A 71,403-nucleotide genomic window follows, 5' to 3' on the forward strand; every position below is an offset into this window, starting at 1 on the left:
GGCCACATCTTATCAGACTACTGACTAATAAATAGAATGGAATGGAATGGAATGGAATGGAATGGAATGGAATGGAATGGAATGGAATGGAATAGAATAGAATAGAATAGAATAGAATAGAATAGAATAGAATAGAATAGAATAGAATAGATTAGAATAGAATAGACTTAACCAGGTTGGAAGAGACCTCCAAGACCATCGAGTCCAACCTATCATCCAACACTATCCAATCAGCTAAACCATGGCATTAAGCACCCCATCCAGTCTCTTCCTAAACACCTCCAGTGATGGTGACTCCACCACCTCCCTGGGCAACCCATTCCAATGGCCAATATTTCTATGAAGAACTTCTTCCTAACATCCAGCCTACACCTCCCCAGGCACAGCCTGAGACTGTGTCCTCTTGTTCTGGTGCTGGTTGCCTGGGAGAAGTGACCAACCCCCACCTGGCTACAACCTCCCTTCAGGTAGTTGTAGAGAGCAATAAGGTCTCCCCTGAGCCTTCTCCTTTCCAGGCTAAGCAACCCCAGCTCCCTCAGCCTCTCCTCAGAGGGCTTGTGCTCCAAACCCCTCACCAGCTTTGTTGCCCTTCTTTAGACACGTTCCAGCAAGTCAACATCTTTCCTAAATTGAGGGGCACAGAACTGGACACAGCACTCATATCATGGGAACTCTCTAAGATGTCATAAAATCCTTTGACTTACAGAAAAATAGAAGAGACAAACAAAATTCTCAAGTAAAGATTGATATGAAAAACTGGATTTAATAACCTGACTTCCTTAAATGGCAACAAGCAAGTAGATAAGGTCTTGTTTCAACACCCATTTCTATCCACAGATGCTACCCTGAGTAGCTGGACCACAAAGATCTGAGTTTCTCCTCTTACTGCTAATAAAATGATGGCTGAAGCAGATTGTAGGTGTCTCACTGGCCGTGATACCCTGGAAGGTGCTAAGGGAGTGCTACCAATTCACACAAACCAGAAATCTGCCTGAGAGAAGCCATAAACAGAATCTGTGGTGTAGGAGACTCGTGATATGAAATAGGGATGACTGGTAGGGTGGAATTACAACTTCCAACAGCACCTTGAGTTTGGAACACATAGCCTGATTTTTCTAATGATATGCTGGCATGTTTTAAAACATACTCCAGCATTTAAACCAGGAAAAGAAGCAGCCATGCTAGTGAGAAAGGGTGTGTGTGTGTGTGTGTAAATCAAAGGAACTTTTCAAAATTCCTCTCCCTCCATTGCTTGCACAGCAGAAAATTACAAATCATAAAGTGTTGGTCTGAGCCATTGTATTTCCTGGTCATTCAGATCACTACAACATAGAGGAATCTCTTCACTTACCCCCTGTATACCTCCAATCCTTCTAGGTATCACAGAAATCTTCTCTGTTCTGCACAGTTCCTCTGCTGTAACTCCATATGGGTTACAGCCAAGAGCACAACTACAGAATCCTAACTTTAGATTGTATGCTTCTGAAGCTGATCTGCTGTCTGCAGAGCCCCGCTGAAAGAGCTGCTTATAAGGACACAGTTCTCCTTATACTGTGTATTTTTATCATTTCATAGCTCATCCCCAAATGCAAGAGTTCAAGCTATTGTAGCTCTCACAAGCTGATGGAGATGAGCCAGTCCTGGCTTTATTTCCACATTCCTGTCCACCCACTTGTTCTGCATTGTTCCACAAAAACACCTTATGCCTGGGCTATTTATTTTCAAACGTGTTACATTTCTCTCTAATTAAAGTGGGAGAGTAGATGGACTTGCTACTTCTATGTGAAAAATGCTAATTGTAGCATCATCTAAATAACTCCAGAAAAAAAAAGTATGAGCTCTGCACAGAGAACACAGTGAATGAAGGAGTAAAACACAACTATGTAGCAGCCCTGGTAACTCGGGAGTATGAGTCAAGCATTTCAGAAAGTTTGAAGTCTTGGGAAAAGTGATTTCTGGCACTGTACAGGGAAAAAACCCCAAGCACCAAGCAAAAAAAAAAACCCCTCCAGGCTGCTTACTTATGCAGTTAAATGCAATTTGTTTCTTTATATAGCTTGCAGCATACAAAACTTTGCAAAGAGAGTCAAGAGTTGATGAAAGGGATGAGTCAGTGACTTAGAAAAGGAAAGAGGATTGGGCAAACATTGGGTAGCAGGCCTGACATGGCAATCCTTTGCTGTGGGACACTGCAAAAGTGCACAACAAAGGAGGCTTAGGGTTTGTATGCAAGGGGACACTCGGTAAATTAAGCCAATTCATCTGGCCATGGGACAACAACATGCATTAAAGCCTCAAATGGGTGTCCTCATTTAGGATTAAAGTGGTCCTAATGTGACTAAAGTGATCCTTAATCCTTGGGGATTTAGTCCTAGGTGAAAGAGTGCTCTGAATTGATTCAAAGGCATTTTGTAGGATGAAATATTCAGTATGCATGTTTCTTCCTTTTTAAGTTATGCCAACTGACCTCATACTTCTTCCTGATTCACCATAACTGCCGATTTCCCCCATGAAACACAGCTTTGAGATTGCATTCAGAATGTCAGGACAGGAGTTGGGAAAATGGCAACCAAGCACTGTATTGGGAGCACTGTAGACTGCATGGTATCATTGAGAGAACAGGTAAAAGCAGAGCAAAAGCACTAACCAGACTTGCTGTTAGATAAAAAATTGCCACCAAAAGCCCAAAGGTAGCCACCCTGGACCAACAGCACACAAGCCACTGCTGCCAGGGTGACCCACCTTTGCTAGCACAGCAATCACCTTGTGTTTCAGCTGGGGTAAAAATTTCCACCCAGGGTAGATTTGCCTTAGTTCAAGAAACTGTGTCATGCTCTTTAGCATGGAGAGTGGGAAGCAGGAGGTAGTTAAGACTTTTCCAAATACATCTCATCTATGTGTCCATAGTTCAGGGTTAGTTCCAAAGCAGTCCCAATGTGCTTTGGGGGAGAAGGTGGTGTCTGCCACAGTCACTTCCCCATCTCATGATACAAAATAATGCCATGGTACTTACAGATGAGGAGACTTACACTCCTGATTTCCCCCCACAAATCCATCTCTGTGAGGCCTAAGAAGATAAACCCAGAGGAAGTCAGGGCATAGTGATCTCCAGGGCAACATCCAGCTTTCAGCCTCCTTCACTCGGCTTCAAGATGGGATATCAGCACCAAATGCGTCAGCTAGAGCAGAGCAGCACCCGTCTGCCTGAGCCTGGACACAGCTTAGGTTAATTTTACACAGGTCCAGCAGCTGTTCCAGGCTGGTGCTTCCTTATGAACAGCCAGCAAATTAAAACTGACATAATTAAAGGAGGAAAAAATGTCAATCCCATCTCAGCTTCCCAGGACAGTGGCAGCAGGGAGGGTATGGGGATTAGTCCTGACACTTGCACTCCTGCTTCACTCTTGTTTTAAAATCTTCCATCAGGGAAGTGTTGTTCTTCCTCCTGATTCAGGGGCTATTGGACGATGAATGAAGGCAGGAACCCCATTGCCATGTAGTAACAGGATTCCAGAAATGCAGAGAATCTCAGAAGTCATCCCAGAAGTCCTTTATTGCTGCATTGTAGAATCCCCAGCGTTACAGAATTTGAGAGTCCCACTTACAGAAGTAGTCATGGGAGCCTTCAACAGATGAAGCAGCTAACAGAAGTCCCAAGCATATCCCTTGCAGCATCCCTACACCAAAGCCCTTGCCAGAAGAAGTAGCTAACTAACAGAAGCAGAAGTCCCTATCAGCCCTAACCCCCCCAATCTACCTTATAGCTTGGAGTGGCTGTTTTTATACTCTTTGTTGTCAGTCCCTTAACCAGTAAAACACAACCACATGTATAAGATAAAATCTTTCCCCAATAAGAGGTGCCAGTATGTCAAGGAGGCGGCTTCTGCAGCATGTTTCAGTGCAAGGCTGCCAACGTGAGGATGTTGTTCTTGGCACACATGGAATGTTATTGCTTTGCTCTATGCAGCGTGCTAAGGAATTGGCCAGCTAAGGAATCATGCACTCTGCATGCATCCAGCAGCTGCCCTCAGAACAGTGGCTGCAACGGGGAAGATACAAAAACATTTACTTTCTAAAGAGGAAAGCCAAAACTGACACTGACAGAAACAATACAGATCTGATCAATCCCTGAATCCTTGACATGCTTACCTAGCCTAATCTTGCAACATGCACTTATCTGCGCTTTGGGATTGTCCATAGTCTACTTCTACTATCAGCTGCAGCAAGTCTCTTCTGACTTCTGCATGAGCAGAAGTGTAGGCAGACATTCCCTTCTCAGCTTTCCTCATGTTGAAGAATTAGGCCCCAGGTCCTGCAGATCAGCTGTGCTGGCCTCCTCTAACAGGAAGGTGCAGGAGAATTCTGACAGTGCTCTTATATTCCTATACAGTACCCTCTTAAGTGAAAGATAATTGTGTGGCAAATGCTGGGCTGACTCTGGTGGTGAAAAAAACAAACAGATGAACAAGCAGGGCAAGGACAATCATCTCTGAATGAGAGTAAATAGTTAAATGTGGTTTGCAGTGATGAGTTCACCACTGCCTGCTCAGTCCTAGGACAGATAGTGAGACAATTGAGGCCAAATGCTGGAGAACAGGTTTATTGCTGGTAGGGGGATACAACATCTGCTGATACTCCAAATGAACAGTGTGGCTTATCAATCACAAATGCCAAACTGAGGAGGATGCTTTGGATCTTGCCTCTGTTTCATGATGTGGGATGTCACTGGACAACTCTAATCATACATGAATGGAAAATTCCTTCCATCAATCTCTAGCCTGCTAGTGTGAAAACCAGGCCCAGGGGGCTGAGAAACAACAGGTAGGAAGCTGTGTATTTGTAATTTACACAGAGGTAAAGCAAACTTGATTTTATTTTTGGTATCAAGATGAATTTGTCTGGTCTGGCAGCAGCAAGACAGGAATCCTTATTGATTCACTTATCTGATCATCCCAGAGGCTGAAACACATCTGAACAAAAGTCTCTAGAAAAGAATAAAAGAGAGCATGGGGAACTGTTGAGAAATCAGCTGTGTTTCTGCAAAGACAAAGCATGTTGGACACAGCAGACTGAAAATGAGGCAGATAAAGTTGAGGTTTCTGCTGCTGCAGCACTCCTTACACCCTTGCAGCTAGGTTAAATCCACAGCCTGTGAAATCTGGTGAGCTGGCATTAGCATTCAGCCTCTTTAAGGCACAGCTTTCTAATCCAGGTGCCACGGAGGTGTGCAGCCTTACCTGCTCAAGGAGAGGCAGAAGGGTGAACACAAATGAAAATGTGATGCAATGAAGGAGAATGCAGAAAGTATATGCTGCAGGAAGAACACTGAGTTTCAGCTGTTAGCTAGTGGGGAAGATGATGTTTTCTGGGATTCTTTCTTTTCCTTAGGAGAATTAAGATGACAGAAGCCCACCTCTCAGGAAAAAGGAAATGAGAGCCCTGCTCTGTTACAGAGCACTTCAACAATAGGTAAAAGCAGGGTCATGTCTGTACAGCTGCACTCTGAGTGCCAACTTGGCACTTTCAGTGTCAATATCAAAGTGCAAACCCAAAGGGTGCCAGCTAGAATGGCTAGTCTCCTCTTTCCATGTTTTGAACAATAAGGTCTGATTGCAGGTTCAAGGAAACGTTTTGATTTCTTGTTAACGCGCTGTTTACCACATGATCTCAACATATAGCTTAGACAACATATTCTTTACAGACTCAATACTTTTGTTTGTTTTTTCTTTTGCCTTAATCTTTTTCTGACTTTAAAAGAACAACCAACCAAACCCCAAAACAAACAACCAAACAAAACCCACCAAAAAGCAAACATACACAAAGCGAGCAGAGTTTGACTTCTGCTGCTTAGGACACCTCCCAGCATAGTCCACAAACATAACACCGGTTCTGTCCTTTTCAAGGGCATTCTGCCCAGAGTGCTCTAAGGAGGGCTGAATCTGTGTCAGAATCTTGCAACAAACAGCTTGTAGAATAAATCACAATGATTTTCACCTCATTATATTTGGTATTGTCCTTTAAGAAGCAACCGTCTGGAACACTCGCAGTAAGTTCTGCAGGGGACATTGGTGAAGGCTAAGCAGAGCTATGTGTGTCCTGGATAATGAGTTTATGAGATACAAGGATGAAGACTTTCTCTTTTTGAACTGCCCATTTATACCTCTGTGTCTAAACATTAATTGCTGCTGCCTGGAGGAAAGTGATTTACCTTATGATAAATGTTATGGTCTTTGATCAGTAAGCTATTGCTCAGTGCTAAATTAGATGATCGTGTTTACGCCTGCGCTGCAAAACTTGCAGCACTACAGTCACACAATGGTACAAAACGATGTCTTGTCATTTGGGTGAAAGAAAAGTGAGTGTTCCTCAGTAAACAGCTTTGTTACTGAGCCCACTGTCGGTACATCCAACCCACAAGCCTCGTGCTGCTTGAATTGTACCTCATACATAGTTAAACACACAGTACTGTTCATTTAGCCTTCTCTTTCTTCCTTGTAGTTCTAATAAACTGAGCATTAATGCCGATTCATACAGCTGCACTCAGTATGAAATTTGGCTCTGTCTGCTCTCTCAGGACAGTCAGAATTTGGCACAACAACAGATTTCCAGCAATTGAAGATGAAGACTGTGCACTGCCCTGCTGCATTCGGCCCAGCTAATCCCACAAGCTTTCTGCACAATATGTAGAGGTGCAGCAGATCTTCTGCTGACATATTTCTAGTGCAGCTTTTAGCAGGGCTGGATCTTGACTCAGCTTGGTGACAAGAGAAAGGAGCAAAATTGATCGTGCTGCTCCTGGTGCTGGGCAAAGTGTTGGCTGTAATGATTGCAGAGCCTCCCCAGGAATTTCCACTGGTGCTTGATGCACACTTTGGGCCCCCACACACTCCGTTCCCTTTGAAATGAGGGGTAAGAGTCCACTCTGCTCCACTGGAGAAAGAACTATATCAATACACAAATTGATGTTCCCAGTCAGCCACTGCCACCCACCTGCCTCTCCTCTCATGACAGAGTTTGGTGAGGAGCCAAAGATGCAAAGGTCTCTTGGCCTCACTGTGTCACTCATGAGCAACCATGTCCTTTGGAAAGGCTACAAGGCTACCTACCACAAGTGTATTGCTAATGGGCAGGCTCACTCAGTGAATCGCCTAGGGAAGCGGTTGGTACTTTCACCCCCAGAAACACTGCCCACATCTCCACACCAAAATGTGGTACTCGGCTATGGTGCCTGACCTAGCAGTAGGACTTGGCTTCCATGCAGTATTCTGCTAATGCAGCTCTTATCTCTTTGATAGCAATGCTAACTCAGTTAGAATTGATCTGGAAAGCTTTACATCATGCCGCATTGTGCAGCACAAGCATACCTAACCCTTCAAGTGAAAAGCAAGAGCAAGCCTAGAGCAGAAGAAAACAGTAGAAGCTGCCATTTCTGCTACCACCTCTGAGTATGGAAACATTACTCCCTAAAGGAGTTTTCATTTTGTTACTGAAGCATCCTTTTAAGTAGCCCTTCTCCTAAGAAATTCAAGAAACTGAGGAAGCTGACCAGAAATTAAAATACTGTTATGAAAAACACAGCAATGTCCTTGCCCTGTGAGGCACTAGATTGTCTTGAAAGCTTCATTTCCAGTTGAAATTGAACCTGTGCTTCAGATGTTCCTAGGCATTTACTTATTATCAAAGGACATTTGATAATCAAAGGATATTATTTACATATAAACAACATTTTGGTTATTACTGAACTGTGGGTCAGTATTATTCAAAGGAACACACAAAGGGCTTGAGCAGCAATATTCCCCACTCCACATTTTCAAAGCAGCTTTAATCAGAGGCTGACACTATATGACCAGCAATTTCAGCAATGAAAGGTGCTTGCAGGAATGGCTGTCATTTTATGAGTTTGTAAATGAGGCTGAGTTTGATGAGTTACTCAATGCTACCAGAGATACTCTGCTCTCAAATTCCTCCAAAGAAAGCAGGATGATGGGTGTTCAGCAAATTAAAAAGAATCCACACTATTATGGACAAATAAGACACAAGCTCAAAACCATACAAAAGAGGGAATAATTTGCTTGGGCATTTTGGTGAGTGTGGTTGCAACTGAATAATTTATAATATTCTCAGTGTGTGTTTATGTCCTCTTGTCATATATGTGTTCTAAACACTAATGAAGCAACTACATAATTAAAGTAAAGCTTCTCCACAGCTTGGAGTTGTTACCTCTTGGTAATTGCACAGAATGAGACCAAAAGCATGTGAAAATGCTCAGCTGAAGAGCTGATCAGAGTGAAAATTAGATCCCATTCCTGTCGCTGCCACCTATGGAGACAGAGCGTTGCACTATTGCAATATTGCTTTTTTTGCTGTAAGATTACTTTTGCAGGTTTTTTGGTGGACTTTCAGCTGTCCACAGAAGTCAGCTTTTCAAAATGAATTTAAAAAGGGACTGGTATGGACTGTATTCAAAAGAGCAGAATCTAGGGAAGGAAACAAGACAATAGTCACTCACAGGGCAGAATGCTGGATGGGTCAAACACTCAATTAAACAGCCAATAACATCCTAGTCCTGCTCTGAATCTTACTTTTTGTTTCTACAGTATCAATTTTTCTATGTCTAGGTGATATTTTTGTTTTTAAGTTTCTCACATTTTTCATGGGAATTCTTCAGTCCTTTTACATTACATTTGCTTTGCTTCTTCCTAAAGCCTTATGCTTCCCTTATGACTTTGCCTTCGTCAGGTCTGCCTCCCTAATTTCCATCTGATTACTTCTCCAGCTTTCCTTCCCCTTGACTCTCTCCAGTCCTTTTGTTCTCTCCTTCCTAAGGAAGGAGTCTTGAGGACCTTCTTTCCACCCTTCACCCCAGCTGCCCCCCCCCCAAATTTGTGCTTTCTTTCCTCCCCACAGCTTTGCCAAATATGAATTATGTAGCTGATTTTTTTCAGTGACCTGAGGAAACTTTTCATTTTTGGTGACATTGCAGCTCAGACAGGGGTACCAGAGCCCACTTTCAGTAGCTGGCAACAAAGATAGATCTGTGCATCCAGTGCCAGTAGGCAGCGAGGGAGGACAGCTCTTTGCCTTGCCTAGGCAGTTCTTTAATGCTATAGGGTGGTGTGTAGTGACTGAGAAAGAGAGTACCCTTTCCAGAATGCACAATTTTGTGCATCTATGTGATGTGGTTTGATGGCCCTCATTATTGCAAACATTAGCATGAAGTTGATATGAGCAACAAGGTGAATTTTGAGGCACAAACATGGTGCATTTTCAGTGTCTACTGTTAACTGGTGCAGCCTCTCCTCCTTCCCTCAGGGGCTTACTGATTTCTTATCCCCACTCTTTTCACTGTAATGAGCTGAAGAGCAGGCTTGCTCCTAGCTTGTCTTTATTTACTGTTTTCTTCTCACCTGTCTTTAAACTTAGTCATTCATCTTTTTTTTAGCATGACAACAGTGCCCAGTTTCATTACAGAAGAGGCTATTGGCTCTGTTAGGATATGGTGACAGCAAATGAGGTTTGCATAGCTTCTCTAACTGCCTGGGATAGAAGCCTGCTTTTTGCCAGCTGCTCCCAGGCCTGGGCACAACAAAGGCAGGTCCAAGTGGATCTGCAGCACCTCAGGCACATCAGCTGCTAAGAGGCTCTCCTGATTTCCAGGAGTTTCCCCTTGGGTGCTCGTAGATATATTGAGGTCTGCTTGGACTCTGCAGCCACCCAGAACCAGTGAGAACTTGGGAACAGCCTGTTTGCCTTTTGTTTTCTTTTCCAGTCCCTAGAGGTGAAGGGAAGACTTGTATTAAATGGTTATGCATCCTTTCTGTCTGTCAGCTGGCTTACTTGTAAGTCTTCCTGCCTGGAGAGCCATATCTGAAAACATATAATTGTAGCAAGACTGGGCAGGGACATCAAACTTGCTGCCTCTTATGCTTTTCTTATGCAGGATTTGAGTTCAGGTTCCTGGTCCACTTTAGATTCACAGAGTTTCTGTCTTTGACCCCTGTGCTATGAAGATCATGCACTCTTTCTGTTCCATTTTGACCATTTTAGGTCCATATTGCTTCCTCTTTCCCCTTTGCTGTTACAACAGTCCACATTTACATTGTGCCTTTACATTTGTTCCCCATTTTCATCACTGCAAGCCAGGAGAGAATCAAGCCTTACAACTGTAAACAAGAAACCCCCAGGGACACAACAGCATTCCTACACACTTTTGCTTTTTTTTTCCCCCTGTAAGTAAAATGTAACTGGAAAAGCCCAACTCAAATTGATCCTGATTCCCAGAAACATTGAATGATTGTATCTTAAATCAAAATTATAGCAGCTATTCGTGGAACAACGATGAGACTGAGCAGAAAGAAAAATAACATTGTCAAAATAGCTAAGAAATATTATCAAGATTCTTTTGCTGGCCCAGGAAACAATTGCAGCCTTTGAGCTGCAGAGTGCTATATTCTTATTCAGATAGGTGGCTTGCAGAAACCCAAGAAATCTGTCCTGCTGCTCCTGGAATTGATAATGTCACACAAGCTAAATCTTAGTGTGACAATAGCAGTGACAGCAGCCTAGGAGAGTAGTTACTGCTGGCTAGATAGAAATAAGAGATCATCAACAAGCCCAGGCAGGACTGCAGAAAGAACAGATGAGAACCATGCAGGTTTCACGTATAGAGGTGAGCATGGAGGAGAAACAGCAGGAGGAAACACCCCAGTCTCAAAAGTGAGGCAGGCCTAAGCAAAACTATAAAAGCCACAAAGGAACAAAATTTAGAATGTTTCTTTTTTTTTCTACTATTAAAAAAGTAAAAAGAAGTATAAAAGACAACCTTTTGAGAAACATAGCGGCCAACATCATTAGCTGGGAGACATGCCTGCGGTTTTAATTATAGATGAACATCAGTAACCACTAAATGCTCCACAAAATCTCTTTTGGAGATGGAAAAAAAATAAATAAAATGGCAAGAACACATTTTCACATTATTCTAAAGAACACTGAGGCATTCCTAAATGCTTTTTAGACCTCCTGCTCTAAACTAGCTGTCAATGTGTGTTGGTTGAAATGTTCAGAGAGTTGCTGTCGCTCACCGATGCGTGCGCCAAAGCAGAGCTTCGCCTTCCCGTAAATGCTAACTCTTAGTGCTGTTAATGAAGTCATGCTCTGCTAATGCAATCAATACTCTTTTGGTTTTTTTCTTGGAGGAAGAACCACAGCTTTCTGGATTTCGGACCACAGTTGTTGTGCCATCCTGTCTGATTTTCGTAGCTGCTTCTAAGTTGTAGAGCAGCCATTAAACTTAAGAGCAATGACAGCTTTGGAAAGAGTAATACTGCATGCTGGAGATGATTACTAAGGCCTTTATTTCTTGAGTGCTTAGAAATAGAGAAGCACTGTAATATCTAAATCCCACAAAAGCTGATTATTTCCCCACTGAGCTTCAGACACAGGTCAGGAAAATGAATAGTAGGAAAGAAGCGGCAAAAAAACAGGACGGCTGAAAACATCGCTCTGGGCTAGATATTTTTATCCAGCACCTAGTTCTGAACTGCCAGAGACTTGTACTTAAAATAAAATCACTCAGTGCACTAGGTCTGTAATTATTATTGCAGAAACTCACATGGTGTAGACTTTTAATCCCTAGTACTTACACTGTAAGTGTAGTGAGGGAACACAGAGCATATATATGTATGTATTTGAGATAGCAATCAATGAGCAAACTGTAGATCAATGCCAAGACAAGACTTTGTTCAGAGAAAACTAGGGAAAACACCACATTTTTCAGACCTTTCGGGGGGAGGGACCTTTTAGGGTGTCAGGTAATGATAGGACTAGGGGGAATGGAAAAAAAAATAGAAATGGGTAGATTCAGATTGGATGTTAGGAAGAAGTTCTTCACCATGAGGGTGGGGAGACACTGGAACAGGTTGCCCAGGGAGGTGGTAGAAGCCTCATCCCTGGAGGTTTTTAAAGCCAGGCTGGATGTGGCTCTGAGCAACCTGATGTAGTGTGAAGTGTACCTGCCCATGGCAGGGAGGTTGGAACTAGATGATCCTTGAGGTCCCTTCCAACCCTAACAATTCTATGATTCATCATCCATTCACTGCATTCAAGGTCTTTCTGAATAGACTGTTTAATGCTGGATAAAAGAAGGATGAAGAGTTTTGATCATTTTAGGACATAAATCTGGGATTCCAGGTATAGGATGTCCTTTTAAGCAAAGTTGTCGCTTCAGTCATTAAATTAGCTGTTCTTGCTGTAAGAGATTCAAGGCACCAGCAGAAAATCATTCACTTCTTATAAGTATTGGTCTGCCTCTCCTATTTCTCTATAAAATGGAATTCAAACAACGTATACAAATATTGGCCTCTGAGTTTCTCTGAGGCAAACTTTGAAGGAAAGGGTGTATCAACAAGAAATAGTAATAATAATAACAATACACCACCAACAAAACCAACCAACCAAAACTCAAACCAGCCACAACAACAAAAACACCTCAAACCTGTAGGCCTGATATATATTTACATACAGGAGCCTATTGAGATGCTTTAATAGAGTGGTCTGCACCAAACTTTCCCAGCCAATACAGTGTCAGGAGAGGTTTCTCCTTTTGGTCATTGTGACAAGGAACTCAGTCCAAGGCCAATAGGGAGCATAAACCCTCTCCAATGAAGTTTGGGTGTAGGAGCAAAACTTTAGGCAGACAAGTGTGAGATGCAAGGCCATATTAATTTCTAGTTGATACCTGTCACTATTTAAGGCTTCAAATTTCTTCAGACTTAAAAGAAATAAAGAGTTAAGTTCACTTCTGGCACTCATTGTCTGGACTCACTGGTGCTTGCATTTTCTGTGTTCAAGCACATGTTGGCAGCTTCACAGTCTCGTATTCATTAAGGCATAAGAGAAAACCCCTAGCATTCTTGAACTAATCAATCTATTCAACACTTGCAACTTGCTTGTAGCACTATGCATTGCTACAAAGCTTGGCAAGACAGAAAGAAATTCACCTCTTTGCAACTTTTCAACAGATGCATATTTGCCCATAGTTAGAAAGTTGAAAGCATTTAATTTTTCCCAACTGTAGGTGGATACCACTCCTGACAGCAGTAAAAACACTGCTCCTGTTCATCAAACAAACCCTCTGCACCACTTAAAACTTGCAAAGAAACAGTTTCAGAGACAGGCACAAGAATGTACAAACCCAGACTGGTTCCACCAAGTGAAACACACATTTAGTGGAAAAAGGGGGCTTAAGCAACAGAGCACCAGGCCTTCCATCAACAGGTGGCTTTACAAAAGGGAGAAAGTGTCCTTGTTTGTGGCTGGAAAAAAATGATACCCATAGAGCACTCCAGGAAATGAGTAAATCCCATCTATATGAGGTACACCTACAGCTATGGAAAAGAGCTCTATACAGCGTCCACAACTCACTAGCCCCTGTTTTTCCTCTTCCACCCTCCAGGTCTGTAACAGAGACAAGGACCTCAGTTAAACAATAAGAAAAAAATGAAGAAGCTATTGCATTCATTCAGAATTTCCCTTAAAAGTAGCTTAAACCAAGCATCTGCTAGCTAAATGTTTTAGCAATCACTACAGCCACGTGTACCGTTCTCTGGAGACACAGCTGTAATAGCTGCAGACAGCAAAGGAAGCAGGACAGGTCACCAGAGGGTCGAGCATTTCAGAATTCCATTAATATTTTCTTGTTCTAATATGAAACTAGCAACTTACAGATTCTCATTGTGCTAGTGTGAAGCTTTTGCATAGACTTAAGTGTCTGTGCTACTGAGAGTTAAGAAAGCTGCCTTTTCAACAGCCACTTGGTGCTGAGTGCTGATATTTACTGCTAACATACCTGATATTTACTACCATTTTCAGTGAAGTTAAAAGCTCTCCCATTAGGTCCATAAATAAAGAGAAACTGAGTATATGATGTGCACCAACAAAGCGAACATCTGCAGATAAAGGACTAAGAAATTCTTATCCAATAATTACCCAATATTTGAAGTCCCTCAGAGTCATCTTCAGACAGTCATAAAAATGGGGGGCAGGGGGGAAACCCCAAAGCCCTTGTGATTATGTTACTATATATTCTTTTCTCATGAGGAAGAGACTGGCTGGGCCATTCAGGCACACTCTAAATTGAAACCTATTAGTTCTTACAAAATAAATAAATCACAGTATCACAGTGTCACAGTATCACTAAGGTTGGAAGAGACCTCAAAAATCATTGAGTCCAACCTGTCATCACACACCTCATGACTAGACCATGGCACCAAGTGCCACGTCCAATCCCCTCTTGAACACCTCCAGGGGTGGTGGCCCAACCACCTCCCTGGGCAGCTAACCAAGCAACTAACAAACAACAAACCTTGTTGGGTTTGCACATGGTGGGATTTTGGTAGCAGAGAAGAGGTTTTTCTGGCATGGCTCCTGTAAGAAGTTTTGAGAGGCTCTCACAGCTTCAAGCTGGACCCACATCTGGCTGAGGCTGAGCCAATCAGTGGCAGTGGAAAGCAGCTCTGCAATGAGGTAAGAGGGGTAAAAGCTGTTTGGTTAGTTCTTTTGTGGAGCCAGGCACAAACTGGTAGCAATTTGTCTCTTCCTCCACTCCCCTTTTTTAATCCCAGTAGGAGTGGGTATAGACTTGATGAGATTAGATCACAAAACAGGGGACTGGGAAGGGTTTCCCAGAGCCCTGGGCTGGCAGTAGCCTTTCACCGTTGTTACAGAAACACCCCAGCTGTCAGGCACCAAACTGTGGACCCATGACTCTTTACAGTGTTATCTTCAGGCCATGGTGTCAAACCCTTGGAGTGGACTACTCCAGCTCCCTCCAGGCAATGGGAGAAGCCTTCATCATGACCTTCCCCTTGTCTGCTTTTCTAGGGATAGTATCAGTGCTATACAAAGTGCTGATGTGACTGATATGAGAAAAATAATACTAACTACCTTAGCAAAGGAAAAGTCTTCTCCAAATCTTGAAACAATGAAAAATAGTTATTGGAAACTATTTTGTGGGAGAAGAACATAAATCTGGCTAACCTGATCATCAGCCAGAGCAGCAGGCTGCATTGCCTAGAAGCTGAAAATGGATGTTAAAGAGCTGGGCAGATGACACCATGGTAGATGTGGATACATTGTGCTTTGGGTCTTCTTATTTTCAGTTGGTGACTTGACTTTCAACTGAGTTCTGGATTGGCACAGAGAAGCTTGGAGGACTAGCACCCTTAAATTAAAAAACAAAACAGAACAACACAATTAATCTGTAATTTAGGCCAGGAGGAAACAAAGTGGAAATGAAACAAGCTTACTACAGGGTGAAATGTTACACCTTGTTATTACATGTTCAGCAGTTACAAAGTCTGTGTCTGTGCTTAAACCTATTAAGCCAGGTATGAAAGGAAAAGCAGTGAAAACCCAGAAACAATGAAAACCAAATCAATGCTTCTTATATATTCTGTCTAGCTGCATTTCATGCTGACTGTACTGTATGACTACTCTCCCCTGTTCTGGAGCCCTTCTTTGTTGCCCATATTATGTTCACTGTAAGTACTGAAGTTTACTGACCTGTAGTTTTCAGGTAAGAGCTGAAGCAGAATTTAAAGCTATGCCATCAACTGCAGTGTAACTCAAGCATGTTGCTTAAGTGGGGACATTAGGCTCTAGTGTTACCAAAGGATTAGAGCTTCCAGCCTTGCAAAACATCACTGGATAGATGCACTGAGTAAACATCACACCATTTCTCAGCTGGCTGATCTGCTAATGTGGAACAGATCTCACTAAAAGCAGTGGAATCAAAGTACAGACTGCTGGAGCCAGGTAGCCTCAACCGTACCAATTGACAGAGCCAAAGCGAAATGAAAGGCATCCAACCAGAGGGATATTCACTGAGCACACACACAGGGTTGCCAAACCTTCAGCTGAAGGCAGGCAGATTTGGCTTTCATTGTTTCTGAGTTTTCACTGCTTTTCCTTTCATACCTGGCTTAATAGTTTAAGCACAGGCACAGACTTTGTAACTGCTGAACGTGTAATAACAAGGTGTAACATTTCACCCTGTAGCAAGCTTGTTTCATTCCCACTTTGTTTCCTCTTTCTTTGCTTTGTGTCGTCTTGGTTTCTATACCGTGGCTCTATTCATTTGTAGAAGATTTCTCTACCTTCCTGATATTTTTTTCTGAAGTGGAAGTATCTTTCAACTGCAAAGCTCTCCCTTTGGCTTGCTTCTTTCTGTGGGGAGTTGTTCCTGATGTGTCATTGCATGGTGCTGCAGAGACAGATGCCATCTTTCTGAGAATTCAGAGTGACAGCACACAAACATAGGAGCTAAATTTTTAATGTCTGATTGCACTGCTCCTGGTAAGAGTTAGACACTGAAAACAAGTTGAATTGCCAGCATACATAGAGACTATGAATTGATTTGAAGAAGAGCAACACAGCCTTGGGAAGAGGTGCAAAGGCTTCATGTTTGGGCATGTGCCAGGAAATCTATACCGATAGCTAACATTGATACCCCCAGGAATGACATTCCAGCTAAGAAAGAATTCTGACTCAATGCTACAAATGTTAATTTTCCTAGGATCTTAAATAGTAACAATGTCAGCATTTAGTTATATTATAAACCTATGGGGGTTTGGAGTAGCTCAAGTCTATCATTAAACAGCCATAAAACAGTTTTACAAACAGAATTAAGAGTGTTATTTTACTGACTAAAGTCATCATGCCCCTAACAGCTAGCAGAGAATCTATATTCAAGCATAACTTCAACTGATTACATCAATGTGAGCTCCACAATAGGACCTAAGCCAGAATATGCATTACAGATTGCCACTTTTGATTACAGTTCTTTGACTACTCAGGAAGAAGCATTTTGCTTTCTTACTGAATTGTTTACTGCATGATTAGCTTTAAATTTAACACAATTTCAAACCCGAGCTTGCCTGGTGAATTCTGAACCATGAATCAGTCTAAGAATTCAGAAGAACCTAAAATTACTGCAGTCACATTAGTTCATTCAGATGCACTAATCACCTCCAGCGCTTTTTGTTGAAGACTTGCAGTAAAACTGCTTCTCCTACGTCAGGAGGAAGTTCTTCACCATGAGGGTGGTGAGACACTGGAACAGGCTGGTGGGAGGTGGTAGAAGCCTCATCCCTGCAGGTTTTTAAGGCCAAGCTGGATGTGGCTCTGGACAAACTGATCTAGTGGAGGGTGTCCCTGCCCATGGCAGCGGGGGTTGGAATTAGATGATCCTTCCAAGCCTAACAATTCTGTGAAATGAACTTTTGTCTTTCAAGCCGTCCGAGGTTTGTCCAAAATCACCTTCCGGATAGGATTGCTTCAGCCGCTTTTTGGAGCATTGGCTCCCCCTCCTGTTCATTTGCTGTAAGCACAAACCGGATGAAACGGTGTCAGGTAGAGGCGTTTTTAGCACTTGACTGCTTTTTGGAGGCATGTGTCTGAATGACACCATCTTTCTTTAATACATAAGAATATCTGGGTCCAGAGTGGTGTATACAAAATAACACACCGCCATTGACTGAGGGATAGTTAAAAAAACCCCACAGACACAAACAAAACCTTCCAGTGAACTGGAACAATGAAAAGGGCAATATAAAAAGAGCTTTCAAGTCAAGTCATTACCTGGAAGCTTTAAAAAACAGTCCACGAAAGAGTTGAGCCGTGTTAAGTTAGAGGACATGTGAATAATGAAGAAGCTGCCTGCAGTTCAATCAATACAAACAAAGTATAAATTGCAACAGTGACACAGAATTGATGGGGTTGGAGGGGACCTCAAGGATCATCTAGTTCAAACTCCCCTGCCATGGGCAGGGACACTTTTCACTAGATCAGGTTGCTCAGAGCACCATCCAGCCTGGCCTTAAAAAATTCCATGGATGGGGCTTCTACCACCTCTTTGGGCAACCTGTTCCAGCGTCTCACCAGCCTCATGGTGAAGAACTTCTTCCTGACATCTAATTTAAACATCCCATCCTCTAGCTTGGATCCATTCCCCCTAGTCCTATCACTACCCAATATCCTCAAACTCCCTCACCAGCTTTCTTGTAGGCCCCCTTAAGATACTGGAAGACCACAATAAGGTCTTCTTGGAGCCTTTTCTTCTCCAGACTGAATAGCCCCAACTCTCTGTTTGTCTCCATACGAGAGGTGCTCCAGCCCTCTGATTATACTTGTGGCCCTTCTCTGGGCATGTTCCAGCATGTCCATGTATTTCTCATAATAGGGGCTCCAGAACAGGACACAGGACTCCAGGTGGTGTAGAGGGGCAGAATCACCTCCCTCCACCTGCTGGCCACATTTCTCTTGACGCAGCCAAGGCTATGGTTGGCTTTCTGGGCTGCAAGTAACAGGTCACACGAAGATGAGAAAGATCATATGAGTAAACAATGACAATTTATACATGAGAATCAGAACTAAAATCCATCAGCTCAGCAAAGACCCATGCAGCTGAAAATGTGGTACTTTTCATTTAAAAATAGCACTGGGAAGAACTCCAGATCTAAAATGAATAGCAGGTAAACTGACAGAGTAATTGGAAATAAAATTACAAGGTCCCATAAGAGACATGGTAAGATATGCAGAAACCTGATTTCCATTCCTTTCCATTCTCTGAACAAAATGACTCAGCAGCAGGAGAAATGCTACAAATGCCTTCAGGGAAGGCTAGTTACCTCCAGGGCAAACATGATCCTGCAATGAAACCTGGGTGAGAGCAGAGGGTTCTTGAGGCTACATGTAGGTGACACCAACAATATAATGTTTGTGGAGCCCTTTTCCTGCTTGTCTGGAAGAGCTACACATCAGGGAACATCCACATCATCATGCTGCAGCTTACAGTATAAAAACCCCAACAAAACAACCTGAGCTATGTTGCAGGGGAAAGCCACACAGAAATCTCAGTTGCTTTCATCAGTCTTGCTGGGATTTAAAAAGATCAATAAAAGGCAATGGCACATAGATTAAGAACCATCAGATATCTTAAAAAGAGATTGTCACCAGCCGTGACTGAATGGGGACATCATCTTTTCAACAGATGACTGGAAGGGTGAGAACTCTACTTGATGTTTCTTTCAACAGGTTTTCAGTGCTTATGACCAAAAGATGGGCAGTGTGGTAAGACAGGGACAGCTCAGCATTACTTACAAAAATGGAATTTAACACATGGAGAGTGAGGAAGGGGAAGATGCATCTGGAGAGTGGGTGATTCTGAAAGGAACAAGGCAGGAGCTCACACAGCCTGAGCAAGCTACAGTGAACAGCATTAATGAGATGCAAAACCAGTAAATGACTTCTGTTCTCCCCTGCCAGGTTTATTTTTACCCAAGACTGTTTAAAATCAAATGCATAAACATCCTGGAAAGAACACACCTTCTCCCCTGCTCCAAGGTATGTTTTCAGCACTGCTACAGCAGTCAGCTCCTCGTTTTCTCCCTGGCTCTCCTGCATAATGACAGCTCCAACAGAGGCAGAGAGCATCTTTTTCCCAGCACACGCATTAGCTTTGGTGCTTAACACAGCCTTCTGTGAAGCTGTATCCCATCACAGAAGCAAATAGGTCACCCACATCTCTTACCTCCTCCTGTGAGATCTCTAAATACAAACTACTTATTCAAAAGGTGACTATCATATTTTCTGTATTTCAGATGAAAAGTACAATCCTGGAAAAAATATATGAATATTCACATGCAAGCTCTGAAACATGGGCATGTGGTGGTAACTGGTTAGGCCACACCTTGAGTACTGTGTCCAGTTCTGGGCCCCTCAGTTTAGGAAAGATGTTGACTTGCTGGAACATGACCAGAGGAGGGCAACAAAGCTTGTGAGGGGTTTGGAACACAAGCCCTGTGAGGAGAGGCTGAGGGAGCTGGGGTTGCTTAGCCTGGAGGAGACTCAGGGGTGACCTTATTGCTCTCTACAACTACCTGAAGGGTGATTGTAGCCAGGTGGGGGCTGGTCTCTTCTCCCAGGCAGCCAGGACCAGAACAAGAGGACACAATCTCAAGCTGTGCCAGAGGAGGTTTAGGCTGGCTGTAAGGAAGAAGTTCTTCATAGGAAGAGTGATTGGCCATTGGAATGGGCTGCCCAGGGAGGTGGTGCAGTCACCATCACTGGAGGTGTTTAGGAAGAGACTGGATGGGGCACTTGGTGCCATGGTTTAGTTGATTAGATAGAGTTGGGTGACAGGTTGGACTCAATGATCTCAAAGGTCTTTTCCAACCTGCTTAATTCTATTCTAACTACCTGGAGTCTTGACTCTGCCATTACAGCACTGGAAAGGGACAGGATTTCACACTCTTCCTCAGATAATGTTTCCTGCTACTAGCTCTGGGATGTTCACCTCCCAGAATAACTTGGTTTTCAGGACATCGATTTGAAACATGTTTAACTCATCCTAAATGCAGTAACACAGATACTTCTGCTAGCCTTGAAAGCATTTTTAGGCTGTTTCAGATAAAGGCAAATGTCAAGGCTTCCTACAGAGATGAATGTTAATGCGACTGATCTGATAGTTCAGAACTATTAGCTGTTTAATTTCTGTTCTGCTCTGCAAAAGAGGTACAATATATAACACTTGGTTTGGATCACCGACATGGTGTTTCATAGCAAAAAAAGGGAGAGTATTATATAATCTGCCCCCCCCCCCCCAACTAGATCTATTAAAATGAACAGAACTTTATCTAAAATGGAAACTTTCCCAAATTTAGCTGTTTGTAGAGTGATTACACTTGAATGGTTAAGACTAAAAAAAGTTTCTGCAATGCTAGGTCTCACTGAGATGCACAAAGACTAAATTCTGCAAGCTGAACAGTATCCTTCCTAGTCTAGTTTTGAACAGGGGAAAAGCACACATCTGAATTTCATCTTTTTTTCCAGTCATAGAATCATAGAATCACCAAGGCTGGAAAAGACCTTTGTGATCATGGAGTCCAACTGTAAGTCAATTACCATGACCACTAAACACATCTTGAAGCTCGACATCTACAGCTTCTCAAGTACCTCCAGGGCCAACGACTCCACCACCTCCCCGGGCAGCCTGTCCAACACCTCGCTGCTCTCAGTAAAGTTTTTCCTAATATCTAATCTAAACCTTCCCTGGCACAACTTCACCCCATTTCCCCTCATCTTATTGCTTGGGAGACCAACATCACCCTCGCTACAACCTCCTTTCAGGCAGTTGTGGAGAGCATTAAGATCTCCCCTTAGCCTTCTCTTCTCCCGACTGAACAACCACAGCTCCCTCAGCCCTCCTATGCCATACCCTTCAAACGCTTTGTCAGCCTCATTGCTCTTCTCTGGACGTGCTTCAGGACCTTAATGCCTTTCCTATACTGTGGAGCCCAGAACTGAACACAGTACTCAAAGCTGTGCCCTTACCAGAGCTGAGTACAGGGCACAATCACTTCCCTACTCCTGCTGGATACACCGTTTTTGATGTTCGTGAAAATATCACAAGATCAGTTTTAAAGGCACATCCCTCCAAATCTGTAAACTGGTAGCCAAAACACACCTCTTTTTGGATGGTGCTTTGAATCCCTTGATTTGGAACTGTAGAGGAAGTACTGAAAACACCAAACATCTAGACTGATACTGCTACCATAAAAAAAACCCACACTACTAAACTTGCCCCTTCACAAAATGAACTCCACTTCTCCTACCCTATGAAACTAAAAATCAAAGAACCAAAGGTTGACTTCACAACCAATCTGGACACCTCCCTCCACCCTCCAAAAAAACTTACCAGGAACCTGCCTTCATACTTACCCCAACAAGCAATCATCTAACCCTCTTCCACTTTGGTGTTCTTACTTCACTGACCCACTAGTAGAAGCATTACTGCATTGTGCCCATCCAGTGGTATATGGCTGATTGTTACCTAATACAACAAATCTTTTAAGCTATTGCTACCTTTGACTCTATACACAGATGAAATTTTGAAGGTCAGAAGGATTTTTTCATTAACATGTAAACAGGGATGCATTTCCAGTCTAGAACTGAAAAGTTGTTTCCAGTGGTAGCTGCCCTTAACCTTTGTACCACAGTCTCTGAGGCACAGAGAACACGCCAAGCCAAATTGTGTCCCCCACTTACTTTGGGTAAGGGATCACTGCTTTCTCCTGAAGGATTTTTTTCTGGTGATGGGTAACTTACTCCTTGTAAGTTGTTGCCTATGCAGAATTAAATACCACCTTACTGCAAAACCCTCTTCTCCAGAGTTTCTCCTCCAGTTCAGTTAGGTACGAAGAGAAGCTCGGAGATCACAAAGTCCTCTCTCATTTCATGGAAGTGCTTGTGGAATGGTGACACAACTCTTTCCATGCAATCCACAGTAATCATTACAGAACATTACAGAGCTGGGTAAGGTCACATTCTGTATCTGACTACCTTCACCATGATCTTGGCACAGTGCAAACTAAGCTCTGCATAGCTGTAGAGGTGTTAAGATTAGCATAACTTCTGAAAATGCAAACGGTACTAAACTACTGCAATCTGAAAGCAGCTCTTAACAAGCTTTTAGTAAAGAAGCTGTTGTTAGTAATAAGACTGCTTTCTTACATGCAAGAAGTCCTGCTAGCACATTGTTTGAAAAAAAAACATCTGCAAACCACAAGACATATGGTATCAACAGCTAAACAACCTGTTAGTAGCCTTAATGCCTTTCACTCATTAATTCTGAGTAAAAGCCCTTTGGAACCCAACTCATTAAGCACACGGTTCCACTTGGCATGACTCAACCTCAGCCAATCCTACAGCACAGCTCCAGGTTTCAGCCTACTTTGAATTTTGCTGATAAAAATCTGCTTTGTCTGCTGATAAAGAGAACCCTGGTGAAAGAACTTAGCTTTGCTACTTCTAGCCCAAAGTATTTTCTGACTTTGCCACGCTTGTGAGTGCTCAGATCAACTCCGTTGTCATTCACTCTTTTTCAGGTGAATGCTTTTGCTTGTTTCCTAACAACATAAAGCTGAAGTCTCAACTTTTCTCTGCATGCCCACTATTTTTCCACTCATTTCAGACACATAGAAGCAAACAAGACTTTTAATTTTATTTAATTTACAGTACTGATTGCTCCAAGTTATGCCTTACTGTTGGTACACAGTAAATACAATCATCTGAACAAGTCACTTAGTATGGAAAAAAAACCCACCAAAATAATGCAAGTTAAAACATTAAAAATACTGCTTTACATTGTGCAGAACAGAACTTTCAGAAGTTAGGACACTGGCTACAGCCAGGCACACATGAAGACCATTTCCTTTTAGCTTACCAGCACATTCATTCCTGCACCCCCTTCATCTGAAACTGCCTGTAACAGTAGATTTTAGGTGAACGCTTCTGCTGAATTGAGAAGATTCAGTACCTCACAGCTTGGTCTTTAGCACATGTATGTCCAGAACAAGATGTTTTTCTGTTCTAGTCATTACACCAAGAATGGCTGAGTTCAGATTTACTAAACAAAGGGTTTCAGTGACACTGAAATGAAGATGTTTCCAGAGGGGTGCTGTGCTCTACTGGTGCATGCAGCTGTCAAAGACTGGATAAATTAGGTAACATGCTTTCCCTAGACAAAAGAAAAGTGGTTGGGCATAACTGCCACTTCACAAACAGTACATAAGTCAGATGAAATGCATCCTTACTGCAATCTTTAGTCAAATTAGTATATACCACAGCATCTAGCACTGATTAAATTTAGAAAAATATTATATAGGGGATTTTTAAAGCCTCTGAAGCAATGTAATAGAACACGGTGGAAGAGGACAAAAACCACCTTGCTTTTTCAGTCTGGAAGAGCTGGGCTGCCAAAGCTATTTATGACGCTGACAATAATTCACTTGATTGTTTACAGTTCTTTTTTAACCAATGAAGAGGCAGGAAATGTTTCTTTTATCTGGTTTTAATTTTATGATCAAGAATGACTGAACAACACAGTTATTTAAGTCAACCGGATTACATAGTTTCAGTTAATGGCTGCCAAACAAGTGTGTACTCCAGCGACCCACCGGAAGCAGTGTAACCTGATGGGTGAGACAGATCTTAAGGTTAGATGCAATACATGTAAAAATAGAAAGTTTAAAAACCAATCTCATCACAGGACATTTCCATAGCCATCTCCTTTGTGAAATAAATAAGGCAGCAGATAACTTTTACTTCGCAGTGGCAGATTTGAGGTATGCTATTAAGTCTTGTCTCTCAGACTTCTTCTTAATACCCGCAAAAATCATCTTTGTTCCTGGGATATACTTCTTTGGATTTTCCAAATACTCCATCAGAGTATCCTCACCCCAGGTGATGCCTACAGAGAAGAAAAACAAGTTAATTTACAATATCAAACATTTATATTCCTGTGCTCCATATTATTCCACTTTTTGGTAGATTTTTACTTCTAGAACACTGTGAGCTGAGTATTTTTGTCCCTAGTAACTGAGAAAAGCAGCTTCAAGTTTACCTTTGTTCTTATTAGCATCCGTGTAAGAGAAGCCCTCAGCCTGGCCAGTCTTGCGTCCAAACAGGCCATTCAGGTTGGGACCAGTCTTGTGCTTGCCCCCCTTTTCAACTGTATGGCACTGGGAACATTTCTGGACAAATATCTTCTTGCCCTTCTCGATATCTCCCATTTTCAGTACTGGAAGAACAACACACAGAGGTCAGTACTGCAATGTCAAGGTCACCTAGTCAACAGAAACCTTAAAGGTGTCCTGTCACTTTACACAGCTTCTCAGCCTAGTAATTCTCTAGCACGCTTTCTTGCCACAAGCTATAGCTCCTGGGTTTGAAGATTAGCATAGAATCATTAAGATAACTTAAAAGGTATCGAGGTGATGAAAACGCTTGAAGAACAAAAGAGCCTTCCCTGAGCCAAAATAATTACCCTGCAGCATTTAAACAATATAGAGAGAATTTCTAAAGAATAAATTGAACACAGCTTCCATATACAGCCTGTATAGCAGGAACGTTTTTTTCCAGTCATTAATAACCTTGTGCAATAGGACAAGAGGATTTGCATGTGTTCCATTTCAGGTAGCAAAGCACACCAGCAAACCACCTTGAAGCCTGGAGCGGCTGGCATCAAGCTGGCCCGCTCCTCCTGCCACAAGCTGGGACGCCTCCCGGGCCGCTGCCAGCAGCAACGCTATTAGTACGCGGTGTGGCGAGCGCAGCCAAGGGCAACCGCACTTCCCAGCTCCAGCTCTACCTCCGCTGGGGCTGACCTTGAGACGAGGAGCAGCAGGCTTCCCGCCATGGGGGGCACGCTCGGAGCACGCGGCGCGACACTGGCGCGACCCCATCACGGCCCCCAGCGATGGCTCACCCAGCGAGAGCGGGTGGGCCAGGCCGCATCGCCTTCCATTTCGAGTGGCTACGGACAGGACCCACACAAGTTGGATGCCCCCCCGCCCCAACTTCTTTGGGATACAGCTGTCGAGATGGGGACACTAGGCCCCACGGTGACCTTCCGCCGCACCCGAGAAAACCTCCTTAGGCCGCGGCCCCGGACTCCCCCACCGTGTCCAATGGAGCCGGTAATCGCGTTCTCACGACAGATGCATCGCCCTCACCTATTCCCCTTCCGCTGCCTCACCACCGTCCTCCAGTCTAACGGTCCCCCTGGGCCACAGAAACAGGCCAGATCCGAGTCAGGCCAGGTCACATGAGGCCCAGGTCAAAGAGAGACCGCGCACCCGGATACCCCACCGGCTGCTGCCCTCACCTGCCTGTCCAGCTGCCCTGCTGACGCTTCACCCACAACGGTAACCACAACACCGATACACCCTGCACCGCCCGGCGTCTGAGCCCAAGGACACGCCGCACTCCGCCCTATGTAAGCCGGTGTTGCCGCAACCAAGCTATGCCGGCACTCGGCCCGCCCATCCGGTCGTGACAACCAATCAAGTGTGACATGTAGGCTTCTCATTGGTTACCGAGCCTATCAGCCAAGGCAGTGGCAGCTAGCAGGGTAGGTTGCGACTGGCGGGACCCAGGGCTTCCTCCTCCTCCCCGCGGAATGGCGTCAGACGTAACGCCGGTATGAAAAGAACGGCGGGGCACGGGGGTAGGGGGCAGGGTTCCAAGCTCATGCGCAGAGCGGATGCCAGAGCAATAGTCGCGCGGGTTTTGGCGGGGCGTGTGCTGTGACGTACCGGCAGCACCCACCCCACCCCATCGCGCTCCGCAGCGGTGTTTGGCTTCTTGCGGGGGGAGGGGAGGGGAGGGGAGGGGAGGGGAGGGGAGGGGAGGGGAGGGGAGGGGAGGGGAGGGGAGGGGAGGGGAGGGGAGGGGAGGGGAGGGGAGGGGTCGGGTCTATTCTCCGCTGCGTGCGGAGAGTTTCAGATACTTCTTTAAGGGAGTATGAAGAACAAAGAGGCTGAAGTGTGGCAGTAACGGGAGCGAGGCTGAGCCCCTGCAGAGTGGAGCGGGGCTGGTTGGGAGCGCTGGGCTGGAGCTGCAGACGGGTTTGGAGCGGGAGCAAGTGTACAGCTGGAGCCTATAGCCCCTGTGGGATGATAAAGTCATAATTTGAAGAAAGATGAGAGTGTTACACAAGGGTCAGACACAAGAAAAGAAGAGTGCTCCAGACGTCTTCCCGGCAGGGCTGTGGTTCATGAAAGGGAAGTGTCGATTCCCATACAGTGAGGGCTTCTAAAGAGACTTTTAAGTAGTGAATTTCAGACGTGACTGCCCCCTTGCCCTCTTTGGCCAGAAAGAGGAAGAACTTTTTAAAAAAGCCTCGTGTAGTAACGTCCAATGATCTAAAGATAATGTTCACGAGAGGTGAACTCATTGCTTTAACTATAGATATGAAAATTGTGAGCATTTCCCACCGTCTGTCATTTGAGAAACTTTGTGCTGGAACTGATGTAAGTGTGCTCTAGCGATTGCTTTGGAGCAGTGTTCATCTGAAGCGCCTGTATGAAGCAAGAGGGAGTGAGGGTAAGGATACCGCAAAGGTTCCTCTGATGACAGATTTGTTGCCCACGATTCACGAGAAAATTCTCCAAGTTTGGAGAAAATGCTTTGTTTTCAAGTGCTCATAGTGTGTAGAGCACGATGTTGGTGCAGTTTTGAGCACTTCATCACAAGGTTTATACAACATTCCTAAACTTCAAGAATTACCACTCTATTCCTGACAGTACACTTACCACAATAAAACTAATTGACTTCGGATACATGGGATAAAATGCGTGCAAAGGAGCTGCTTTAAATTGGTGTTGTAACATCTGTTGTGCAATTCAACCCTCAAACTCTGTCAGACTCCCAGAACTATTGAGGCTTGACTGGAAAGACAATAGTTAAAAAAGCTGAAAGCATTCTCTGTTTTTTGTTTGTTTGTTTTTATTTGCCATTTGGTTTTGAACCTTCACAGTGCACTTCCCCTCGTGTTTTTAGACTTTTTACCAGGAGTGTAAGACCTAACTTTAGTAAGGCTACTATGTCTTGTGTCAGATGTATGTGACTTAATATCACAAGACTCATGATAAGACCTCTGGTCTCTCTTGCCTTTAAAAGAGGAAGGAGCTGATAGCCTGTTTAAGCCTCTTTAAGAAATAGTAGTGTGAATTCTTAAGCTTCTTTAAGCACTTGATGTGGACTGATGCCTGCTGACATCCAAAGGTTCCCGTTTTCTTCATAGAATGCAGACTTCAGACATCTGTAACTCTTGATCTTTGTTGAGTTTTGTCATCTAAATATGTTCTCCGTACTGAGTACTGTATATCGAGAGCTTTTGTTAACCCTTCATTGCTAATGATTGGTAAAATGAACTGTTGTTTTCTCTGTCATACCTGACCACCCTGATGACTGCTGTGTGACTTCCAGCTGACATGGTGAAATGCCCTTTCATGAAGGTGTAAATGATGCAAATGGAGTACTTGTGGGTTTGCACACTGCATGGTTGGTGGGAACAGAGTTCCTGCCTAATATAGGTATACAGTAGTTTAGAGGATGTGTTTTCACCAGTAAGAAGAGGTATCTCCAACAGAAAGGACTCAACTTACTGGTGTAAGGTCACTTGGGTGTCCAGTTCTGGAGCTCCTATTACAAGGAAGATCTGGATGTGCTGGAATGTGTCCAGAGAAGGGCCATGAGGATGATCAGAGGGCTGGAGCACCTCTCCTATGGAGACAGACTGAGTGAGTTGGGGTTCATCAGTCTGGAGAAGAGAAGGCTCCAAGGAGGCCTTATTGTGGCCTTCCACTATCTGAAGGGGGCCTACAAGAAAGCTGGGGAGGGACTTTTTAGGATATTGGGTAGTGATAGGACTAGGGGGAATGGATCCAAGCTAGAAGAGGGGAGATTTAGATTAGCCATCAGGAGAAAGTTCTTCACCGTGAGGGTGGTGAGGCATTGGAACAGGTTGCCCAAAGAGATGGTGGAAGCCCCATCCCTGGAATTTTTTAAGACCATGCTGGATGTGGCTCTGGGCAACCTGACCCAGTGGAGGGTGTTGGAACTAGATGGGGTTGGAACTTGGGGGAGTTGGACCTAGATGATCCTGAGGTCCCTTCCAATCCTGATAATTCTGTGATACTAAGTGGAAATCCAAACCAACATAGTAGTAAGAAATGATCTGTAAATAAAGTAGATGGTGCCAGAAGCAAGGTTGTTCAAAAGTGTTTTGTTTTTTTTTTTAACATTCTACAGTAGGACAGACTAACAGTGAAATTGTACCCTTCACTGCCAAATACATCTTTAGTATAACCATATAGTGCAAACCCTGCAAGACATCATATGACTCCTGCTGCAGGACAGAACGGGTGGTGGGACTTCCAGAGCAATGCCGAAGACAAAAGTCAAGTCTTTTCTGGCTTTGTGGCTTTGAATTGCTGGAGTAAACTAAAATGACTCAGGGCACATATTCAGTGCACTATTGCTTTCCTACATGGATGAACATTCATTAATGTTCATTTCATTTATTGATGTTAATAATATTAACGTTAATTGCCTTGGCGTGGTCTGCCTAGAAGGTTTGTATTTTAGTGTTTTACTGTGGTTACACCTGCAATTCCTTTGTCTTTTTACTGCCTCAGTCCATTACACTATGGAACAGTAGTCATTTTGCAATCATAATTATTCTGTCCCAAAGAAGGGAGCAATAACCCAAATGTGTGAAGCCTGTTATTAAAGGACAAAGGAGCCAACCCGTTCTTTTTGAGAGATACATTGCAGATAAAAGAAGTGTGGCATTGCAGAGCTAGTCTGGAATTCAGGAGAACACCTCTTTTTCTCTCAGTTCTGTGATACAAACTTCTTGTTTGGCCTTTTACAAATACCTCAGAACCCATTTATTCTGTTGAAAACATAAGAGGTTATGTGATTGAGTATTTTGGCCTCTTTTCATCCTCACACTGCATGGAAGTGGGCCAAAGCTGAGCTGCTGCTATCTATCAGCTAACCGTACCAGTGTTGGTGAGTCCATGGTCTGTTCTGCAGTCATGGTGGTGTGAGCTGGTTTTCATAAAGGTCTTCAGTTATAACCTGAGTCATCAATCTTACCTCATTACAGAACAGCACTTACGATTTCTGAGTTGTACAGAAGCTGTTAATTTAACCTTTGCCTTTGAAATTGTTCATGAGAAAGCTGGATTTCTCCATAGTATTTTCAAAGCCTGATTTTTTTAACATGAAAGAGTGATTCTGGCCTGAGCATGAAAAATTGTTGGTGCTGAGGTCCTTCAAAAATACTCTGCAGCTGCAAACATGTGCTATGAGGGATAATTGTCTACACTGTTACAGTGCATGTCAGTTAAAATATACTGATGGCTTTGGTTTTGTTAGGTCTTTTACAGGGCCTTGGAATGGAATACAAGCACCTGCTCACCTAAACAGGTGAGGAATGAAGATGGAAATAACTACAGACTGAAGAGTGAATAAAAATGACACATGAATGACATGCCTCCAGTCTTTGCTTCTTGCTGTGTTTTATACAGTTTAAGACAGAGGGGGCAAATGTGCTGCTGCTTGGAACAGGTGTGTAAGTTAAAATTCTCTCAATGTAGAAGTTCCTGTTCACAAAGGAGACAGGAGTTTGGTAAAACTTCATTTGAATAAAGGGAGAGTTCCCAGGACAATTCCTTGTGGGGTCTCTCAAACTGCTGGGAGATGCAGCTCTCCTTTTACCCTAAATTCCCAGACACAAATTTCCCTCTCCCTTTCCCCATTGGCTAAGGTACTCAGGATTTACAGTCTTTCCCCAAACACCCACTACATGTCCCACTTCACATGCAACCCTCCCTACTACATACATTGTATGTTCATTTAAAGTAGGTTTTCCCCTTCTCTGGGCAGAGAAATTAATATCCAGTAATCTATTAAGCCTGTGCTCTGGCCTAAAAGTGCAAAAGTTTAGGCTGTGTTCAGTGTCTTGCCATCCTCAGCCAGACCCCCCACTGATTTACAGCTAGGTTCAAGATAAGGTGCTTTGCAGATGCCCCTTCGGAATTGATGCACATAGCTAAGGGGAACTGTCTGGTTCCTCCCTTTCTCTTCCAACTCCCTCTTAGGCAATTCGTCCTTCTGTAAAGACACTGGTTACTTTTAATCCCATCAGGTGGAAAGACAGAGCAGAGTCTCTGAGATGCTGCAGTTGCTAAGGATCACTATGCATTAGGATCCTTCTTAAGACAAAGCTAAGTTTGTGCATATGTCTACTTTTGTGTAACATTCTTATCAAACAATTCTTGGTTGTATTTTAAGCTCTGTTTGTAGTAATTTCTTGTGGCAGCAAATGTCTGTTTTGTACAGTTGTCTCAGACAACAGTGTGAGGTCTGTGGTGACAGGCTGGATTTGATGATCTTTGAGGTCTCTTCCAATCTTGGTGATTCTGTGATTTGTTTGGGGTGTTTGGGTTTCTTTTTAATGACTGGAATGACTGGATTGCTTTCAAAGCATATTTCCATTATTGGAAAGACAAAAGCTATTCTCAAATTAAAAAGAACTGCTACTATATTGTTACAAAGATAAAATATTTGGGAGTGGGACATAGAAATAGAGTTTTTTTTGCACCCCAGGGTGCCAAGTGGCAGCTGAAGGATTTGATCTTAGCAGGTGAAGGCAGAACTTGGAGTTCTTTCTGTATCTGCTGGTCTTTTGGTTCTGGAGAGTGAGTTTTGTAGCGGGGTGGATGCAGCTAGTTGGCATTAGGGGAGATAAGGGATATTCTGTTATGGGAGGTTTCAGACAAGGAGGCTGAGAATTGTCTGGCCAGTATGTTGTAGACTCCAGTTAGGCACAGGCTTGAGGCAGTGCTGCTCACAGGGAGACATCAGCTAATCCAGCTGGAGTGGGAATCCGAGCAGGCAGCTGGAAAGTTGCCAAAATGTGGTAGTTTAGGCTGGTTACTTGACACCTGAAAATAGAAGCTGAGGCCATGAGTCAAAGCTACCACATGCAATGATGAATGAAACTGAAGCATCTCAACCATATCCTCTTTGGAGGGGATGACCATTGCCTACATTTGCTTTGTGTATCTATGAGAGCCAAAGATTACTATCCTCTTATTCATGTGATCAGCTTGGACATTATCTTCTGAATAATCCAAGCTATAGAGCAAGAAGTACTTCTGCAAGAGCTTAAATGAAGATATTGACAAATTAGTCTCCAAAGCATCAACTTAGCCCTGAGGAAAGCTCCAAATTAAGACTCCTTTTGTAAGGAGATTTGTATACGTGGGTCTCCTTATTTAATGATGATATGCTAATCTAATGTAATCTGCTGAAGCCTACACCATTCCTGTATTTAAGCTACAGGCCAGACTGGAGGACCTTTTGTGAAATAAGAGCATGAGCATGTCCCATGATTTGATGGGGGTTGTAAAACAATAAAAGCTTTGATTACCTTAGGATTTTCAATGGAAAAAACCTTTTACAACATAAGAATTAAGGCCATAAACTGGCAAATTTAATTCTGTTCTCTCTCACAGGAATAAAACTGGTGTGCAAGACTAGTGCTTCTAAGTGGGTACCAAGTGTTCTGTAGGGCTCTGAGGGCTCTGTGACAGCAGCAGGAGGAGCTGTTGAATGTGGAGCTTGGCTGAGTCACAAGGTGGCATGATCCATAGGTCGATCTGCAAGCTGTCTTCCTCCCTGAGAGGAAATCACTGCTGCAGGTGATTCTGTCACTAGAGAGGTGGGATCCCTCCCTGCAGAAATCTTCTGTTAGTTTTGCTTCCTGTTGTATCAAGTTTTCAAAACATTTGTAACCAAGTAATCACCTGGCTGGTAGTTTTAGAACCAGGTTTTACTACCTCAGCTTCATTGCTTGCTTTCCTGTAAGACTTTATGAATCACAGGCTCACAGGATGTCAGGGGTTGGAAGGGACCCAATGAGATTGTGAAGTCCAACCCCCCTGCCAGAGCAGGACCGTACAATCTAGCTCAGGTCACAGAGGAACGCATCCAGATGGGCCTTTAAAGTCTCCAGAGAAGGAGACTCCACAACCTCTCTGAGGTGCCTGTTCCAGTGCTCTGTGACCCTCACAGTAAAGAAGTTCCCCCTTGTGTTGAGGTGGAGCCTCCTGTGCTGCAGCTTACATCCATTGCTCCTTGTCCTACGACAGGGAGCAAGTGAGCAGAGCTGTCCCCTCCCTCCTGACACGCAGCCCTCAGATATTTATAAACATTTTTTAAATGCCCTCTAAGTCTTCCCCAGTCTAAAAAAACCCAGGTCCCTCAGCTTCTCCTCGTAAGGCATGTGCTCCAGTCTCCTGATCACCCTCATTGCCCTCCGCTGGACCCTCTCCAGCAGATCCCTGTCCCTCTTAAACTGGGGAGCCCAAAACTAGACATAATATTCCAGGTGTGGCCTCACCAGGACAGAGTAGAGGGGGAGGAGAACCTCCCTTGATCTGCTGGACACACTCTTCTTAATACACCCCAGGATCTCATTGGCCTTCTTGGCCACCAGGGCACATTGCTGTCCCATGGATAACTTGTTGCCCACCAGGACTCCTTCTCCACAGGGATGCTCTCCAGCAGATCACCTCCCAGCCTGTACTGCTGCAGTTTATTATTCCTCCCCAGATGCAGGACTCTGCACTTGTCCTTGTTGAACCTCATTTGGCTCCTCTCTGCCCAGCTCTCTAGTCTGTCCAAGTCTCACTGGATGGCCACACAGCCTTCAGCTGTATCAGCCAAGCCTCCCAGTTTGGTGTCATCAGCAAACTTGCTGAGCAGACTCTGTCTGTCTGTTCCCTCATTGATGAAGATGTTGAGCAGAACCAGAGCCAGCACTGATCCCTCAGGGACTCCACTAGTTACAGCTCTTCCCCCATGATTCTTTGCTAGTATCTCTTGCTGTAAAGGAAGTTCCAGTCAATAATGACTAGCTGGAAGCATGGTTCAGTTCAAGCCAAATACTCAGTGTGTGATCCTGACAGTCTCCTGATCTGCACAAAGGGAGTGGGGAATCTGTTCTCTTAATGGGACAGTTTAGGAGACTGCAATGAAAAAACTCTCAGTGAAAAATACAAGGGCATTTTGCTCCCTCTTCAGGTCCTCTCCAGGAACTGAATAATCTCTCATTTAATTAAGCAGTTAAAAAAAGGAAAAGGTCCATATGCTGTTTCTGCTTCTCTAATCCCCATTTGGCTGCAGCTTCTTAAGGTACTCACTGAACAAATATTGGCTGCATTACAGAATTCTGGTAGCAGCAATATTAATCTGTCAGCACACAGAAAATAGCAATTTAAAGTCAGCATTTGCTTTCTTTTTCCAAAGCAAATTGCTAATCCCTGAGACAGTTTTCCATTAAAGTTTTCTGTGCTGTTTTCTTATTTTCAGAAAGCTTTACAGATATAATTCAAGGTGTTTAACTATATTGTATCTGGGGATTTTTTTGTTTGTTGTTTGATTTGGGTTTTGTTCAGAATTTTCAAGGATCCTAACCAGCTCAGTAAGCACAACGTGGCTGCAGAGCTGTTCTGTCTCTATTTCATGCTCTTAACTATTTTTATAACCACCAAGTTAATGCCCACTATTAATCCCTAGCTACTGTATTGACCACTTGCAGCCATCTGAGGATAACTCCTAATAATAGCTCACATCTTTTCTGTAGCTTACCTGCTTCATTCTAAGGCTCCTTCAAAACCATGCAGAGATCTCTATAAATCCCATTCTCCCTCTACCAGTCTTCACTGCAGTTTAAATGCAGTCTTTATGACTTTTCTAGTTCTCTTAAACAGTCCTGGCTTAGACTTTGAGTGAAGAAGGGAAGAGTCTGACATAGAAATGTAGGCCTGGAGAGGTCACAATCAACCTTGGAACATGGAGGCTTTGGGAATGTGCTGTGCACAGCCAAAGAGAAGCCACAGCTCATGAACATCATGTTTGTCCCTGTGTGTGCTGTATTGCTGGCATTATTGGTATATGATTTGCTGCAGAGTAGCAGGGGGTTCTTTGGAAGCTTGATGGCTGTGAAAGCTGGCAAACAGCCTTACTGGGTCAATAGCAATGGTCCCCAGTGGTTGCTGGTGGGTTGAAATTACCCCCCAGATAATTTGGAGAGCTACCCCCCAAATAATTTGGAGAACTACCCCCCAGATTGCCAGACCAGCTCAGTTTGGGATGCACTCGAAGGAAGCTCTATTTACAAGCAAACTGCAATCTAGAAATCTGAAATGCAAAGAATATGTACAAAATATACAACAGATGTTATATATATATTTTTTTTTGCAATTCATGAAGAACACAGAAGCTCCTCAGACCCCCTGAGTGGATCCAGGGGACCCATTCACCTCCTCTCCCACACCCTCCCTTCTTCCTGTTACTTCACACAGTAGTCGAAACACAGATACCCCTGGCAAGGCCATGGAAGAGAGAGAGAGAGAGAGGAAAGTTGCAACAGAGGTGACAGAAGAAGAAAAGAAAGAACTTTTTATGCCTCTGCTCTATATGGCTATTAGCAATCCAATGAATTATATAGACCATATCATTAAGTTTTTTTGTATCCAGTGGTAATAATTTACTTTACTTTCAGTCTTTGCAGTCAGGGACTAGGCTAAAGTTCCCCCTTCAAATCTGTAACACCACGTTATAGCTCCTTTTGTAAACTAGTCAGGTCTGTTCTGAAGCAGTCTGTTTTCTGATGCTCTCCTCATCTATTGAAGAGTTATTCTTGGGGGTGCTGGTGAATGAGAAGCTCAACATGAGCCACCAGTGTGCACTTGCAGCCCAGAAAGCCGATCACATCTGCAGCTGCATCAAGAGAAGCATAGCCAGCAGGTCAAAGGAGGTGATTCTCCCCCTCTACTCTGGTAAGACCCCACCTGGAGTACTGCATCCTGTTCTGGAGCCCCTATTACACGAAGGATCTGGACCTGCTGGAATGTGTCCAGAGAAGGGCTACAAGGATTATCAGAGGGCTGGAGCACCTCTCCTATGAGGACAGACTGAGGGAGTTGGGCTGTTCAGTCTGGAGAAGAGAGGGCTCCAAGGAGACCTTCTTGTAGCCTTCCAGTACCTGAAGGGGGCCTACAAGAAAGCTGGTGAGGGACTTTTTAGGATATCAGGTAGTGATAGGACTAGGGGGGATGGGAAAAAAAAATAGAAATGGGTAAATTCAGCTTGGATGTTAGGAAGAAGTTTTTCACCATGAGGGTGGTGAGATGCTCAAACAGGTTGCCCAAAGAGGTGGCGGAAGCCTCATCCCTGGAGGTTTTTAAGGCCAAGCGGGATGGTGCTCTGAGCAACGTGATCTAGTGTGAGGTGTCCCTGCCCATGGCAGGGAACTAGATGATCCTTGAGGTCCCTTCCAACCCTGGTATTTCTATGATTCTATTCCTGAAATGTCCAGCTGGGGTCATCAAACCACACCTTGTGGTTCCCAGTGTAAGTTTATGCCCAGACTGTAATGATGATCTATGAATCCATTTGGCCTTCCATGAACTAAATCCTTCCATACCTAGTGTTTATCTCATGATGTGTTTCTCAAGAGAAAACATATTTTCACAGCCTCTCAACCAAGACAAGCTCTTCTAGTCTTCTCAAAGAACCAGCATGTGTCCTTGGCTACCCTAACTACCCTGATCTTTAATGCTTGAATTTATTGTCTAGGAAAGCATAATTTTATCTAGGAAAGAACAGTTAATTTGTACTGAGGTACCTTTCATTTGTTACACTAGTTTTTAAAGGACCAAGGAATGTGCCAGTTAAAGGAATAAAATAACATTGAAACCATAGAATTTGTGTCTCTTTCCCTCAGTCATGGTATTTCTGAGCTCTTTTGTCTCTCCTGGTATGAAATCATGAAAATATTTTTGGGCTGTTGTCTTAGAGGAGGAATGCTGCAGTTCCAGAGTGTTACCTGGTGCCAAGGAACCTGACAGCTATGGATCCATTCAGGCAGTGATGGCTCTCCTGGCCCATCCTCTGGTCTCCATGCAGGCTGACATGCTTCTTGATGCCAAAACTTGTGCAAAAAATTCTACTTTTCTCACTCTTCATCCAGTAGGAGGCTCTGGCTTACTTAGACTAACTGGATTGACCCATATTGTGTGTTTGTCATGTCTGGACTTGAAGTTGTCAGAGGAAAGGAACATGCAAATTTTGGAAGGGATTCAAGTTCAGGCCTTGTTGTAAGCTGCAATGCTTCTGTTTGCAATGTGTCAGTGATTTTCTGAAGTTTGTTTATCAGTGTCCTGATGTCCAGATAATGGACTTCCTAGTAGCATGTCTGAGACTGAAGGGCCTGCTTTTGGCTTGCATCCCATTTCTGGTCTGTCTGTACTTTCTGTCACTTCATGCTGCTGACCTAGACTGGCCACTGGTTTTATTGTATTTGAGTTGCTGGCTACAACAGTAGGAACATTGAATAAAGGCAGAAGCATCTGAGCACTGGAGGAGTGCAGTTCTTGTGGAATTGATTCATGGGGCACTGACCTTGAAGTAAACGTGCAGTACATCCTTCAAGAAGTGCTGCTCATGAGAGACTAGACTGAAATGTTTCTATATGGACCAAGTATCAGGATTTACACTGTCATCTAAGTTCTGTTTTAGCAGAGACTGCTTATTTTAGCAGCCCACTGCCTGGGAGTAGTGAAATTGCTGTTAGGAGTCTCCCAGGCAGATGGAAGCAGCTTTAGACGTTCATTAATTCCCTGCTACGCAGGGAGCTTAGAGTCAGTCTTTGCACTTTGGAAAAGCAAATGTTTGCCTCCACCCCAGTGCATAAGGTATAAATAGGTATAGATATCTGTGCTTCTGCCTTCTTTTTGTCTATAAGCATCTGTCTTCCCATTTGTGGTCTCACAAGCATTATGATAGTGTAAATGGTGACTTGTGATAGTGGCTTTTTAACTTCTTTGAGGAACTATTGCAAGTGGGTCTGAGGATGCTCACTGGCAGGTGGCTTTTTAGCTTTCCCAGCGACAGTCTGACCCACTGCTTGAATACTGTTACCCTGTAGTCATTATTTGTACTGCTGAGGCTTCAGATACTGGTGCAGTTTGTATAGGAACTGTTCAAACATGAAGTATATTTGAGTCTTATAGCTAAAGAATGGACTTCAGCAGTTACTGTGCTGTACAATCCTGAGTGTTTGACGTTTAATGTATGTATGTTTTAAGTGGAATAACATTGTTCAAACAAATCAGTACGGCCCAGGGCAGGCTTTTGCCAGTCACACTTTGGGAGTCATAGAGCAATAAAACTGCTCAGTTTTGAATTAATGTAAGCTGCTAGTTTGGGCTCTCATTACCAGAGGTAAGCTGTTGGAAGTGTTCCTTAAAATGCTCATCACCATAAAGCAAAACAGTTGTTTCTTCATCGTGCTGCAGAAAAAGCTGCACAGCTTTTCCATTGCAGGTACAGGCATTTAACTTTCAGAAATTGTCAGTGCCATTTCAAAAGGGTTTCCTTGCTTGGATTTAGTTATTTTTTTTTTAATCAAGTAGAAAGAAAGCAGGACAATTTGCAGCCTTTTGCTACAGGGCTATTTTTGGACTATAACAGAAGATTACAGAATCTTGCTTAGTTGCCCTGGTTCCTGTGCATCAGTGTGCTTTAAACGTGGAAGTGCTGTAAAGCCAGCAGAGCAGGAATCCATTCCTTCTGTTTTTACCTGCAGAACTGCTTAGTCATTTGCAGTCAATTAGACCTGTGAATGTACTCTGCATGATAATGTGCCAGTGTCACTCAGTGTCTTAAGTTATTCCAGGTAATGATGCATTAGCAAAATGCAGCTCAGCTTGATTTGCTCTGCTTATATCCCATGTTATGGTTGGCTTGCATGAGTAGCACTTAACACAAATGGTATCTTTTCACTTCTATACAGGCCACACAGAATATAAAAATTGCTGAAGACACTAAGCATGGAGTTTTCCAATCCAGTTTTACACATTCTTTAGGGTAAGTCTTTGCATTAAAATAGAATCTGATAGCGTTACTGATGCACCTTGAAGGAAGAAGGACAAATCGGTTGATGGGTTGGACGTGATGATCTTGAAGGTCTCTTCCAACCTGGTGTATTCTATTCTATTCTATTCTATTCTATTCTATTCTATTCTATTCTATTCTATTCTATTCTATTCTATTCTATTCTATTCTATTCCATTCCATTCCATTCCATTCCATTCCATTCCACTTACATAAATGGAGATGAGTCACAGATGAACCACTTCAGGACGTGGTTTAGTGGCCATAATGGTGTTAGATCCACAGCTGGACTTGATCTTAGAGGTCTTTTCCAACTGAAATGATTCTGTGACTCTGTGAAACTCTGCCATGCTTAACCTGGTATGGTTAGGAAGGAGGCAATAGTTTGCAATGGCAATAGGTCACTTGTCAAGTACAGAACATGCAATAAAGCCAATAATTTGCTGACATCTGGGGAGCTGTCCCCATTAACACCAGCTGAACATCCAGCCAATATGTTTCGGTCTCTGTAGTGTTGCATCATTCACATGAGTGCTGCCAACTTGTTTTGTGGAGACTATTACTCATACTTCTCAAGGTAAAAGGTCATTTGAATTGCTGTCATGTGTTGGTGCAATTTTAAATGAGATAAAGGAAAAGAAAAACAAAGGGGGGGGAGGGGGGCAGATAATCACAATAGCTTCCCCCGCCCTGCAAACCTTGAGCAAGTCATTAATCCATGACAGAAGTTCTGTCAACCAGGTAATGTCAGGGATAATTCAGTATGCTGAGCTGTCTTTGTTTAAAGAGTGAACCTTGCCCTGAACTTAAGTATTATCAAAGGGAAGGCTTAGTTCTGCCAGTTGAACCTGGTAATGTTTTTGCCATTATTACTTGCAGCGGAATCATGAGCTTCTCACAAAGTGCAGTACTCATTAGTTCAATGTCTTCACCTTGTTCTCCACTTAATCTGCCAACTGTAATAGTTATCCAGAATAAGTGGACTCATAGGACCTCTTCCTTCATGGAGACACATTTTACTGCCACACATATTTATTGGCTAGGAAAATCAGAGTTAATGCACAGCCCCCTGGAAAACCTCAGGCAATTACAATTTGTGTGGCCTTTGTTACTAAGTGACAAAAAACTGAATTTCCTTTAGAAATGTTGGGGCTAACAATTTGTGGCCTTTCAGTGCTCTTCTAAGTGAACTACTTCAACAAAAAAAAGCTTTCTGTGAAGTCCTAACTGTATGTTGTGATCCCCAGAGCTCTCTCAGCGTTTCATAGTGCATTGATTGTTCTTAACTGTGAGATTATCTCCTGTCTCTTTAAAAGTGGAGTTGGGGGCCACTATCTTTGTTGGATTTGTATGGTGGATTTGACCCTTTCCTTCAGCAAATGTAGGAAGCTGAAGGCTGAAAAGAACTTGGTAAGGTATAAAGCAGCTGTGTGTGCTGGACAATTTTAAAGGTTTGGAAAAACACATGTCATAACAACCTCCCCTCCTTTCCAATTATCTATGTAGTTAATGCTAATAAAAGTGAAAATGAGTTGCAAAAATGTCTTCAGCACAGTTTTACAATTGAGGTAGAAGTTTCAACAGGTGCAAAATTCACTTGAACTCAATTCAAATAACTTGGAATCAAGCTTTCCTTGATAACTACTCCTATGCAAAATGTCACAAGCTATATAAGCTTTCTTCTGTGGTCACAATTATAGACTACCTTGAAATGGACTGATGCTTATTGATTCCCTTGCCACATCTGTAGGATTATGTGTCTAAAAAGGCTTTATCTTTCTTTGTTCACCTTTTTTTTTCCCCTACTGCACTAGTCATGACTGTTATCTGTCATCAAACTTCAGGATACATCCCTTTGGGAAGAGAACTGGAGAGCAAGAGAACTTCTGTTCTATGGACCAGCCTAGTCTCCATCATTACACTGGGGAAGGCAAGGTTGGAGTGAAAAACCTTTCACAAAGAGAACATCTATTTTCATGAAGACATGGAAGTAGAGACACCAGCCTGTCAGTATCTTGGCAGGACTTTTGGAGAGATAAAGAGAAGCAAAGATCCATTCTGCCCAAATCCATTACTTGGGAGGGCTGTAGTCCTTCTGAATGAAGCCTTACAGTCATCAGCTGTTATTTCTTCTTGTTCTTATCTCCAGAGCTGCTTGGCTAGGTTCTAAGAGAGCTAATTAGTACCTAGACTTCAATCACAGAACAGCCTGCTGGGTTCTGATCTTGTTTATGTATATCTGAGGTGATTGAAAACTGTCTCTCAAGCTTTTCACTCTTTGTATGTTTGATGCCATGAACGTGTGGCCAGCAAGGGTTTGGAGCAGTAATGGAGCTCTTGGTGTAGAAATGCCTCTCACGAAAAGAGATGCAGAGAAGTTTGCTTTAAAACAAAACAAAACAGTTTAGGAAGGAGGTTGACTTGCTGGAATGAGTCCAAAGAAGAGCAACGAAGTTGGTGAGGGGTTTGGAACACAAGCCCTGTGAGGAGAGGCTGAGGGAGCTGGGGTTGCTTAGCCTGGAGAAGAGGAGACTCAGGGGTGACCTTATTGCTCTCTACAACTACCTGAAGGGAGGTTGTAGACAGGCAGATGTTGGTCTCTTCTCCCAGGCAGCCAGTACCAGAACAAGAGGACACAGTCTCAGGCTGCACCAGGGGAGGTTTAGGTTGGATGTTAGGAAGAAGTTCTATACAGAGAGAGTGATTGCCCATTGGAATGGGCTGCCTGGGGAGGTGGTGGAGTCACCATCACTGGAGGTGTTCAGGAGGAGACTTGATGGGGTGCTTGGTGCTATGGTTTAGTTGTTTAGGTGGTGTTGGATTGGTTGATGGGTTGGACACGATGATCTTGAAGGTCTCTTCCAACCTGGTTTATTCTATGTATGTATTCTATGTAAGACTTAAAACCAAACCAAACCAAACCAAAACCAAACAACCAAATCAAATCAAAACAAGCAAAAAGAAGGCTTTTTGCTCTTTCCTATATAACCTTGGAAGTATGTGTGCTGTCCTGGCCAGTGCACAGCCTTCTTCTGACAGTTGGAGGGAATGCTGACAACTTCATGCCTATATGGATAGGCATTGATCAAAATGACAGATGGATCTGCATTTTAAGCTGTAGACATATGCTTGCTATTCAGACAGCTGTAGTAGTGGGAGAGATTCTGCAAGCTGGCATTAATGTTACCTTGGGAAAATGACCCCGTGGATGTGGAGATAGAACCTATCTTCACTCTTTTGGTACAAAATCAGCAGGGTTAGATCATATCACCCATTTAGTCAGTGTAAATTAACCCAGCTGTCTTTTTGGAAGCACTCAATATGATCATCTGCACCACCAGATTTGCAAGGGTAGTTGCCTTAAGCAAAGAGGAGGTGGCAAGCAGCTGAGGGCTGGAACTTATGCCAGATAAAGCTGCCTCTGCAGAAGGCCATCTGCCTATGGCCAGTTGCAGGAGTTTGAGCCTGATTCACACACCAGCAAGGAAGGTTCTTGTTGCATTATCTATGCATGCTTTTTACAAACAGCAATGACAAACAATAAAACTTCATGAACTGTGAGCTGGCTCTGTGCTCATAATGTCACCATCAGAGGAATAACTGAGTGCTACTGGATGTCTCATAAAAATGAAACTGCAGTTCATGCTTGGAAGAGTTTAATTTCCAACCCTGGGTCTATCATTTCTTTTTTATTTCTTTTCTTCTTTTCTTTTCCTTTTTTCCCCATCCCCCCCCTTTTTTTCCTTTGTTTTACCTTATAATGCTGTCAGCATTAACTACCTAATAGCCGCTCTGAATGTTGTAAAGGTAAGATGTAGAAAAGGCAGAAAGCTTTTAAATGCAACCTTCCAGTGGTAAAAGTCACCTGAGTGCAGCCTGAGTTATCTGTACTTAACCAGAGATTTCTCCTTCAGTCCCTGAGAACTGGAGTGTCTTCATCTCAGAGGAAGTCAAACCATATGGAGGGAACAGCAAATGAAATCAGGGTGCTTTCTGAATGCCACTGGTAACTGTCCCCTCAGATAGTCATTCTCAAGCTGCTAAGCTTTCCTAGAAATAGGCTTCAGCCTCCAATGAGCCTCATGTTATGCAAAAGTGGGCTTTGTAAGACTACCTCCACACACAATTAGTGTTTCTTAAATTGACCAATGATCAATGAAAGCTGACTGAAAATGACTACTCCTAGCATTCCATGTACTGTGGAAAGATTTGGGGTTTAATGGACAAATGCTCCACTAAAAATGGCTTCTGCACCCAGTTACATAAATAACTTCACAGCACTGTGCCAGTGACTGGGATTGGCAGCTAATTAGTTGACCTCCTACTTAACATTATCAGCTTTAACTATGCTGAGAAGCTTCTAATCCATGCCAGCATGCTCTGTTTCACACAGTTACTGCCAAACCCTCCCTGGCTGGCATTGTCACGGCACATAGAGGTGCTGGCTTTCTCCTGTCCCAAATTCACCATACCTGTTTGGGCAGACACTGTTGAGGACTCCTCATCACTTCATGCAGGCAATCTTTAATGTCTTCCAAAACACAGTACCTATCAAAATCCCAATGTAGTAGAATGCCTTCAGGGAAAAGCAGAATGAGAACCAAAATGTCATGCTCTTTCCTTCCAATATATTATGTAAGAGACTCAGGGTAAAATGCTGCTGGGCTTAAAAACAGACACCTCATGATTGCTTCCATGGTGTTCTGTAAATCAAGAATGTCTAGGGCTTCATCCCAGGCTTTGTAAGGGATAAGAAGAACTGTGTTTTCTCCCTGGACCTTATTGTATCATCTGTGTAAAGATAAAATATTTTGAATCATTCAGCTCTCATTTCAAGGGTAACTTTGTTGTCCTCAGCAAAAATATGGCAGGCATGACTTTGCCCCCCAGACTGCTAGTTTTTGATCATACTGATGCAGTTTCTCCCCACCATTTTTCTTCCAGTGCTTTGAACTGTGAAGAATTAATTGTCTGACAGAAGGTATCAGATACACTGAATGATCCATCTCACTTTTGTGGGGTTTATCAGCTATGTTAATATTGGCTTCTGAGGCTACAAAGCATTCACTTGAGCTGAGTTTAGTCATCGTTCTTATTGTTGAGTATCCTCCATGGGGACTGCAACTGACATCACAGAGAGCTCTAATTTAATAATAATAATAATGATGATAATAATAATAAACAACCAGGTTGGAAGAGACCTTCAAGATCATCATGTCCAACCCATCAACCAATCCAACCCACCTAAACAACTAACCCATAGCACCAAGCACCCCATCAAGTCTCCTCCTGAACACCTCCAGTGATGGTGACTCCACCACCTCCCCAGGCAGCCCATCCCAATGGGCAATCACTCTCTCTGTATAGAACTTCTTCCTAACATCTAACCTAAACCTCCCCTGGTGCAGCCTGAGACTGTGTCCTCTTGTTCTGGTACTGGCTGCCTGGGAGAACAGACCAACATCCTCCTGTCTACAACCTCCCTTCAGGTAGTTGTAGAGAGTAATAAGGTCACCCCTGAGTCTCCTCCTCTCCAGGCTAAGCAACCCCAGCTCCCTCAATCTCTCCTCATAGGGCTAGATACTTCAGGTTTTGGTTCTGTTATGCTTCAGTACAAGAGTCAAGACCTCAGTAGTGTTTTGTAAGTGTTTCAAGGCCAAATTGTGAACCAACGGAATGCTGTCTTACTTCCACACCCTCTTTGGATTCTTCTGAACTTTACCACAACTGCATATTAAGACCAAACACCAAACACCTTTCTCCAACTGATGAATAGAGAAAAGTCACAACCTCATACAGGCGTGGCAGGTATGACCACTCACCCCTCAGACACAGGGTTCTGACAGACCCAGAGCAGGGGGTTGATGCTTGCTAGAAGATGATAGGGATCAGTTTGACACCCCAGACATTAGCTGGCTCCGCTGGGTCTAGAAGTCAGCCCTCTGACTAATGAAGAAATTTACTGCAGCACAAAAACTCGTGAGGGTATAAATGGAGTCCTGCTATGGAGAGTTGAGTTCTCTCCGCAGAGAAGCAGCCTGACAATCAGGTCTTCCCTTAGAATGGAACCTAAGGAGTCCTCACCCCTCCTTCGTGTACCCATGGGGAGATTTTCCATTTATGAGTGAGTGTGTGCATATTTTGGTTCAGCTCTCCAAATAGTTTAGTTCTGCAACAGGTTTTTTCCCAAGTGACATCCGAATCTGTAATTCCATTGTGTTGGAAGGAAAGCAGATCAATTGGAATAAAGCCAGAGTTTCCCAGTGTCTGCTCCTGTCTGTTTTGCAGGTGCCTGCATGACAACAGGAGCCAAATTAATTGCATTCCTGAGACTGTACATCATGACATAACAAGATGTCTTACCAAGCTAGGATTTTCTGAGGCTTCTATCTCATAAATCTGCTTTATACATACTCTAGATCCCTTCACTGTGCTTGGTAGATGCTCCCAAATGCTTCAATTCACATTAGACAAAGAGGCCATGAACAATGCAGCCAAGAAAGCCTAATTAGCTGGTAGGCAAGTCAGCAAGAGCAGTATTTGTTAGGTAGAGTGGGTGTGCTAGGCACACTGTGCTAACCTGCTAGCCCTGTCATTGCATACTTCCTTGGAGAGAGAGAGGGCTTTGCCTAATGGCATTGCAGCTGCTTAATCGCCAAGGAACCTGCACTGGGCAATTATGGCTGTAACTTGCCTTTTTATTTCATTAAAGAAAGATAAGATGCAGTATAGGTGAAGTGTGCTTGCTTAGCCAAACTCCCTGGCCATTTACAAAGCCTGTAGTAAGGAAACAAAGTAATACAGAAGTTACCTGAAGTGACCTGTGTTCATCTGCTCCTCCCACACTTTATCTGAATCAGTGCAATCAATATCTATTAGGGAAAAGTCAATATGTAAGCAGTGCAGACAATATTCTTACTGCTGCCACTTATTACATGAGGAATGCTTTCTGTTGCTAGGTGCCAAAGACTGAAGAGACACCGGGCAAAAGTGGTGTACAGAACTGTAGTGGTTAGAAGGTTCAATCCACCCACCAACATAAAGCACAGCTAAACTCAGCTGGAGAAGCGACATGAGAGCTGTGTTTTACAAGCAATAATGAAATGCAAGGGATGTATACAAAATATACAGTAGTTACAATATCATACAAGAATGTACAGAAAGGAAACAACACAGAAACCCTCCTGAGGAGGATTTCACCTCGCATTCCCCCCCAGACTCTCTCCCCCTCCCCTTTTTCTCTAGTTAATTACACAAAAAGAGAAGAGTAGAAAAAGAATGTGTGACTGTTTGACGCTGTGCCTTTAAGGACAAACAGTGCTGAAACACACTGGCAAAATGTTTTCGGTACTAGAACCAAAACATTCTGATATTCTAAACGAATTTCATTGGTGGATAGACAAAATGCAACTTTAGATTGTGGAGCAGTTAATTATTTTTTTTTTTCCTCAGTTCAGTTTGGTTTGGGAGTTGGGGGAGTTTGGGTTTTCAGCCTGTTCTCCCTGCCTGCTCTTTCTGCGAACTGCTGGAGATGGCCTTCAGATAAGCAAAAACTAATCCTGCATGGGCTCTTGAAGCTTACTAACAACCCTTTTCCTTAGTAACTTGCCTTTCTTTCTCTCTAACCCCTTTTTGGGGAAAAAGGGAGGTAGGGGGGGAGAGAGGGGGTTCCAAGGCGGGGATCCCTCCCTCAGGGAGGGATTTTTGTTGTGTTATTTTTCTTTGCTGTATATTTCTGTGTAAATACCTGTATATATTGTGTTATACATAACCTGCTTTCCATATATGCTTGTAAATATATAGCCTTGCTCCTTCGACTGGGCTAGTTGTGGTTTCTTACTCTGTGAAGGAGGGAGAGCAAAGCCCTCTCTCAACCTACCACAGAATGTTAGGAGAGTTGCAGTTAAGCTCAAAGCAGTTGTTAAGAGGTTAGCTTTTCTTATCAGTTTCAGTCCAGGGTCAGCAGCATGCATTCTGGCCAAGAAATGAAAGACAGGCTGAAGCTGGAGTGAGTGAGAGAAAAGAATGTGAGAGATATTTCCTATGGTACATCTCACATCTGACCAATGACAATCATTTAGAATAGAATAGAATAGAATAGAATAGAATAGAATAGAATAGAATAGAGAATAGACCAGGTTGGAAGAGACCTTCAAGATCATCATGTCCAACCTATTATCCAACCTACCTAATCAACTAAACCATGCAACCAAGCACTCCATCAAGTCTCCTCTTGAACACCTCCAATGATGGTGACTCCACCACCTCCCCAGGCAGCCCATTCCAGTGGGCAATCATTCTCTGTGTAGAATTTCTTCCTAAACTCCAGCCTAAACCTCCCCTGGTACAGCTTGAGACTGTGTCCTCTTGTTCTGGTGCTGGCTGCCTGGGAGAAGAGACCAACCCCCACCTGGCTACCCTTCAGGTAGTTGTAGAGAGCAATAAGGTCTCCCCTGAGCCTCCTCTTCTCCAGGCTAAGCAACCCCAGCTCCCTCAGCCTCTCCTCATAGGGCTTGTGCTCCAAAACCCTCACCAACTCTGTTTCCCTTCTCTGGACACCTTCCAGCAAGTCAACCTCCTTCCTAAACCGAGGGGCCCAGAACTGGACACAGTACTCCAGGTGTGGCCTAACCAGTGCAGTGTACAGTTTAGAATTAATCTTTGTTTTCCTTTTTACATTCATCTAGAGAATTCTGCAGCTACCCTTTCTTAGAGGCACAGCCTAAACTGTCACAAGAATGTCTTTCTTTTAAAGGAGCAAGTAAAAAAGAAAAGTAGACTGTTGAGTAATGAGCTCTATCTTAATTAACCATGTTACATGCTGTTATTAAAAAGAAATGATTTTATCAGTAATGCAAACCAGAAAGCATGTCCTGTTTACATCTGCAGAGAAAAGTCTTATTCATTCCAGGCTGATTAATTAGTTATATTTTACCATGGAGACATATTTTATGTTTCAAACAGATTTTAGAAGAAGCCATCAAAAGAAGACAGTAGCTTTAAAGGGCAAGGATTTCAAGCCCTGAGGCTAGCTAGAAGTTTCTTGGCAATTGTACTGAGTCAGAAAAAATGTCTATGATTTAAAGAAACCATTAATTTTCTTAATGGTTCTTTGTGGTATGATGGAATAAAAGAAAGTGTGAAAAACCTGGCAGACTGGACCAATCTAGGTGGTTCACCCGGGGCTCCAAAATCATCTGTATTTTATGAGTAAGACTTAATTGCCAGGTCTTGCTTGAAAGGGTCTTTGCTGTATGTGGGCAGGAGAGATTGCCTGATGAGAGCTCTTTCTTGTTGTTGTTGAAGGTTTGCTATTTGTACAGTGATCACACAAAATGTCTCGATTTTACAAGCCACGTACCAAAAATCTTCATGTTGCCCTCTTGTTTTTCTCAATGAGGAGAGGGATATCCCCAGTTCCTTCCCAAACAGGAGATGGTGGTAACTTCCCAGAACGCCTTCCTTTGCTCAGTTTAGGACAGAGCCATGCAGGTTGTTAATGGCCCCCATGAGGACCCTATCATTTCAGCCTTAGCACTTCTTCTGGGAAATCTTTTCTTCCCATAGCTAGTGATTACCTAATTGTGTGGTTAATGACATAGCCATGGGAGCTGCATCCAAGCTCTGTCCAGTTCACTAGGGACTCAAGAGCTGCCACTTAGCCACTCCATCACTGAATTAGTATAAATCAGTAAAAATAGATAACAGTTACAAAGAGGAAGTATGTCCACTTGCTCAAAGAATTTAAATAGCCCTGTGCCTAGTTCTTTCTATGCTGACATGAGTGTCCTGAAGATAAACTTCAAGTTCCAGATCAATTTTAATTACACTTTGTTCCAGTACAATTTACAGAAGTCATTCTTTCCATTGTGAAGCCTGTGCTGAGATGCTGTGGGACTCAGTGCAATCGATGTGATGTGTGATATCTCACAAATTACCATGCAGGCATAACTCCTGCCTCAGCTGAGCTGAACAGCAGATCTCCTTCTAATGTGATGCTACAAAGATAACAGGGCTTAAGGTGCTGGATTCTGGAAAACATTTGTGTATTGTTATATTTATACTGACATGGGACTCTGAAACTTCCTGTCTGGCCTGAAAATGGGAAGCTTTTACAGCTACAGCCACACTTACAAAACAGCAATCTTCAAAAGTTTATTCCACAGAGACCTCTAATTGATTTTCCCTTTCTGCAGTGGGAGCTGGTGCTGTGTGTCTACTGGTGCTGTAGCCGTGGAGGAGAATACTTCTTGGAGTTCAATATTATAATTGTAACACAGTGTGAATTGGAAACAAGCACTGAGAGGTGTTTTCAATTTCCATTCACATCTCGTTGCCAGTGTGCATTGTTACATTCTGTGTTGCATTCATTGGACATATTTCCTTATACAAATATCCAAAGATAAGGAGAGTCAGCCTGCTTTGTGCTCTGGCATGGCAGAACTGCTTAAACACCTTTGCAGAGCAGTTTTCATTGTGTCTAAACTTAAGGAAGCAATAAAATAAGGATGAACAGGTGTTTTTTTGTGACTCCTGCCATGCTGGAGCCAGTGCAAAGGAGGGCAACAAAGCTGGTGAAGGGCCTGGAGAATAATCTTATGAAGAGCAACTGAAGGGGCTGGGGATGATTAGTTTGAAGAAGAGGAGGCTGAGGGGTGACCTCATCACTCTCTGCATCTACCTGAAAGGACATTGTGGAGAGGTTGGTGCTGGTCTCTTCTCCCAGGTAATTAGTGATAGAACAGGAGGGAATGGCCTCAAATTACAACAGGGTAGGTTTACACTGGACATTAGGAAAAAAAAATCAGGGCAAGAGTGGTCAGGAATCAGAATGTGCTGCCCAGGGAGGTGGTTGAGTCACCATCCCTGGATGTATTTAAAGGTCATTTGGATGTGGTGCTAGGGGATAGTTTAGGGGTAAACTTTGTAGAGTAGGGTCAATGGTTGGACTTGATGATCCCAGGGGTCTTTTCCAACCTGAATGATTCAATGACTATGATTTAGAGATGCTTTGTGAGCTCAGGCCATAACAGAGCCTCAGAGGAGGACAGTTACTTAGACTGTTCCTTATATTTTTTAAAACTCAGACTGGTTAATCAAGCCTGAAGCCACCCAAAATAGTTGACAGCACTGAGATGATTTCACTGCAGTTCTAGTGGACTTCTGTTGAAGTCTGCCAGTATCACATGAGAAGCAGCTGCTCAGTAATATGTTAACTGCCCCTTCACATCCACTCCATGGAGGATACGGAGTCTATCACAGTTTCTTGAAAAAAAGATCATACTCAAGCTGGAGAGACTTTTGTTCCCCGTTTGGAATGCTGTAGAATAAATCCCTGGAGGTGTCCAGATGGGCATTTCCCCATTTCCTTAGCAATGAGTGCATTGTGAACGTTCATCAATCAACGTTTCATAAAGTAGACATAAACCGAGTTCCGTGTGTGAGAGAGTATCCTGCAGCTCCCCTCCTGCTGCAGTGCAGAGCACTAGATGCAAAGCTTGCTCAGTAATGATAATAAAAGACACACTGGAACCTGTGTAACCTTCAAGAGTGGCTCCCACATCCCACCATTTTTCTCCTCTCTGACACATTGTAGGAAGCTCTGAAGAGCTGTTTCTTTTCTCAGGTGAGGTGTTGGCCTGAGAGTGATGCAGTGTGGTGAATCTCATGCCCTTCATCTTCTTATCTAGATCAGACCAGAGAACTTATTTCAGCTCTTTCCTGTAAATTTCCCACGTGCTTAGTAAATTATGAAGGGAATAAAACACATCCTTCTTGCCAGTTTTAAGAGAAAGGAAATTATGGCTGGAGAATAAAATGTTTCATGTGTAGATTTGCTTTCTCTGCAGCCCTTTGTTATTTCAAAGCGAGGCAATCGCTAATCCTGCCTAACCTTAAAACCTGCTTGGTTAGGGAGCTGCAGGTCAGGGAACCACCAGAGGATGGGGAGCTGGTGGCCATCCAGAGAAATGGAAATTCAGTGTGGCATGATAAACAGTGAAATCAGAGTAAAACCCACGTGGACAAAAAGCCAGTTTTCATTCATTGTGTGCTGCCACTGAACCTGCCAAAAACCTACTGGTGTGACTAGTTGTCTTTGGAAGGACAGCTTCAAATGCTCTAGCCTGATACAGTGTGTGTACATGTATAACTAGGGCTCTTGGCAAGGGCTGAGGGGTATTTTTCAAGGCCTTTCAGGATTTTCCAGTCTTGTTTGGTATGAACTCGTCACACCTTTAGATAGGAGGCGTCAACTACTTTTCTTCAGTACATTTTACTGTGAGGACATGTGTGTGGTCCACTGCTAATGCACTTCAAAGAGCACATCTGCACAAACCCAGTGATCCACTCTAGTGCAAAACTGCACAATATGTAGTGAGCACACTTAAAGTAAAAGCATAGCTGCCCCATGCCAGTGTACAGAGTTACTGCAAATGCCTGGTAATTAATTTCACACACAAGACAGTAATGGCTCAAAGGATCCCTCACAGGCTGTAAGGTAAATAAACTGAGTGTTAATAGCTCCTGGGTAGGCCTGCAGAGCACCACTCTGAGGGTGTTTTTCAGGAAAGGATCCATGTGGCTGTCACTGCTTAATAGTCCCTGACAGCAGCAAGCATATTTGCTCTGGAAGGCCTTTGACTGTGAATGTGAAAGCATTTGTTTTTTATTGGTTTCACTTTTTATTTAAAGGGATCTAAAGGAAAGATCTTTCCTTCAGTTTAAAAGTCCTTCAAAGTCTCAGAAAACATAGCCTTACAGGAAAAGAAAATGTTCAAACTAGGACCAAGCACAGAGACCCAGCATATTTCAGGCGAAGAGATGAGTGCAAAAGAATGGAGAAAGAACATCAATGTGCTATTGATCAAATATTCAGAGCCCAAGGTCTTGTACTTTTCAGTACGTACAGGGGCAGAGTTTGATCTGCTCTTGTGTGAAATCATCTTCCTTCCTACACAGCTAGCAGCAGGGTGTGGAGTCCCAGCAGTCTCTGGCTGCTTCCTCTTACGGAAGCAAATCCGCAGAAAGGTGACGCAGTCTCTGCCTCAGCCCATGTGTAGGTGGCTGATCCATTCTGGTGAAGAGCTGGCACAAGGAATGCTCTTGCTCTGAAGGGAATGGATCCCAGAGCATCTGAGGTTGACCAGCCTAGGAATTACTGAAAACATGGCAGGCTTCCTAACCTGTGCAAAGGGCAGGTTTTAGTTTACCCCACAGTCTGTGTTTCTGCTCTTGCAGGGATACCAATATAAATAGAATAGAATAGAATAGAATAGAATAGAATAGAATAGAATAGAATAGACCAGGTTGGAAGAGACCTTCAAGATCATCGTGTCCAACCTATCATCCAACACCACCTAATCAACTAAACCATGGCACCAAGCATCCTGTCAAGCCTCGCCCTGAACACCCCCAGCGATGGCGACCCCACCACCTCCTCAGGCAGCCCATTCCAAGGGGCAATCACTCTCTCTGTGTAAAACTTCCTCCTAACCTCCAGCCTAAACCTCCCCTGGTGCAGCCTGAGACTGTAACATAACAGGACACTTATTTGACTAGCAAGTCACAATGGACCAAATTGTTCTCCAGCATTATTCTATGGTACTCAGTGAAGTTTTCTTGGGGATGGATTAGGTAATAAAACAGATCCACCCAGCTTTACCACGCAACATATAAGTGCCCACTTAGCTTCAAAACAACTTAAAAAATGCTCCAATTCTCTCACAAAAGTGCATGGGCCAGTTCTTGTCACTTGGTGCTTAGGAAACTTACAGGAAGAAACTCACAGGGCAACTTGCTACTTCCTTGTAGATTGTGCTTAAATTCTGCAGAAGCAGTACAGCCAATGCCTCTAATGTGTGTTGCTGGTCAAAAGCCAGCAGTGAAAAGGAATAAAAAAGGAATTTTGGCTTGTACACTCTTGTAGGTAACCATACTCCTGCTTGTCCTGCATGCTCTAATGAGGCAATAAAGAGAGAAGCCTGCCAAAAGCAGTGGAATACAAAGAGCAGGGTTTCAGGTTTCCACGTGTAGCTTCTGTGGCCTGTTTGCAATTAGGTCTCCTGCTTTTCCAGAGTGTCTGAGTTCACACCAAATGGGGAGCAGGTACCTCACATGCAGGGAGGCAAAAGGGAGAGCCATGGGATCAAGCAATGCGCCTCACAGCCCTGTAAAGATAGCTGAGAAAATGTCACAGAATTATTCACAGGTTCCTAATATGTTCTAGTTATCAATGCTAATGTGAAAGGTGTAACTTGTTAATTTTCTGCTTGTGAAGAATTTGCATTTCCCTTTTAAATTACCATAACCTACAGCCCGGGGAGTTTGATCACGTTTAAGCGTTTGGCTGGTGCCATCAAGTGGCAAAATGTGGGATTGCAGAACGCCGGCAACCATCCAATTTGACTCGGTCTGGTATCGCTTGAACAGCAGCGGTGAGGAAAATAATCCTTGCCAAGCCTCCTCCAAAAATACATGCATAGATACTTATATAAAAAGACAGATAGGGGACACAAGGGACAGGGTGTTGCCCTCTATATCAGTTACCAGCTGAAGTGCATGGAGCTCCACCCGGGGATGGATGAGGAGCTAAGTGAGAGCCTATGGGTCAGGGTTAAAGGCAGCACACAGATGACATTATAGTAGGGGTCTGCTACAGGCCATCTGGCCAGGAAGGCTGAGCAATTGAGGCTTTTTATAGACAGATAGGATTCAGAAGCCCCTTGTTCACAAGGTCTTCATGGGAGACTTCAGCCATCCTGATATCTGTTAAAGTGACAATACAGAAGAGCATAAGCAATCTAAGAAGTCCTAGGAACTCTATTTTCCTTCTCCAAGCCAACTGGAATTGCTATGCTGGACCTTGCTCTCATCCACGAGGAGAGGCTGGTGGTCTGGACATCCCTATGGCCACAGCCCAATGCATGCAGGACACCCCACTGCCTGTCCCATTCTACTCCATGGCAAACTGCTCCTGTTCCTTGGCAGAAGCCATGGGTGAGTTATATCTCAGTGAGGCCACTCAGGCTAGAGGACTGGCAATAGACAGGGGAAAGTAACATGGGAAAGAGGATGAGGTTAAGTGGATCCAAGTGCTGGCAGGACCAAAGTCCCAAGTCCTTACTGATCTAAGGACAATCACCCACATAGGATGTCACTAGTTTCCAGGATGATGTCTCTCCAAAGCAGGAAACAGTGCTTTACATTTCAGCCCTAGAGCTTTCTGACATCTGTGATCAATAGAATGAGTTATCTAACTATGAGCCTTTCAGTGAGGAAAAGCTTCCAGGGAAAGAAGGCAGGAGGGAAATTATACATTCATGTGGGTATGCTTTGGCTCGAATTCTGTTAGTATGTGACATCACACTGAGAGGTGTTGGAGATACAGACAATGAGGCAGGAAGTGATGTCAGCAGTACTTGAGATGGGAGGGTTTTAGAGCACTCTTGGGAGCTGGTATCCAAGGCATAAGTGAGTGATGTGCTCTGTTACCTCTCCTGAACAAAGCAGTAAATATAGCTACAAGGCAAGCTAAAAGCCAATTTGTTCAAGAAAAATTGATTGGGGAGAATCGAGTGAAGTCATGTGGGTGTCAGATCAATGCTTGACAAATGGGCTGAGCCTAGGACATTTCAAATAAGGCAGGCAGCGTAGCAGCAAGACTCCTGTGAATTGCCACTTCACACTTCCACTCTCAGAGATATCAATATTCTCTGCTTAGGTCTTGTGTGGGATTTTCACACCAGCCTTCAAAACAGTTGGGCTTGGCCACTGATGGCATCTAGATTCTGGCTGGCTTGCTGGATGTTTCTGCCTTCCTGTGCTTGACAGGTGGCAACAGATTTTTTTGCTAGGTTTTACTTTCTTCTGCTGTCCTTTTCTCTTACTGCAGTAGGATGGTTTTTTTGTTTGGGGTTTTGGCTTGTTGGGGTTTTGTTTGTTTGCTTGCTTGAGTTGACATAAAAATAAATGGATGAGATGGACAGAGCAGGTTTGTTCTGCTGTTTCTTTCAACAGAGAAGGCAAAACTAGCTGGAGGTCCTACTTTTCTTGGAGAAGCAGCATGAGGAAAGCTGGAAGCAAGTCTTTTGGCAAGTGATAATACACAAACAGCTGTTCTGAATGCCTATTGAATACACTGTAGTGTGGTTATCCAGTTGAGCCAGTAATTGGTTTATTGTGATTTTGGGTCAGTGGTTTATTTTTAACATGAATGGCTTGGCCATCACATTAAAGTGCACCACACTTCAATGTTTGTGCCATGGACAAGTGATAGAGCTGTGCCAGTGATTCCCAGAGTTCACAAGTTTAATATGTTCTGAAAAAAAAAATAATTAAATTCAATGCTGCTTCTTCATTTTTCATCTTAGTCCAGAGCTGAATGTGTGGAAAGCTCAGCAGAATCTTTTGCTTCATTTCATTAATTACTCAGCTGTTGAAAAACTCTGTTATTTCCTCTAAAAAAAAAAAAGGAAATAATTCTATGGAAGGTTTAAAGTTGTGGTTTTCAGATACTGTGGGAATGACCTGCCTGAGCTGTTATTACAGAGGGTGTGCTGACTAGAGGAAAAAGGCTTAGGACATCACTTTTACCCTCTAAATTTTCTTATAGAAGAGATCATCCCACATGTAAATCTATCAGTACCTAAGCTGGATGTATCTCTGCTACCTGTATCTGCAGGTTAGTAAATTTCTTTGGGAAACAACTAGTTGAGGGGACTAAGGTCCCTAATACCTCTTTGTATAACTGTCTTACCAGGCTACAGTGGCTGTTCTGTGCTGATGTGACAGAGGGGGTGAGGGGAAAAATAGATATCACAAAATTGCAGAGTGGTTGAGGCTGGAAGGAACCTCTGGAAGTCATCTGGTTCAATACCTGCTCAAGCAGAACCACCTAAAGCAGGCTGTCTGGGACCAAATTTCCAAGGAGGGAGACTTCACAGCTGCTCTGGACAACTGTGTCAGTGCTTGGTCAAAAGTGTTTCTTTATGTTCAGACAGACTGCTGTGTGTTTCACTTGGTGCCCATTGCCTCTGGTCCTGTCACTGGGCACCACTGAACCTGGCTCCACCTGTACACTCACCCTTCAGATATTTATACCTATTCAATAGAATTAACCAGGTTGGAAAAGACCTTTGAGATCATTGAGTCCAACCTATTATCCAACACTATCTAATCAACTAAACCATGGCACCAGGCACCCCATCCAGGCTCTTCTTAAACACCTCCAGTGATGGTGACTCCACTACCTCCCTGGGCAGCCCATCCCAATGGCCAATCACTCTTTCTATGAAGAACTTCTTCCTAACATCCAGCCTAAACCTCCCCTGGTGCACTTTGAGACTGAGAGAGATATACACTGAACCTTCTCTTTTCTTCTCTAGGCTCTAGCCATGCCTCATGATTGTCAGTCACCAGCAAACTTGCTGAGGATGCACTCTGCTCCATCATCCTCATCATTAATGAAGCCAATGAACAGGAACAGCCCTAATATTGACCCCTGGGGTACACTGCTCATTACTGAACTCCAACTAAACTTTGTACCACAGATACCACTCTCTGGGCCCAGCCATTCAGTCAGCTTTCTATCTCCTCATCCAGACTGTAATTCATCCATTTCTCTATGATTTTATTGAGAACAATGTCACAGGCATTACTGAAGTCAAGGTAGACAACACCCATTGCTATTCTCTTGTCTACCAAGTCAATCATTTCGTCATGGAATGCCATCCTCCTTATTGTCTCATTCAGGAAAGATGAAAATCTGCAGAGGCAATAATTAAACCAGTACCCACTCTGTGCTGAAAGTAAATATGCTTCAGGTGGTTTAATACAATGTAGCCAGTGGAAAGAAAAAAAAATAGGTCATTTCTAACTGATTAAAGCTGTGTTTCTGTCACTTGCATGGCAGTGAGCTGAAAATAGGTGAGGCCAGCTCAGCTAAACAGAGAGAAACTTATTTTATCTAATTCATCTTTTCCCCCTGATTGTGGTGGAGGAAACAGAGGCATGTGAAGGGGACTGAGATGTCACTCTCTGGACTCCTCACTGATTTTGATAGCCACAAGCTTGTGAGAACTACATGTGCCTTCAGATGCAAAAAGAGCCAAAGGATGCTGTTTATTGAAGTGAGAGATGATACATATCCTTGTCCTTAAGCCAATGCTAAAAGGCAAGAGTTAGAAAGCATTGCCAGACAGCTTGAATGCTCTTGTCATGCATTGTGCCAAATGCTGTTGATTTAAGCTTATTATTGTGTTGCTTGTTCTAGGAATAGCTACTTTAAAATGTTATTTAAATAGTTATTTAAAAATAGTTCCTAGTTACTTTAAAAAAGCTGAGGATGACCAGACGTTGTTAATGTTGAAAGTTCATGAGATAGCTTTTGGAAAGCTGTCTGTGGAGTTTGCCGTTTCCTACCTCCTCTCGCAGCCTCTCAGGGCAGTTTATAGCCCGGATTCTGCCTGGAAACGCAGGACTCTCTTCCGAAGTAGGCTTCGCAAGGAATGTTCCTTCTGCCCTCTTGTGGCCACAGGGCGGTGTTGCAACTACAGGAATTGTCGAGGACTCGCATCGCACTCCGATGATCTCAAAGCTCTTGCTTGTACTTTAGAGAACGAACACCAAATTTCGTGTCTCCCAGTCTGGTTTTCTGTGTGCAACGCACTTATCTATATCTGTCTTTTGAGTCCAGCAGGTGACTCTTTAGATGGTCAGATTAATTACATACAATTTCCTTAGTTTTACCTCCCAACTGAGAATATCATAGTATCAGTCAGGGCTGGAAGGGACCACAAGGATCATGCAGTTCCAACCCCCCTGCCATGGGCAGGGACACCCCACACTAGATCAGGCTGGCCAGAGCCTCATCCAGCCTGGGCTTAAACACTTCCAGGGATGGGGCCTCAACCACCTCCCCGGACAACCCATTCCAGGGCTTCACCACTCTCATGGTGAAGAACTTCCTCCTCACATCCAGCCTGAATCTCCTCACCTCCAGCTTCATTCCATTCCCCCTAGTCCTATCACTACCTGAGATCCTGAGAAGTCCCTCCCCAGCCTTCTTGTAGGCCCCCTTCAGATACTGGAAGGCCACAATTAGGTCACCTCAGAGCCTATATGAAGATGTGATTTGCATACTAAAAGAACAGGTAAGGATCGTGTATTTTAGTTCAGGTGCCTGTGCCTCACTTTTGACCTGTTCACATGACAAATATTGCATAATTGCACAAGAGAGCTTCTTCACACCTTCGGTGATCCTTTCACTTATTTACAGGTTAAATTGTACTCAGTTTTCATATCATGTTTGGCAGTCAGTAAATACATTGATTCCAGTGGAGTTCCTTTAGATTTTTCCCAGACTGAGGACAGGTTGAGGCCACAGTGGCAAGTTGCATTTTACAAAGATCCTGTGCAGTTTGAAGTTTACCATATATCCCTTGTATGAATAATGATATTAAATACAGAGTTTATAGAGGGCTGTACTGTTTCAGTTAAATGTGCTGATTACCACATTTTCTGGCAGGAATACAGAGATGGGAGAGGTGCACATGCATGCACAGTGGGGCTTAGTGCTTGCTAGCTGGTGAGGATCTGATCAAGAAATGTGGCAGATGTGTAAGAGCATATAATGCAGCAGAGATTTAGGAGATCAGTGTCATACAAAACAAGAACAGAATATTCACTGTCAAGGTAATACTAACACCATCAGAACAAGAGGACACAGTCTCAGGCTGTGCCAGGGGAGGTTTAGGTTGGATGTTAGGAAGAAGTTCTATACAGAGAGAGTGATTGCCCATTGGAATGGGCAGCCCGGGGAGGTGGTGGAGTCACCATCATTGGAGGTGTTCAGGAGGAGACTTGATGGGGTGCTTTAGTTGATTAGGTGGGTTGGATTGGTTGATAGGTTGGACACGATGATCTTGAAGGTCTCTTCCAACCTGGTTTATTCTATTCTAAATGAGAACATTTTGCTGTTATATGTTGATAAACAGGGGTGGTGGGGAAGCCATTCCTTTATACATTACCTACAAACTTTCTCCTTATGTACTGCTTTTCACAGTCAGCCCAAGTTACTAGATCCTGTGATTTCTGGGGTAACTAGGCATTGCCTGCACTGGTCTTGTGCCATGCCAAGCTGTATACCATCTGCACTTGGCACAATAGGGAAATAAAACCCAGAAAGAGTTTACCACTGTACATTTGAGGTAAGGGTGGGCTCTACAATCCTTCAGACCACCCCTGGGGATTCATAAATTTATATGAAGTATAAATATGTGCAAGAAGACATCTTCTAGGAAATGCCTTGAAATATGGAACTTTGAGAAGCATAGAGAGGTGTCTGAGCTGGCACAGGAGGCACCTTCTGAAGACAATCTGCTCTTTCCCCCTCCCCTGCTCTTTTCACACAAGATTGACACTTTTAGTTCAAGAGCAATACAGAATCATCTGCCTTCACACTTCTTTGCAGGTTCCATAAGCCATATGTGATCCCAGTATAACTACACTATAGATACCTTGATATGCCTTCACTGGCATTTAATTTCCTCACAAGTATCTAAAGTAACCTTCTGACTTTTCTTTCACAGCTGCCAAAACAAATCACCTGCTGAATTATGCTGCACCATAGTTGGGCTCCTCAGTTATAGAAAGATGTTAAGTTGCTGGAATGTGTCCAGAGAAGGGCAACAAAGCTGGTGAGGGGTTTGGAGCACAAGCCCTAGGAGGAGGGTCTGAGGGAGCTGGGGGTGTTCAGCCTGGAGAAGAGAAGGCTCAAGGGAGACCTTATTGCTGTCTACAACTACCTGAAGGGTGGTTGTAGCCAGGTGGAGGTCAGTCTCTTCTCCCAGGCAGTCTGTGACAGAACGAGAGGACACAGTCTCAAGCTGTGCCAGGGGAGGTTTAGGCTGGATGTTAAGATGAAATTCTTCACAGAAAGAGTGATTTGCCATTGGAATGTGCTGCCCAGGGAGGTGGTGGAGTCACCATCACAGGAAATGTTTGAAAAGAGACTGGATGAGGCACTTAGTGCCATGGTTTAGTTGATTAGATGGTGTTGGGTGATAGATTGGACTTGATGATCTCAAAGGTCTTTTCCAACCTGGTTAATTCTGTATTCTGTATTCATTTGAAATGCCTCATGAGGTAAAGGCAAACTTGTAGCTCTCAGAATTGATGATGGTCTCTAAGATCAAGCAGGTACTTAGCCAAAGAGCTAACCACACTCAAGGACAAGCTCAGCACCAAACATATATTTTGTTGTTTTTCTTGAACCTCTTTCTTCAACAGCAAGTTGAAAAGAGAGTTTGTCTCTATTCTTTTACCAATAGAATTCTTCATATTTGTCACACAACATAGTTAGTTCTAAATGTTTTTGTTACCCCAAGACGCAGGTGCTTTTTGTATACCTACAGAATGAAGCAGTGAGGAGAAGCAGCTGATTTTTAAGAGTTCCTCTCTGTTCTCCTTCACTAATTCATGCAAATAGCCCACTTAAGGCCTGCTGCAAACAAACAGCACATGGTCATCAGAACTTAGCTGCTCTGTTCAACATGGAATTGGATTTCTGTGGCAAGGTTTTGGTAATAATGGGGAGGGCTACAGGGTTGGCTTTCACAAGAAGCTGGTAGAAGCTTCCCCTATGTCTGACAGCACCAATGCCAGCTGGCACCAAGCTGGATCTGGCCAAGGCTGAGCCCATCAGCACAGGTGGTAGCATGTCTGTGTTGACATTTAAAAAGGGAGGGGGAATTCCCCAAACCTGTTGTGGTAGTGGGAAGGTTCAATCCTCCCACCACATAAAGCACAGCTCACTCAGAGAAGCAAATTAAAAGCTGTATTTTACAAGCAGAATGAAATGCAATGTACATGTACAAAATACACAGTATTTACAACATATACAAAATTGCACAGGAAAGAATGTAACACAGAAAGACCCTCCTGAGGGGAAGCCCCCCACAAAACCCCTCTCCTCCCCTGCTTTCTTGTCCAAGCTAACTAGATGAAAAAAGAAGGGAAGAAAAAAGGAGAAATGGGTAATAAGGGAAAAATTGTTAGTTCAAAGCAGTTGTTAAGAAAGTTAGTTTTCTTATCTCATCAGTTTCAGTCCAAGGTCAGTTGCATATAGGCTGGCCAAGAAGGAAAGAAAAGACTGAAAGCCAGAGTGTAAGTTCTTAAAGCTACATTCGACTGATCTGCCAATGAAATTAGTTTAGAATTATCTCCTTTTGTTTTCCTTTTTACACCAAAACATTCAGCTAGAGAACTCTGCAGCTATCTTTTTCTTAAAGGCACAGCCTAAAACTGTCACACCTGTGCAAGAGCAGCTGCAGCCATAGAGAGGAGTGAGAATGTGTCACCGACCATGGTCAGTGAAGAAGGAGGGGGAGGAGGTAGAATAGAATAAGCCAGGTTGGAAGAGACCTTCCAGATCATCGTGTCCAATCCAGGTCCTGAGCAAACCCAGCTCCTTGTCTCCTTGTGCCTCTGGTGGGAAGGAGGTAGAGAATTTAGGAGTGAAGAGATAACATGGCCTGTTTTATGCTTGGAATTTTAGTGATGCAAAGTAATTTGTTTTCTTTGATGTGAGGCAGAGTGGCTCTGGGTTGAAAGCCAAGTAGAGCTTTGAGTTAGTGTGTGTCTAAAAGTTGCATTTGGTTTTGAACCACTACTCCTTTATCACTTGTTACCAGTGTATGCCAGCACAAATGTGGTATTTGCAAAGAAATATCATGACTTAATGTGCCAAACAACATATGTAAAGCATTATGCATGCCTGTGCACCCACACTGTGGCGTGAACATGTGAAGTTTAGCTCCTGGGTTTAATACTTAACCATGTCTTTCATTATGGCTGAAGTAGCAAATATGTGTGAGGAGAAAGGAGAATAAATGTTCTGCAATAAGTAAAATGTGAAGCTGTAATTTAAGGGATTGAAAACATTCCCTATTTGATTATTTGCTGCCTTTTGTTATACAAGAGAGATCAACCCTCTGGGTCCACCTGAATTGCAGGAATTCTGAGAGAAGAGAAAGTTTCTGATTAATGCTTTGCTTTCCACTCTGTTAAACCATAAAATGGCTTTCTTCTGTTTTCCTATAGTTTTCAATGTGTTGCAAGAGACAAGGTAGCTGCATCATACTAAGAACAATGAACAGGGTAGTTAATGAGTGTGGTTAAACTCAATTGTTATGAGCATCAGAGATAAATACATCAAGTACCAAACCTTCAAAACCAGAACAGCTATCCTAAATGTGACCAAATAGGGGAAAGAGATAAGTGGTCTGCAAGTTCCAGAAGATGGAACACTTAAAAGCTGCTGCTTATCTGGCCCATTAGTGTTACTGAGTGGGAAACCTCCTGCTGTAGGAAGTAACCTACATTTGGTGAGGGACTTGGGGTCAAAGTTTTAAAGGTGTATATATAGAATCAGGAAATAAAAACTCCTTCTGAAGTAACATTTTTCTTTAAGCTTTGCATGTCCCAAGCTTGCAGAAACAGAATCACAAAAAAGTCTGGGTTGGAAAGGTCCTCTGGAGATCATTGGGTTCAACCTCCTGTTGGAAACAAGGCCCTAAAAGAATTAATTGTCTGCTGAGATGTTGCCATGTGAGACAAAGCAGTACTTGGGTGCCTCTGAAAACCTGGGATGTAGCAAAATGCATTTTCCTGTGCAAGGTTTTAATTTGCTATGGTTCTGGATAAAGTCATAGGTCCAAATTTGTAGCTAATCTCTTCATGGGATCTACATGCATAGATATAAAAAGAAGGAATACATAGAATAAACCAGCTTGGAAGAGACCTTCAAGATCATCGCGTCCAACCCATCAACCAATCCAACACCACCTAAACAACTAACCCATGGCAAAATGCATTTTACATTATAGCTCATTCTGAAGATAAAATGCACTTGAGGATAGCTTAAATCTCTTTCCCCTTCAGAATAGCACAGATTTTTCTCATCCATATCTGTGCAGCAAGAGATCTGAATGGCACTAGCTGAGGCCCTTTTACACCTTGTGTCACCAGGAGAGCTGCACATGTGCAAATATGATATTTGTGCATGCCCATGCCATCTGTGCTAGATGTAGTTTAGTGGGTGTCAATAAGGGAAACACTTCCAGTTACTGCTAGTGGGTACTCTTCAAGAGTGTTTAGGATTTGGAAATTCCCCTTGGTCTGTGAGGACCAAGGCTGTCCCAGCTTTCATCTTTTGAAGAAAATGCAAAAGGCAGTCACAAAAGCAGTAGAAGCGAATGTAAGACTGAGAGATTTCAAGCATGAGAAAAGGAAAAGGTCTCTTGACATTCCATTAAATCTCTACAAATGATACAGTGAAATCAACAACATGAGGAGCCCTCAGACTTCTAAGACAATCAGTAGATTGTCAGCTGTCCTCTCCATAAGCTTAAGTCAGGATCTAAAATAAGCCTGGTGTTGGTTTTGCATGGTGGCTCTAATAACAGACATAAATATTATGTGTATGGCAAGGAAGGCTGCGAGCTCCTGAACCCAACTGGGATTTGTGCTGGTAAGCCTCAGTAGTCTGTCATTTGATTTACTTGAGTCCTTTCCTTGCTTCTTCCCAATTCATGAATAATATCTGTGTATGGCTAATAAATAATCTGGTGAGTAATAGCTATAGCAACGCATGTTGCCTGTTCTGCCCCTTCTCCTCCCGTTGCTCTATCCAGTGATTGTTTTCTTGGCTCACATGCTCTCAAGCCAAACAGAAATTTTGCACAGCATAGCATATTTCCTCCTTTATGTACTTCTCACCTAGCTCTTCCTCTGCTGAGGGAAAAATAAATCAGCAGCCATCTCCTGTAACTGCGCTGTGGAGCTTGCAATAAGGGCAACATAATTGTACTTGCTGGTGGGCCAGTGTTTGGGCTTCTGTTTCCCTCCCATAGCAGCTATCATTAATGCCTATTGATGTGTACCCTTTCCCTGTTGCTAGGTGATATGTACCTTAAAGAGCAACTTCTGTGGCTGCTCAGAGATTCTCACAAATCTTGTTTGCTCTTGGTTATCATGACATGCAGTGAGGTTTGCAGGACCAGAACACAATTCAAAGCACAGGGCATTTCCTTCTGCTCCTCACCTGACTGTAAATCATATAAAGATTCCACAGTTTTCTTGACTAAAGAAAAAATGACATCTGGTTCTGGTGGCAGGCAAGGCCATGACTTCTACTTCCTGTGCTGTGTTTTGGACTTCTCACTCCCAATTTGTTGATGACCAGTGTTCTTCAGCATGGACTCAGCTGTATTATCCAAGAGTTATACTGAAAAAGTGGTATTTCACCAGCAATTGTTAGGTCAAGTGTTCTCTGAGACTCAGAGAAAAGCCCAACGATCCATTTGAGACTCTTACTCTCAAAAAGTGTGATGTCATTGTTGGTAATCTGTTAGATGTCCTTATCTCATTGATATTTCAAGTCTGATTGAGTAAAGAGGCCAGATATTCTCAGAACTGTGGTCTCACTGCTTTGGATTAAATTAGATGAACCAGCCACAGGTTGAACAGACCTGTGCTTCAAATAGCCTTAGAATCATAGAATTGTTAGGGTTGAAAGGGATCATCTAGTTCCAACCCCCATACCATGGGCAGGGACACCTCCCACTAGATCAGGCTGCCCAGAGCAACATCCAGCTTAATCTTAAAACCCCCCAGGGAAGAGGCTTCTACCACCCCCCTGGGCAACCTGTTCCAGTGCCTCACCACCCTCGTGGTGAAGAGCATCTTCCTAACATCCAATCTGAATATACCTTCCCCCCACCCCCATTCTGCCTAGTCCTATCATTACCTGACACCCTAAAAAGTCTTTCCCCAACTTTCTTGTAGACCCCCTTAAGATAGTGGAAGGCCACAATAAGGTCTCCTTGGAGCCCTCTCTTCTGTGGACTGAGCAGCCCCAACTCCCTCAGTCTGTCCTCACAGGAGAGGGGCTCCAGCCCTCTGATCATCCTACTAACTTTGTAGGGGAACAGCAACTTGAGACCTGCCCCAACTGCAAATTTATGTAATGAAAAAAAAAAAAAAAGATCAATTTGATTCGGGATTTTTCCAGGATATGTGTAATATAACAGATGCCTACCTAACCGGGGGGCCACCAGGCCCCCCGGCCTTTGTTGTCACCACCACCATCACCCAGTGTGCACCGTGGGCACTCACCAGCGATGAGAGGAGGATCCCTCAGCCCAGATGGGCTCAGCTTAGAGCTTCTGCTTTTGCTGGGGGGGATTAAAAAGGAGAGTGGGTGGGGAGGGCCAAATGGCCACACCTGGGGTGGGAGGAGACTCCAACAGAGCCCAGGTGCTCTGGGATTTGAGGGGAAAAAGCGAGGAAATGGGGAAGGTGAGGGACTTCTGTGGTGTCAGGTAATGATAGGACTAGGGAGGATGGAAAAAAACCTAGAAATGGGTAGATTCAGATTGGATGTTAGGAAGAAATTCTTCACCATGAGGGTGGTGAGACACTGGAATGGTTTGCCTGAGGAGGTGGTAGAAGCCCCATCCCTGGAGTTTTTTAAGGCCAGGATGTATGGGGCTCTGAGCACCCTGATCTAGTGTGAGGTGTCCCTGCCCATGGCAGGGCAGTTGGAACTGGGTGATCCTTGAGGTCCCCTCCAACCCAAACAATTCTATGATTCTAAAACAATTTTGCTGTTTAGGCTGGATGTTAGGAAGCAATTCTTCACAGAAAGAATGATTGGCCATTGGAATGATTTGCCCAGGGAAGTGGTGGAGTCACCATCCCTGGATGTGTTTAAAAAGAGACTTGATGAGGCAATGGTTAGTTGATTAGATGGTGTTGGGTGATAGATTGGACTTGATGATCTTAAAGGTCTTTTCCAACCTGGTTGATTCTGTGATTCTGTGATATCTGGTTACTAGTTATTCAGCATAAAAGATGAGAAAGAAGTAATAAATTAGACTTTCACAGATCCAAACCCTGAGGAAGAGGAGATAACAAGACAGTGACAAAGGGCAGAGCTCTTAGGTCAGTGATTGATGGGACCTCAAAGGAACCACTCAGTGCCTTGAGGAGGTTCAGCCAGAGCTTTGTTACTGGTTGTCATGGATCTCATGGGAAGGAGCAAACTTAAAATGGGATATCTGAAAGGGTTTGTAGAATCACATAAAACTTATTATGGGATATTTTAAGGGATGTGGGAAAGTGCTAAAACTTGTTTTGGGATGTTTAACGAACTGCCAAAGGCAGTCAAAGGGAGGGCTCAAGATAGATAGGGCAAGCCCAAGCATGGGAAAAGGCAGAAGATGGGGGATCAAAGAGGTCAGCTGTGTGCAGGCCAGCTGATGTCAAGGTTATCCCTTGTGCCTGGTCATCACAGTTTGTTTTATCTTCTTGTTAAGCTCAATAATTGAATGTTTTCCTATAGGAGTGTGCTCTGTTCTCTGGGTATATGCTTAGCTGTCAAATTTCAAGCCAGGCTAGCTGGTGAGCTCTGTGCTATCAACCAAGAGTAGAAGGGATGTGAAGGTCTGAGGGCTAGCAGCTGGAGAGACAGATTGTTTGGATGCCAGCTATTGAACAGGCTAAGCATCTATTGGCTGCTGCTGAAGGGACCCAGAAGAGGGCCAGAAGAAAGAATCCCTTAGATTCCTTAGTCTGCTAGATTTGCTTCCCTGTGGCAGGTGCTTACTGAAAACTCAGTTTTGTGGGAAACCTGAACACTCAGTATTCCACTTGAAGGGAATGGCTTTCATAAGATATATGAAATGCAAGTGTGGGCTTGTAATGGAGTAGCCTTTTCCTGCACATGCATCTGGGAGCTGTGTTGTCATTCACATTAACAGAGGAATCAGGACACTCCCAGGGCAGATCTTGTAGGACGTTGGGGAGCGCATGATCTTAGATATAAACCCCAAGATAATTACATTAATTACAATGTGACTTTGGTTAGAGGTGGTCCCTCTGTGGGGTTCCAAGAAACTAGGTGTTTAAGACCAGGCTGGATGAGGCTCTGGCCAGCATGATCTAGTGTGAGGTGTCCCTGCCCATGGCAGGGGGGTTGGAACTAGATGATCCTTGTGGTCCCTTCCAACCCTGACTGATTCTATGATTTATCTGTGGCAAATTCTTGACATAGTTGCCTCTCAGATTTATGTCTAACGTGACTCATAAACAACAGGAAAAGTGCTTTCTCTGTATTTTACCTTATTTAGCTGCATGTGACTGTATGTGCAGTAGCAGTGGTTTTGATCTGGCTTCTGTTTGTTATTCACATTGCAGACATATTTTTTTTCATGCTTCTTTATTCATACTCTGCTCATTTTAATTTTGCTTCAAATGCTTCCAGTTATACAGCTACTGTTCTGAAATTAGGTTTTACAGCCAACAGGACATCAGTTGCACAGAAACAGAGTTTAGACTACACTGCTACTGAAGCAAACTACTACAACAGTCACTACAATTATCATTACCTTATACATTCCAGGGTTTGTACAGAGTAAATATGTCATTTGTTACATGAAGACAGGTTTGCATTTCAGTTCTCATGTTTCCATTTCATGACCTTTAGTTTGGAAAACACATTGGAGCTTTCCCAAGTCTTTCAGATGATGTCTTTGTTATTTCAGTGCAGCATCAATGCAACAATTCATATCCCTAAAAATATCAGATAAAGAACGAGAAATATGTTATAATCAGGTGATAGAGTGGGAAAGGAATTAAAAGAATCAAATTAAATAAGAAAGAATCTTGGCTTCTGACATATCAGTTATCTTTCCTGGCCTGAACTTCTACTTTATGTATGTGTCAGATGCAAGTCAGGGGTAGCCAACTGAAACTTGGTTCCAAGACAAATGGACAATTCAAATAAAGAACATCTATAAGAAGGACTAAAAAAGCCAGCTCAAGTTATTCTTAGCAATAGGCAGAAATATTTTTCCTATGCTGACAACATTTCTGACATGTCAAAAAAACATTTTTCATCTTAACTTGCTGTTAAAAAACAGGATCCAAACATTGTCTCAGTAAGACATTGGGGGGAGTGTGTGAATAAAGATTTCAGATGAGAAAAAAGCCCACATTTTCAAAATGCTACAACTCAGTTTGGAATTGTCTTTCTTCCTTTCTTCCTTTCTTTCCTTCTTTCTTTCTTTCTTTCTTTCTTTCTTTCTTTCTTTCTTTCTTTCTTTCTTTCTTTCTTTCTTTCTTTCTTTCTTTCTTTCTTTCTTTCTTTCTTTCTTTCTTTCTTTCTTTCTTTCTTTCTTTCTTTCTTTCTTTCTTGCCTTCTTTCTTTCTTGCCTTCTTTCTTTCTTGCCTTCTTTCTTTCTTTCTTTTTGGACGTGGCACTTGGTGCCATGGTCTAGTTGTGAGGTCTACTGAGACAGGTTGGACTCGATGATCCTTGGGGTCTCTTCCAACCTTAGTTATACTGTGATACTGTGATTCTCCCTTCCTTCCTTCCTTCCTTCCTTCCTTCCTTCCTTCCTTCCTTCCTTCCTTCCTTCCTTCCTTCCTTCCTTCCTTCCTTCCTTCCTTCCTTCCTTCCTTCCTTCCTTCCTTCCTTCCTTCCTTCCTTCCTTCCTTCCTTCCTTCCTTCCTTCCTTCCTTCCTTCCTTCCTTCCTTCCTTCCTTCCTTCCTTCCTTCCTTCCTTCCTTCCTTCCTTCCTTCCTTCCTTCCTTCCTTCCTTCCTTCCTTTCTTTCTCTCTTTCTTTCTTTCTTTCTCTCTTTCTTTCTTTCTCTCTCTCTTTCTTTCTTTCTCTCTCTCTTTCTCTCTCTCTCTTTTTCTCTTTCTCTCTTTCTCTCTTTCTCTCTTTCTCCCTTTCTTTCCCTCTCTCCCTCTCTCCCTCTCTCCCTCTCTCCCTCTCTCCCTCTCTCCCTCTCTCCCTCTCTCCCTCTCTCCCTCTCTCCCTCTCTCCCTCTCTTCCTCTCTTCCTCTCTTTCTCTCTCTCTTTCTTCCTCTTTCTTCCTCTCTCTCTTTCTTCCTCTCTCTCTTTCTCTCTCTCTTTCTTCCTCTCTCTCTTTCTTTCTCTCTCTCTTTCTTTCTCTCTCTCTTTCTTTCTTTCTCTCTCTCTTTCTTTCTCTCTCTCTTTCTTTCTTTCTCTCTTTCTTTCTTAAACTCCAATTTGCATAAATTTAGAAAGTGGAAGAGTAATTTTTGGGCAGTTTTGTCTGGTCATTTTCTAGTGCTGAAATGGGATATATTCACCAAAGCTTTAAACTTTTCAAAATGAAACCTGATCTAAAAGAGTGTTGTCATATCTGATCTTGTCATGAACATTTTTGGCTGTGGCTATTTGGCAGCTTCTCATCAGAAAGGCTAATTCTTGTGATGAGACTTTTTTTTGATCTGATGAACTGCAAAGTCTTTCTTTTGGCACGTTGAAATCATATTGAAATGCTGAGGGGACATCCCGTGAGGAAGTCTGCTTGTATTCAATCATCACTAACCTATGATCTGAGTATAAGCTTGAACACTTGCTTACTATTACCTGCTTCAGGTTCCTCAACATCTTGAGACAGACTGACAGGCAGTGACTTCCCAAACCTCTGTGGCAAATTTAAGAGTGATTGGCTGGAACTTTTAACAAATGGAGATCTCCCAAGCCTTTGTGATACCTTTGCAGCACGACTAGGTATGTTCTCTCCAAAGGCTCTCCCGAATCTCAGTGGCAAATTAGCAATGGGTTTAATGCTTCTTTCTTCTGGATGATTTCTTCCAAACCTGAGAGGTAAATTAGTAATTGAGTTTGGCATCTTGTTTACTGTAGGAGGGTTCATTTTGATGATATTTTTTGATCTCCAGTCTTCCATTTCCTCAAAATTGAGACTCCTCTGCTTTTCTTCTATGGTATTATCTTTAATCTAAAGAGGGGAAAGGAAATAAAAAGGATACTATCATTTTATAGGGCATTACTCCAGCTACAAATTACAGAGATTATTCATTTTCATATGTGAAAGGTGCTGGATAACAGGGTTTTATAGATAATGCTTTTTAGCTGTATTTGCTAAACTTCAGTGTAATGTGAGCTACTTCATATGGATTACTCCATATGCAGACATTGTCCTGATCACCTTTTCAGTACACTGACCACAAGAGTACATCTACATATCAGTATTGGCTAATACCACCAACAAAAAATGCCTGGAGGGGAACATGCTGACTGTTTGATCACTTGACACACACCCAGCCTCTTACTCATCTGGGTCTGGATGAACAGGAGGATGGGCTAAGCTACCTGCAGGTGTAGTTTATTTACTCCTAAGCATTGAGTGGATGCTTCTGACCAAATATCCATCCAGGCTGAGAGCCATGGAAAGCTTTTGGGTCAAGTCTACATCATGCTTTTTCTGGCCTTGCAGTATATATTGCTCTGAGCTTTAAGTTGCTTTAGTCCTCCACTAGTACACAAGATGCATTTGGAGTTCCTAGGCTCCTAATATTTTTGCACCCAGCACAAAATCAACTTTCTGTGCCTATGCTGACACATAATGAAGAACTGAGTGCAGTGTATTACTGGTCTGATGATGTAAAGGACAGCTGTTGTTTGAAAGATAGTTGTATCAACATGACCTTTTCTTACACAGCAACACTACTTCCCTGGACATACTAAAAATCACTTATTTTTTGCCACAAAAATAGATTCCAAGCCTTAACAGCAAGTATGTGCAAATATGTTTTTAAATGTCAGCTAAAGATACAAATGCTGCTAATCTTGATTTCAGTTCCTTGTCTCTGATGACTTCCCTGGGAGCTTCTCCAACTATTGGGAGAGAATGACCCATTCTAGTTCATATTCCAGGATTAAAACATTAAACAAGCTCTCCCTCTGATTGCACCTGGATATGCTTTTATTAAGTATACAAAATGCAGTGAGCTGAAGACCAGAGGATTTCGCTGGCTTAATTAAAGTTGTATTTTGGTTTGAACAATCTTTGTTATGCCAACAGTGATGAGTTAACAGGAAGGGGTTTGCTCTGATGTCCCAGAGAGTATTTGCAGAGCAGACAAGAAAAATAATACAGATGAACTGTGCAAATTTCATGTGGCATCTATTGAGACATAATAAATGTGCTACCCTACAAAGATATTTTCATAGCCAATTTCCAAAGTAGAGTTTTAAGGCCATTAACTATATTAGATTTCAAATGTTCTCTGTTGATCATTATTCTTTGAGTATTACAGGCGTGCCTCTATTAATTCTGGATTAATAATGAAGGTTATGTTTATGTGCATCAAATGCCTGACAGGAATGGTGATTGAGGCCCCACTGTGTAAGTAAGAAACACTTCAGGAAAGGTCTCAACCTAATCGCAGGACTGCGCTGGAAGGAAATTGAAACCTGAATTGATTTACACAGCACGTCTGTCTGAGCAGATGAATTTCCTGACAATTCTTTCAACAAGAAAGATTTTCTCACACACACACACACACACACACACACACACACACACACACACACACACACACACACACACACACACACACACACTCACACTCTGCTACTGCTGTAATGCTGAATACTGTGCAATGAGATTAGGAGAGCCTTTGGCAACAAACTCAAAGCGTTCAGGATCTGTCCCGCAGTTCTCCCACATAAGGTCACAGTAATGCAGCTCTTACCTCATAGTATTTATCATCATAGTCTTCTCTGTTCTGCAGACTGGATTTCATCAGTTCATCTAGGCACATACTATTTGATGTTAGAAAGACCACTGTGGCTAAAGCAAATAGAATAGACTTCTTGGTTGAAATTGCTTCCATTTTTCTCATATGGAGCTGTCTGAGTAAGCTCAGAATCCGTTCAGAAAAGAAAGCCACCATCATTTTATACGATCAGGAAACAAAAAGATTCTGTTCCCTGTGACATCAATCTTGAAAGCTTCAGCTCTTAATATTAATTAGGTTTAGTAATTTGAATATATATGTGAGGAATGTTGGAAATGTCTTTTGTAAGCCTTTTAAACCAGCATAGCTTCTTGTTAGGGACACACTGACTTCACAAATATTTCTTTCTGGTGAAATATGTCTTAATTAATTAAATCTGAGA

General features: G+C 43.1%; 3 protein-coding genes across 3 annotated transcripts; all 3 read right to left on the minus strand.

Moving 5' to 3' along the window:
• Positions 1-23,055: 23,055 nt before the first annotated feature.
• Positions 23,056-25,871, minus strand: LOC104307617 (cytochrome c). Its single transcript, XM_009908700.2, has 3 exons — positions 25,724-25,871; positions 24,461-24,637; positions 23,056-24,307 (listed from the first exon to the last, which is right to left on the minus strand). Exons 2-3 carry the CDS (start codon positions 24,627-24,629, stop codon positions 24,159-24,161), a joined length of 318 nt encoding a protein of 105 aa, XP_009907002.1. The 5' UTR covers positions 24,630-24,637; positions 25,724-25,871; the 3' UTR covers positions 23,056-24,158.
• A 10,284-nt stretch (positions 25,872-36,155) lies between these two features.
• Positions 36,156-47,753, minus strand: C4H7orf31 (chromosome 4 C7orf31 homolog). The gene is given in 12 exon segments (XM_054161284.1): positions 36,156-36,304; positions 36,307-36,399; positions 36,544-36,597; positions 36,734-36,880; positions 36,883-36,951; positions 39,291-39,337; positions 39,339-39,380; positions 39,595-39,662; positions 39,664-39,785; positions 41,369-41,445; positions 45,191-45,251; positions 47,741-47,753. Coding segments are annotated over 12 exon segments (942 nt in total).
• Positions 47,754-68,488: 20,735 nt separating this feature from the next.
• NPVF (neuropeptide VF precursor) lies at positions 68,489-71,117 on the minus strand. The gene is made up of 3 exons (XM_009908724.2): positions 70,977-71,117; positions 68,845-69,217; positions 68,489-68,541 (listed from the first exon to the last, which is right to left on the minus strand). The coding sequence occupies exons 1-3, from the start codon at positions 71,115-71,117 to the stop codon at positions 68,489-68,491; spliced, it is 567 nt and encodes a 188-aa protein (XP_009907026.2).
• Between the last annotated feature and the right edge of the window lie 286 nt (positions 71,118-71,403).

This window comes from Dryobates pubescens, chromosome 4 (genome assembly GCF_014839835.1).
Source record: "Dryobates pubescens isolate bDryPub1 chromosome 4, bDryPub1.pri, whole genome shotgun sequence".
NCBI classification, from domain to species: domain Eukaryota; kingdom Metazoa; phylum Chordata; class Aves; order Piciformes; family Picidae; genus Dryobates; species Dryobates pubescens.

What these genes read in the sequence shown, in the direction of transcription:
- LOC104307617 (XM_009908700.2), bottom strand. Translation starts at nt 24,629, where the DNA reads ATGGGAGATATCGAGAAGGGCAAGAAGATATTTGTCCAGAAATGTTCC. An exon ending in GGATGCTAATAAGAACAAAG is followed by an intron (nt 24,308 to 24,460) that starts GTAAACTTGAAG and finishes TCTTCTCTGTAG; the next exon opens with GCATCACCTGGGGTGAGGAT.
- NPVF (XM_009908724.2), bottom strand. Translation starts at nt 71,117, where the DNA reads ATGGAAGCAATTTCAACCAAGAAGTCTATTCTATTTGCTTTAGCCACA. An exon ending in ATGATGATAAATACTATGAG is followed by an intron (nt 69,218 to 70,976) that starts GTAAGAGCTGCA and finishes TCCCCTCTTTAG; the next exon opens with ATTAAAGATAATACCATAGA. An exon ending in TGTTGAGGAACCTGAAGCAG is followed by an intron (nt 68,542 to 68,844) that starts GTAATAGTAAGC and finishes ATCCCATTTCAG; the next exon opens with CACTAGAAAATGACCAGACA.